At 37.8% G+C, this 72089-nt stretch overlaps 1 protein-coding gene and 1 pseudogene across 1 annotated transcript; one reads left to right on the top strand and one right to left on the bottom strand.

Annotated features, from left to right (window-relative positions):
- Positions 1 to 27296: 27296 nt before the first annotated feature.
- LOC149200593 (uncharacterized) lies at positions 27297 to 28060 on the bottom strand. The gene has a single exon (XM_089399600.1). It carries the CDS (start codon positions 28058 to 28060, stop codon positions 27329 to 27331), a length of 732 nt encoding a protein of 243 aa, XP_089255726.1. The 3' UTR covers positions 27297 to 27328.
- A 31516-nt stretch (positions 28061 to 59576) lies between these two features.
- LOC149200592 (cytochrome P450 782C1 pseudogene) lies at positions 59577 to 60639 on the top strand (annotated as a pseudogene).
- The last annotated feature ends 11450 nt before the right edge of the window (positions 60640 to 72089 follow it).

The following is a 72089-nucleotide window of genomic DNA, read 5'->3' as shown; positions in this document are numbered from 1 at the left end:
TACAAGACAACCTAACTCATTATAGGAAAAGATTCATGAAGTTTTACCATATTTAAACAAAAATTTATCCTTCCAAATTTTGGTGAGGTTTAACACAATCCAGAATGATAGCCAAAATAAAATTATAGACCTCAACCGAAAGATTCCCAATTATCATACATATACCAATGAACCCATTTAACCATACTGGAACAACCGTTTGATATAAAGAGCTAAACGATTAAATATATACAAAGCATAAAGAAATAGACTAGATCTTCAAACCAAGGGTTTCATCATAGATCGACGAGCTCACGGAGCTTAACCGTTCTCAATAATTCCACAAAAATCCCAAAATTAGCTTCATCAACAGTTAAAGAAAAAAACCCAGAATTCTCATGGCCACAAACCCTTAACAATTTAGTTTCAAATTTACAAAAAAATCAACAGTAATTCCTCTCTCGGGAATATGGACCAAGGCCATTAACATTAACACAACCTGAGGATGTTTTGTAAACTAGAAGATTGGTTTAAATATAAATATAGTCAGAATCTACACATAACCAGAGGAAATCGCTAAAACCGTCATCCAAAAGACTAAACCCTAAGTGACTGCTCGAATTGTCTATGGAATTACCCAGTAATTCCTTGCATGAAGTCTGCAGGGTTCGATAGGCTGAGCAGAAGCTTCATAATGTCTAGATCCATTACCAAGTGAACAAGAAAAGCTTTGAAAAATCTCGACGATACCTAGGCAAGAAAGCAGCATAGTGTGAGAGCTAGTTGAAGAAATTTAAACCAAAGCGTTAATAGAGACAACAAGCTAGCTAAATGAGAGGAAACCCATACCTTTTAGAGTGTAGATAACCATCCAGCAACATTCGGAAGCAAGAACATCACCGAAAGGCAACCTACAGAAAAGAGGTACACTCTTAAGCTCCATTGCAGAAAAGAGTGAGAACAAGGAAAACCGTGCAATGGAAAGGAAGGAGTAACAGTGCAGGAATGCTTACCTGAGAGGAAGCTCGACAGTGGACTAGAACCTAACCCTCTGCCCCAGAGATGCGAAAATGACTGCCTACCATACCACGGAGAAGCTTAGATCGATGGGCATCCACATCCACCGTTCGATCTGGAGACTGTCAGAGATCTATTGATGAATCACACTTACCAGTACACGGAGGACCAACTGTGGTGCATAACGAAGGATCCAGATGTAGTGTTTCCTAGTTCTAAGGTAGCCAACCACCCGAAAGGATAAGTGATCATTAAATATTGTTGTACCAATTCACTGGTCTTTTTAAAATAAAGTATAGAGTTCGATTATGTGACTTGAATGCTCTCTAGAGCAAATAAACCCAATGAAAAATGACATTATGAGGCTGTTATATCATGGGCGTAGAAATCTGATTTTCGTATTTAATCAAATACACTTTGGAATTCTAAAAAGTACTTTGTAAAAACAGAATTTACAATGCATAGCTCGTATATTGTTATAATTATGTGTTATTGTTTTCTTTTACTAACTAACAATAATTTTCTTTTATATGGGTATGTGACATGTGGTATCAGAGTGCTCAAGTTACAAAACTGAGACCTCTGAAAAATAAATGAGTAACAAAATTTGTGATGTACACATAGAAAGAAAAGCAGCCAAAATGAGGAGAACGAGAATTACACCACACCGAACTGTGACAAGAACAGGACCAACATCTTTTCAAGAAGCTAATTCTGAGGTATGGGTACAACTGGGGGAAGAGCCACGTAACACTAATACTATAATCTTGGAAGCTGTGTAAGAGTTAAAGGATGAGATGGCTTGATTACGGGAAGATAATGAAAGGCTAATGTAGGAACGGGAAAAGATCATGGAATTTCTGTCTGATAGACAGAATCAACGACAACTAATTCCCAGTCCTAAGCACGAGAACATGATTGGTCAACAAGAATTTTGTATTGAGAATGTGTAAACTGAAGGCGGTGAAGAGAATCAGGAGGAAGAATCTGGTAACGTATCAAAACACAAAATGCAAAAGAGACAGAAAGTAGAACTACAAGGAGAATTTTGGAAAATAAAACCTTCCCTCTTTGATGGTGAACAAGAAGAGGGAGTTGAGGCCTAGCTCATGAATATGAACAAGTATTTTTAGTTGTACGAATATGATCATAACTTAAAGGCTCGATTGGCCATCTTTTAGATGCAAGGAAATGCCACCTTGTGGTGGGAGGAAGTAAAAACGGTACGTGGCGTAAATGAGCAGTGCATAACTTGGGACAAATTTCAAAGATATTTAAGGAGAAATATTTAACTAAAGGATTCTATGACAAGAAAGCCAAGGAGTTTCATGACCTTCAATTGGGTCAACTATCTATGGACGAGTTCATAACAAAATTTACATCCTTTTTATGGTATGTTCCATACATACGGGAGGAAAAAGCAAAGGTGCAACAATTTATTAGTAGTTTGTCGTTGTTTATGAAAGAGTGCCTCAAGTTCGATAACCCGAAAACCATGGATGAAGTCATATGAAAGGCTCGATTTTACTATCATCAAAATGCGATAAAATGAGATGGAGGTAAGAGATGGATTGACAAAAAAGGGAATAAGTTTTCCTCCGATGGTAAGGGGAACAAGACTATAGTCAATAGACCTCATAAAGCGCAGGAAAATAGAAATATGAACATAAATCATCCTAGATTCAAATTTCCCAGTGAGACCAAGACAAGTGAACAATCAATGAGGACTGAATTAGAGGCAGCAGTTAGACCCCCAGTACAGTGTTGGGGATGTGGAGGACCACATTATGTTAAAAACTGTCCACACTGCAAGGGGACACATCAGGTTGCACATATTCAAGGAGCATCAATGATGGGAGAAGTGGCAAGAAGTATTCCTAAAATCAATGTTGCCCTTGAAGACCATCAAGCGAAATACCAACCGACCATGATAGAATTTGAAGGTAAAATATTATATCGAACTGTATCTATTTTAATTGATCCAGGAGCTACTTTGAGTTATATTAGTCCCAAAATAGCAAAACAATGTTATTTGCAAGCTATTAAGTTTAAGAGTCCTTGGTTAGTACAATTAGCCATGGGAGCCAAAAGAAGGGTGTTGACCAAGGTCAGCTGCTGACCCCTAAAGTTAGCAGGTCAATCTATTATGGCAGACTTGAATGTGTTGCCCTTAGGATCGTATGATATTTTAATAGGCATGGACTAGTTGGAAAAACATTGGTCCCTGATTAACTGTAAAATCAAAACTATTAACTATATTGACGAAGAACGAAAGAGGCATGAAATTCAGGGGATAATAAGACCATTAAAACTGAGACCTGTAACAACCTCTCAATTGGCAAAGTGTATCTGGAAAGGATCCAAATTTATGTAATACAGATAGGATATACTAACTCAAAAGAAAAGTTTGTTTCTTTAGAAACTATACCAGTGGTGCAGAATTTTCCGGACGTGTGCCTTGAAGAAATTTTGGGACTCCCGCCAAAGATGGATGTAGATTTCACCATTGAATTGATTCCAGGAGCTGCTCCAGTATCTCGAGCTCCTTATCGCATGAGTATATAGGAGTTAACATAAATAAAAATGCAGTTACAATAACTTATTGATAAAAATTATATCCGACCAAGTGTATCACCTTGGGGAGCTCTGGTGCTTTTTGTTAAGAAGAAGGATGGAACCTTGTGAATGTGCATGGATTATCGCGAGTTAAATAAACTAACCATCAAGAATAAATATCCTCTACCTCGTATAGACGAGTTGTTTGATCAAGTGAAGGGAGCAACTATATTTTCAAAAATCGACCTTCGCTTGGGTTATCATTAGATTAGAATAAAGGAGGAAGATATAGCAAAAACAACATTTAGAACTCATTATGGGCATTACGAGTTCATTGTGATGCCCTTTAGATTAACTAATGCTCCCGCGACCTTCATGTGCCTTATGAACAATGTATTCCATCAATATTTGGATAAATTTGTGTTGATTTTTATCGATTTCATACTAATTTACTCTCAGAATGTAAAAGAACATAAAGAACATCTTTGTATTGTTCTACAAGTTTTAAGAGAACACCAATTGTACGCCAAGTACAGCAAATGTGATTTGTTTAAAGAACAAATCCAATATCTTGGGCATGTCATTACTAAGGATGGAATTGTTGTAGACCCAGAGAAAATAAAAACTATAATGGATTGGCCAGTACCAAAAGACGTGGTTGATATAAGATCATTTATGAGTCTAGCTGGATACTACAAGTGATTTTTTGAAGGATTTTCCAAGGTAGCATATCCCATTTCCTCTCTGCAAAATAAAGGAAATTTTTTTAAGTGGAGCATGGATTGCCAAAGGAGTTTTGATCAGCTTAAGAATTTACTCACCACCGTGCCTATTTTATGCATTGTAGATCCAGATAAAGATTATGTGGTTTGTACAGATGCCAGCAAGGAAGGTGTAGGTGGCGTACTAAAGCAACAAGGCAGGGTTGTTTCTTACGAGTCTAGGAAGCTTAAGGTGCATGAGAAAAAGTATTCAGCTTATGACTTAGAGCTGATAGTAGCCATTCATGCATTAAAGATGTGGCGACATTACTTGATGGGTAAGAAATTTATGTTAATGACTGATCATCATAGTTTAACTAACTATTTTAAGCAGACCACTCTGATTGCTAGGCAAGCTCGTTGGGTCGATTTCTTAAGCATATTTTATTTTGAAATCAAGCACTTGAAAGGAAAAGAGAACTATGTCGCAGATGCTTTAAGTCAGAAGATCAACTGTATATATGAAGTATATTTTAGTGAAGTGCGAACCACATTTAAGGAGCAAATTAAAGAGGCAACAATTGAGGATCCAGAATATAAATTTTTAGCAAACTAAAATTTTGAACAACAATGAACAACAGCTGGGATACAAAATAAATCAAGAAGGTATACTGATTTATAGAGGAAGAATGTATGTACCTATCTAGAAAGAAATTAAAAATTTAATTTTAGATGAATATCATAAAATTCCCTATGCAGGCCACCCCGTATATCAGAAATTAATTACTACACTGAGAAAGGAATATTTCTGGCCTGACATGAAGAAGGCGGTGGCCGAGTATTTAGTCCACTGTTTGGAATGCCAGCAAGTGAAAGAAGAACATCGTCATTGCTCCATCCATTGCCTATCCTGGAATGGAAATGGGAAACTATTTCCATCGATTTTATAACATGGCTAGCTAAATAAAAAAAGAAGAATGATTCAATAATGGTGGTAGTTGATAAGTTGAGAAAATCTGCTCACTTCATACCAGTACAATCTACTTATAAGGCGGTTCAAATCACTAATATATTCATGCAAATTATTTTTAGGTTGCACGATATACCAAAAATTATAATATCCGATCGTGATGTAAAATTTACATCAACCTTCTGGAAAGCTTTATTTGGGGGTCTAGGTACTTAGCTGCATTTCAGCACTACCTACCATCCTCAGACGGATGGGCAGACTAAGCGAGTGAATCAAATAGTGGAGGATATGATGCGAACCTATGTAATGCAAAAACCATCTAAATGGGAGGAGTATATACATTTAGTAGAGTTTGCTTACAACAACAACTACCATACTCCTCATCAAATGAGTCCATTTGAAGTGTTGTACGAGCTTAAATGTAGGACACTGTTGAATTGGGGCGGCCCAGAAGATAAGTTAATGCTAGAAGATATGCTAACAAAAATGGAAGAGATGGTTAAAAAGGTGAAAACCAATTTAAAAGCCACTCAAGACCGAAAAGAGAATTGTGCTGATCTGAAAAGATGTTTGCGGGAATTCCAAGTGGGAGATCATGTCTATGTTCATGTTCAAGCCAAGAAAAGTACAATTCAATGGAGTGGATGCACTAAATTGGCACCCAGATTTTGTGGTCCTTTCCAAATTTTAGCTCAAATTGGACCTGTGGCTTATCAACTTTCTTTACCCAGCCATATTCACGTGCATAATGTCTTTCATGTTTCCGTGTTAAAAAAATACATATATGATCCTAACCATATAATCAATTAGCATGATATACAGGTAAGTCAGAAGAGTTGAATTAAGAATATGGCATATCATAAATAAGACTGCAAAACTGATTACAAAAAAAAGAGGGTTGACTAAAATTTTGTTTTGTTTTATAGGTCGAACTGGAAGGCGAGTTCTTGGTCAAACCACTGGTTATACTCGATCAGAGAGAATTAATGTTGCGGAGATGAGTTATCACCCAAGTTAAAGTGCAGTGGCAACACTTTGGGCTAGAGGAGGCCACTTGGGAAGATGAACAGGTTATTAGGCAGACTTTTCCAAATTTATTCCCAGTAGAGAAACATCAGGATGATGTTCAGTCTTAGGGGTGGGAAGATGTGATGTCCCCAGTGATTACATATTTATTTACCACATTTGAACAAACTGAATACTATTAAGTTTATATAATTAATTATTTTTTATTAAAGTTACATGGAAAATGAAATGTCAAAATGATGGCAGTAATTATTTTTTTGATTAAAGTTACATGGAGAGTGAAATGTTAGAATGATGACAGTTTTACATTTCTCATGTGTTAACTGTGCTAGAAGGTTAGACAAATTTAAGGAGCTTAGTCTGGTTAAGACCAGATAGTTGTTATTATTCAAGACTATAAGTCTTAAGGAGAAATGTTGTGAGAGGATAGCTCGGTGGATGACTTAGGCTGAATAGCGAGGCTGGAACAACAAGTCTCATGGTTTGGAGGAAAACAAGAATATTAAGGTTTGTAACGTGCGAACAATAGGAATATTAGGGATAGACAGATAAGTATACTCTAGAGCTAACTATAGGAAAAATTATAAGATTTATTCTCTCAATTAGAATGACTGTTTGTCCTTTTATTTAAAGTAATTATTTCTACTATTGTCCAAGAGTTTATAAACTAAAGAAACAAGAAAAGACCATGTGTAACCCTGTAGATAGGGTAAAATATGAATAGTTATTTTTATTATTGTACAAGAATTTATAAACTTAGAAGACAAAGTAAAGACCATGTGTAACCCAGTAGATAAGGTAAAATACGAAATGAAGTCTGCAGACATATAAATATGTAGAAGAAATCAAGAACTTGAATAACCCTGTAAATAGGGCAGAAACCGAAAGGTAGCCTATAGTTATATGATGCTTGTTTAGAATTCTAAGTGAGTGAACAATATTGTATGGAAACCACACTCATGACAACCCACTGTATATAAGCCATAACAGAGGAGAAAAATTAAAAGAGAAATGTAAATGTACAGAACTTGGTGCAAGAACTTTACAAGACAACCTAACTCATTATAAGAAAAGATTCATGAAGTTTTACCATATTTAAACAAAAATTTACCCTTCGAAATTTTTTTGAGGTTCAACACAATCCAGAATGACAGCCAAAATAAAATTATAGACCTCAACCGAAAGATTCCCAATTAAACATACATATACCGATGAAGCCATTTAACCATACTGGAACAACCGTTTGATATAAAGAGGTAAATGGTTAAATATATATGAAGCATAAAGCAATAGACTAGATCTTCAAACCAAGGTTTTCATCGTAGATTGACAGATTCACGAAACTTAACCATTCTCAATAATTCCACAAAAATCCCTAAATTAGCTTCATCAGCAGTTAAAGAAAACAACCCAGAATTCTCATGGTTGCAAACCCTTAAAAATTTAGTTTCAAATTTACAAAAAAATTAACAATAATTCCTCTCTCGGGAATATGAACCAAGGCCATTAACATTAACACAGCCTGAGGCTGTTTCGTAAACTAGAAGACCATTTTAAATATAAATACAGTCAGAATCTGCACATAACTGGAGAAAATCACTAAAACCCTCATCCAAAAGACTAAACCCTCAGTGACTGCTTGAATTGTCTATGGAATTACCTGGTAATTCCTTGCATGAAGTTTGTATGGCTTGGTAGGCTGAGAAGAAGCTTCATAATGTCTAGATCCATTACCAAGCAAACAAGAAAAGCTTTGAAAAATCCCGGCAATACCTAGGCAGGTAAGTAGCATAGTGTGAGAGCTAGTTGAAGAACTTTAAACTGAAGCGTTAATAGAGACACCAAGCTAGCTAAATGAGAGGAAACTCATACCTTTCAGAGTGTAGATAACCATCCAGCAACATCCGGAAGCAAGAACAACACCAAAAGTCAACCTGCGGAAAAGAGGTACACTCTTAAGCTCCATTGCAGAAAAGACTGAGAACGAGGAAAACCGCGTGATGACAAGGAAGGAGTAACAGTGCAGGAACGCTTACCTGAGAGGAAGCTCGATAGTGGACTGGAACCTAACCCTCTGCCTCAGAGATGCGAAAAATGACCAGCTACCATACCACAAAGAAGCTTAGATCAGCGGGCATCCACATCCACCATTCGATCTGGAGATTGTCAAAGAGTCGTTGATGAATCACACTTACCAATACACAGAGGGCCAGCTGTGGTGCATAACGAAGGCTCCAAATGCAATATTTCCCAATTCTAGAGCAACCAATCGCCTGAAAGGATAAGTGAGCATTAAATATTGTTGTATCAATTCACTGGTATTTTTAAAATAAAGTATAGAGTTCCATTATGTGACTTGAATGCTCTCTAGAGCAAATGAACCCAATGACAAATGACATTATGAGACCATTACATCATGGGCGTAGAAATCTGATTTCCGTATTTAATCAAATATACTTTGGAATTATAAACAATACTTTGTAAAAAGAGAATTTACAATGCATAGCTCGTATATTGTTATAATTATGTATCACTGTTTTCTTTTACTAACTAACAATATATATATATATATATATATATATATATGGGTATGTGACATATTCTTATGAGCCTTACATTTAAAAAATATTCACATATTTAACTCCCACGCATCTAACATTTAACAACTAGATATCTAACATCTAACTCTACACATCTTCCCCATACTGGGTTTTAGAGTGCCTCATGAAGAAATTAGTAATAATATTAAAATAAAGTTATAATTTGGTTAATTTTTATGATTTTTAATTTTTTGATAATGTGAGGTGTGTCATGGGATACACTTTGTGATGTCTATGGACATTTAAGGTACTTTTTTAAGTTTGAGTGTTCAAAAAAGTATTTCTATTTAATTTTCATAAATTTCTATTGGTAGGAAACTAAGTTTCAATACTTTATTACCATGGAAATATGCCAAAGTTATTGGTATGAAATTATGAAAAAAATATAATTAATTTTATATATTTACAAAAAATTTAATGATACTTTAATTTACAACTAAAAAACCTTAAAGATTCTATTACCAACATGTGCTAATCCTTTAAAGTGCGGAATGCCATGAAAAATTACTATTTGGAAAGGAAAAATCCAATTTATAATGTAATTCAAACCATATAAAAAATATAAATTAGTTTATTGTAAATGTTGAAAAATAATTGAGGAATATAACATAATATTTACAAGTAATGTGCACTTTAAATGTTGTTATCTATGGCTATCATCCATGGGAACGTCACATCCATCCCCAAAAAATCGCACCCTTATTTGTCGTGACTCATGGTATTTTGTCAATAACTTTTTTCTTACATCTTTAATATGTGGTTGAACAAATTTTACTTGTATGCTTTTATCAAGTAAATGTAGAGTTATAAACATGCTATATTTTCTTCTTATTGTAATTAAATTTAATGATAAATTTGGATTAGGGAGAAGAACTAGGTTAGGCATCACATATGGTACTTAAAAGATGGGTTGAGAGTGAAAATTTTGAATTCTTTTGAGGTGATATTAATTCTGTAGGTCGGGGAAAAAAATCCATATCTTGAAAAGAAAATAAACCATGCTCTAGCTGTAGAGGAATATGTTGACCATAGTTCATGCTATTCATCTCCATATTGTGTATAGAATCCATACTTGTTCAATAGGAATAAGAGTCCCTCAAGCTCCCATTAGATCAATTATAAATTCCTTTTAAAATCTAGCTTAATTATGTTTATAGCTCCTTCATTGATTCCAATATAGTGGCTCCCCTTCTTTATTCTGCAAAGTATACCAACATGGTTGGCTAACAAAGCCTTGATGACGCCATAACCTTGTCTACAAAAAAGTAAGGAGAAGTACACTATTATTTGAAGAAGCTTGCTAATACTCTGAAGGAGGTAATGCCCACCAGGAACAAAAAAAAATGAGTATCAAGTAAATGAAAATCCATAAGAGTATAGATATGTATTTCGAAGCTCCTATAAACCTACTAAATGATATGAGAAAAATCAAATCCTCAAATGGCAAGACGAGTAGGGTGAGGAGCCTGTCACACTCGTTATGGTGTTCAGTGCCCAGCCATATCCCCATCCATGCAACTTCCACATACACCACCAAAGTGAAGAGATTGAGCCACAAGACAACGAAAGTGGTGCCATGCGATCCCATTCTGAGTCCCTTTCCAGATTAAGATAAGGTGAAATTGACCTGAATAAGCCACCATTTACCTTTGGATACTTGTATTGCTTCATGAAGTCAAGACTCTAGAAGTTTTATATTAGCTCACTGCCTCTACCATCTAAATCATTCATCATATTCATGTAAAACACTTGCATTCATCATTAAACTTTGTCGAAAAGATAAGGGAAACAAAAAAATGGAGCGTAAACATAATTGAGTACAAAAACACTTTATCATAGGTGTGAATGCTTCAAATTTTAAAGACAATAATATCCAAAGGAGTGGCATCAAAGGGATATTCCAAAAATGGAAGGAACCCATGTTTTCGTGCAATGGATAAGGCGAAACCAGAATCTTTGGATTTCGATCCATGGTTAAGTCCTTCCTTTATGAGAAGGTTATGTTCCCTAAATATTCCAAGAAAATGATTATTGTGCATATGACGTGGAGCTCATTACTGATTTGCAGACTGAACATCTTTGGTTTTACTTATTTTTCCAATGTAAATCAGGGTTTTGATGCATTCTCCATAACATTAACAATCTTGTTTCCTTTAAATTATCAAACTATGTCAATGCCAGAGATTAAGGAATGTCATGCAATGCCAATGGAAAAAGTTAACACTCTGAGAGAATGGATAAAGGCTAAGCATCTCTAGCTATTGGATACAGATGTTACAACGTAAATTAGCTTTAGCTTCATGAAACTAGTTTGCCGTAGAACACATCAAGGCCACACAGGAAAAGTAGGTGTGCAGAGAAATTCGAGAATCCGTGCTTGCAATTCTTTAATCATTTTTTATGTGCATTACTATTATGTTAACTTAAAACAAATTTGTGCTCAACTGGACTTGTGTGGACATAAATTTCATCTTCCTGAAAAAAAGGAGAATAGTAAAAATGTCATTTATGGGTCGAGAGAAATATTGTTAGGATCGATATAAATTAACTCTTAAATAAACAAATAACAAAATTTCGCTTGAAAACATAGTTATGTACATTACGACTTCCGCAGGTCAGATAAAAAGTTAATATCTAATTGGAAAATAGAATGGAGGTAAATTTATGTTTTGTGGTTTGGTAGCTTTTAAATTTTTCAACTTCATGTCTAAGTTTCAGTACTCTCGTATGTTGATTTTTAGGTAATCATATATTGTAAGGATGGATATATTTAAATATTAGTAGGCTATATTAGGAAGAAGATAATGCACACCATTATCTTTCGGTTTTGTATTATCAAATTAATTAAATAGGATTTCTATTTTCTTTTTAGCAATTTCAGAGATTGGAAAGAGTTCCTTTGAATCTGTTATTGAAGAAGTGTCATGATAGTTTGCGTTGAAGTTTTCTTTTTAGCAATTTCAGAGATTGGAAAGAGTTCCTTTGAATCTGTTATTGAAGAAGTGTCATGATAGTTTGCGTTGAAGTTCTCAAAAGCGCATAATGGATGCGCTAGTTTTATTTTCTCTGTGGGAAAAATCCTTCTTCATTAAATAGTTAGTCAAATTCTATTGATTATGGGATCTAAAAAGGTTATGTTTGATAAGACTTAGTTTTTGAGTTGGTTGTGGATTTAGTTAGACTATGCATTAATATTGTAATTCACACATTTTACTTTATCTCATTTTTACAAAAAATTTATACAATGTTTGATCACACTTTATATATATGTGTGTGTGCGTGTGTGTATTTTATTGTAAATATAAGAGCTTTGATTAAACTAAATCACTATTCAATAATTCTATGTGTTTTTATCTTATTTCCAAGGATTTAAGAAAAATGATTAAGAAATATATTTTTTTAAATGAATTTTGTTAAACTTTCCATTTAAATAATAATAATTTTTTTTTCCCTTTTGTCGTTGAAAATATATCTCTAGTATCATCGATGCTAATACTAGATACTTTTACTGTGATCATCTCTAATGAATAAAACTTCCATTAAAGACTGTTGCTTGTGATATGTTTTCCAGAAGTATTTACGTTCAACATATTATATCGTTTATATAATATTAAGTGCCTTTGGATCTTGAATCCATGCTTTACGCCTACCTACTTTTATCAATAATGGATAAGCCATAGCGGATTATGATATTTATTCATTTTAAGAAAAAGACCAATAATCCGAAAATTGGTGTTCGGTTTGCGCAATTTTCTTTTTGCTAACAAAAACGTTCAAGAAACTTGTTTCGAGCTTGAAGTAATATAGGGTAATCACATCCAAAATTTACGTTCATTAGTAGACCTTGGAATAATGTGATTTATTTTATCTAGTAGCCAATTACTGTGTTGAAGCATTTTTCTTAGAAGAATTGTTGGAAATATTTTGGCTTCTTTGATAGTTAAAGTTGTAATTATATTTCATCCTGAGGTATTATAAGTGGTGTGTTTTAATAAGATTTTCCTATTACCCAAAGAAAAACCATTTCAAAGTGTTAATTGAGTAAACACTGTAAATATTACCAAAAGAAAAACCATTTCAAAGTGTTAATTGAGTAAATTATTTTATTGTTGAGGTGGCCAATCAACATGTCAACTTAATTGTTTGAATAATAGTAGTAAGTTGGTTGTTATATATATATATATATATATATATATTCTTTGTATTCTTTGGAATGTAAAAATTGCATTATGTTTTCCTAATTGCTTATGGTCTTTCTCATTCTCATTTGATTGTTAATCCCTAGTCAATAATTAAATTTTATGTGAACTCTCTATCACTGAGCAATGGTACTTCATACGAGCAGTTGAATACATACGATATATGTCTGCATTCACTTAAGTTTGTGAATGTGATTACATGACTATTGAATGAGCTAACTAAATTCACCTTTTGAAATTTTAAAGGGTATATTCAAGTCCTTTGGTTATTATCCAAGATTATAGTCACTCCTCACTTTTGCAAAGAATTACTGTCCAACTTCCACTACTTTTATAATCTTATGGAATTCAACTTTGAAATATTTTTCCTACTCTGTTTTTGCTAAGTGGTTTGAGCTGCTCTTTTGTCCTTAATAATTAACTTTGGTTTACTATGATTTTTCCAAGTTGTTTGAGCTGCTCTTTTGTCCTTAATAATTAAATTTGGTTTACTATGTTTTTGCCAAGTGGTTTAAGTTTCTCTTTTGTGCTTAATAATTAACTTCGTCTCATGTTTCACCATTGTCATTGTAAGTGTAATGATTTGTCTTCGAAAAGAGTTATTAAGTTCTATGATCGAAGGAGACGAAAAAGTTATAGTATGCATGCAGATTCTATTTTTCTTGGTTTTTCTTGGGGTTCGTAGATTGGCAATGAACATTTGATTGGTGTCTTTTATGACATAAAAGTATTACTATGTGTTTGATGTCTTTTTCCAATGGTGTATTCAAAATAAAATATTTTTTATATAATTAGATGTAGTGGGGAATGTTTCTAAAGAGATGTAGGCAACCAGAAAAAATCAATACCAAATTTTGAGAGAAAATTAAATGTTTTTATTTTTATTGTTAAATTTACTGGATATGTGCTTCCAAAAATTTCGAAAGTTCTAATTCGATATTTGATATATAAAAACAAAAAATATCAATTCTCACACTCACCCAATCTCCCAATTTTCACACTTATATTGATCAAACATCCAAAGAATTACAGAGTGCCTCCAAGAGTTTAATGTTTGGATTTTAACATATTATAAATCATATTAAATTAAGAGAAATTTAAATTAAAAAAAAGTTTTACAGGGAGAGAAAACTATGGTTAATAAATTTTAAATAATTCATAAACTACACCTTACTATTTGTTTTACATTGGTGGTTGTGTTTCTAATTAGGTTAACGTGACTGGCAGAGTAAAATCGTACCATCGTTTAAGAAATTTGCTTGTGTGTAGGGTGCAATGAGACATGCGTGTGACATGTTGGGGAAACTATTGGTATGATTTTGATGGGTCGAGTAGGATCTATATTGCAAAGGCTTTTTGGAGACAACAAGATAATTGATGTTGATGTTCAATATTGATAATTCTCAAGTTGAACTCATGTAATTGCTCACTAGTGTGAGTCATTATTGAATATATATTAGTTGAAAATAAATAAATAAAATTAGTTTAAAACATAAAAAAAGACCAAACCATGGTAAAACAGAAAACACAAAGATCTTGATAATTAACCATAACTTTTAATGAACTTAGTAAATTTTCCCATTTTATTGATCACATTCTTTAATTAAATCTATGAAGGCTGTGGAGTTACTTTCCTCTGATCTTCTTCACCTAGTATTTGTTGTTGGATCTCAAATTGGTAGGTATAAGTTCTTAGGGCAGATCAATGCAACTTCGTCATTTATTCTGATTGATCAATTATTGTTATCATCTCCCAGTAGAGTAAGTCCCTCTTAATGGAATAAATTGAGTTCAAAGGGAAATTTTTTATTCATTTTTGAATTGGAAAAGAAACACCTCCATTTTGGAATTTACGGCTTGGAAGAAGCTTCAAATTGTGTGTTGAGCTTTCATTTAGACTTAAGAAAAATTACATATTAAGTAATATTGAATTGGTTTCAACTATTTGTTTAATTACTTAGGACTACGCTCGAAAGTTTTACACACAAATTTAAAGAATTATGATTATAAATAATACATACCTTCAACTTAAATGAATGTATCATTATGAAGTACAAATAGGTTTCTAATGGCTTCTTTGTACATTTTTTTATCTTTATTTAGGTGGATTGGAATATTATGATAGATATTATAAATATTTTAAATAACATAAAATTAAATTTAAATAACATAAAAAGAGAGTTAAAATTTTCAAAATTTATTAGAGTTAAGAAAAATGATTTGACTCTAATTGGGCGATTTTTATTGTTTCCATTAGAGAGCTCTTGAAAAACATAATCATTTTCTTTTGAAACCCTGTGTTGCTTTTTTTCAAAGTAGGAAAGGGTGAGAAGATTAAGAAAAAATAAAGAAAGGATAAAGTGAAAAGAAAAGTTTTCATTGGTTATCAGATTGTATGTATTTAGTTTTAATATCATAAAACTAATGATCATAATTAGAGTCTTTAAATAGAAACAATAAACTTGGTATTCATGAAACTACATGAAAGAAACAACTCTCAAGACAAGCAGGGAGAAAGCCCCGCCCAACAACAAAAAAGTGAACTGGACGACCCCTCAAGCATCAACAGTTATGAGGATTCAAATACCGCACAAAATAAATCTTCATTTAACAGCAAATCAGATCTGCTAGACCAAACTTCTTCTCTGACTATCTTCAAAAGGACGAACACAATAGATCGCGAAGCTAAGACACCAATGTCCCAAGAACCAGAAGAGATGAAGGAGATGCAAGATAAAGGAAGTTGGAAGACCGTAGAGAAAAAAAGGAAAGCTACAACACCAATCTCGCGAAGAAAGACGAGGAGCCAGACAATTAAAAACTAAGAAAATTATAGGTCCGATAGACCAATTTGGTCTCAGTGGATGTTAACCACCATCATCATCATCGTCATCATATACGTGTTATTTGATTATTTTCTTTATTTATTTTTCATGGTGTTAATTACAAGTGAAATAGAATGCATGGGATGTACAACCACATTAAAAATATTAGTATTAATGTGGTTGATATAGTCGAAGGTTTCATTTGTATCTACCATTGATAAATATGTAATAATAGAAATAATAATACAAAAAAAATTGTTGCAATAAAAATATTATTATTATAATTATAATTAATAATAATTATTTCTTTATAATAATAATGGTTTAATATAATTTAATTTTAAATTAAGTAATATAAATATGAACCCTTAGATTACTAAAACCTTGGGATTGATATAAAAAACCCAAGGGAATAATAAACCCAAGGGGTTAATACTAAAACCCCAAGGGATTATAAACCCAAGGGAATATTAATAACCCGAGCTATAATAAACCCAACAGATTAATACTAATAACGCTAGGGTTTATATTCCCTTGGGTTTATAATATCAATCCCTTGGGTATATTAATCTAAGGATTCATATTCCTAGGGTATAATATTACTCATAGGTCTATAGTATTAATCCTCTAGGTTCAATATAAATCATGGTCATCCAAGGGTTTATATACCTTGGATTTATAATATTAGTCCCTTGGGCTTAATAATGTTAGTCCCTTGGGCTTAATAATGTTAGTCCCTTTAGGTTTTAGTATTAACACTTGTGTTTATAATACCAATCCCTTTGGTTTATCAATGTAAGGGTTCATATTCCTATGGTTTAATACTAAAACCCCAAGGGATTATAAAACTAAGGCAATAATATTAACCCAAGGGATTAATACTAAAAAATTAAGGAATTATAAACCCAAGGGAATAATATTAAACCTTAGGGATTAATATTATAAACCCAAGCTATATAAACCTAAGATAAATATTATAAACCCTAAAATAAACATGGTTGAGATTCAAGAGATAAAAACTCTCAATGTAACTTGCCCAATTTTTTCCCTCTTGGAACTATCACTTCACATTGCCCCACCTCTCACATGGAGTATGGCTGCATGTGCTCCCTCTTCCCACCTTGCTTGAAATTCCCCCCTACTGGAGGTCTCTGCATGAGTGGATGCCTCCACTCGGTCTCCTCTTTACTTCTCCAATTGTGGCAGCTCCACAATTGTCTGAGCCTACCTCTGAGGCTGCTTCTTCTCTACTTGAGTGGATCTCTCCACTCGGTCTCCTCTATGCTTCTCCAGTTGTGGATGCTCCACAATTGTATGATACTACTTCTGAGGATTCTTTTGGGGCTACATGTTGAGAGGTAATTCACTCTCCCTCTCAACCACCAGTCTCTAACCTTTTCCTTGCTCCTCAAGGCTTTGCATGCATCTTGTACCTCAAGAGCATATAGGTTCTTGACTCGTGCACCGATTTGTTTCACCTGTCCCGTGGGGATGTTTCTAAGGAAAACCTTTCCCTTACTAAAAATCACATCATCGCCATGGTCTTCCAATACCGCAATGGAAACAAGATTCTTATTTAGCCCTGGAACATACATCACATCTGTGATTATGAGAGGGGAGCCAGACTCCCTATGAAAGGTAACTATACCGATCTCGGTAGCTCTATGCCTCTCATCATATCCGAACTCTATGTTCTGCTTGAGTTATTTCTCCTCAAAATCACTAAAGAGATCTTTTTTCCCTGTCATCTGGAACAAGGCACTACTATTAAGATACCACATGCCTCCCATTACAGTGCTGACCATACATGTAATGAGAGTGAAATCAAGTTCAAATTTTGAAGCTAGAGCTTCACCTATTGCCACTACTGTTGGCTCCTTATTGCTTTCTTTCTTCTGTGGGCAATTCATGGCATAATGCCCGTGCTTGTGACAGTGAAAACACTTGACTTTCGACAAGTCCATCTTCTTGCCACCCACCTCGCCTTGGGAATTCTTTCCCTTGTCTTTGTTGTCTTTGTTCATTAATGAAAATTCCTCTTCCACTTCTTTGGAAGAGGTCCCATCTCTGGTGTTCCTTCGAATCTCTTCTTGTACCAAATTTGCCCATAGTAGTTCCCAATCTGGTACCTTCTCCCTCCGATTAATAGAGTCCTGGAAGCTATGCCAGCTATTGGGAAGTCCTAGAAGAGCTAGGCTCACCATATCGTCTTCAGAAACAGTAATCCTGACAATTCCAAGCTCATCCCAGCAATGTGTGAACTTGGTCAAGTAATTCAGAATTGAGTTGCCCTTCTCCATCTTGATCTTTCTGAGTTTGTTCTTAAGTGCTAACTTCCTATGGTCACTGCTATTCTGAAACAGGTTTGTTAATACCTTGCACATTGAGTATGGAGTTCACAGGTCCGTCAATACTATTTTGGATTTGATATCTTTACTATTGTTTGCTATTTGTGACAAAATTCAATTAGATAAATTAATATGCTCAATAGATCATTTCAAAATTTTATAATTTTACGTAATTTTATAAATTTATGAATATGGTTTATAATAAACCATATAATGTTCTAAATTATTATGGTGGGATTGAAAAACATCCCTAATTACCTAAAAATAATGGAACATGCTATTCAAAAGATCACAAAAATAAAAACAATTCACAAATTTAAATATTAAGTTGTGTTGTAGCCGCTACAACACCACCCAAATTTTTGGGCATATTCAAGATTTTGGGTACCCCACCACTCACCCCGAAGCATGATCACACATGGATAAGGGTTTGTGATAATGCATCATGACAATAACCTTGCTTTGTCTTGGTCCTCCTCCCCTCGAGTGCATTAAGATTCCTCAAATTTCCATCTTACTCCGCGCCCTTGAATCTATAGATGCACCATTGCTTTTGCATAACATAAATTACTGGAAATTCATAAGTTTGGTAAGGTGCCTAAATGTTGTGTTGATTTTTGGTTTCGAGCACCTCTTGTTTTACTCGTATAATTTAGTTGCAATTTTTTACTATCACCTCTAGATGAAATTATTTTCATAGTTTTAATTATTTATCCCTTTTCTTTGCAGGGATTTAAATGGAGCATAAGAGATATGAATATCATATGGCCACCACAGGTTCTAAACTCTGACAAGAGTGTCCTTGTTTAGTTTTTTCACCATGGAATACACAACAAGAGATTTCCAACCATTAAGGTATTTACTCCTGAAAATCCTCCATTAGAGTATCAAGGAGAAAAGGATTCAAAACCAACAACCGAATTTGCAATTCAGCAGTTGACAACTATTGTTAAAGGCTGGCTAAATGGGAAGACTGGATCAAACAAGAAAAGTTCATCTAGCTCATAAATAGAGTGTGCTTCAAGAAACTTTGATGACATTGTCCTCAAAAGTAAAGATCAATGGCTTGTTGAATGTTATGCTCATATATTATGGAACAATATTTGCAATGCGAAAGGTAAACAATGCCATGGTTAATGAAGCACATACTTTGAAAGCAGCAATTACAAGACAACGCATGGGGGCAACTAACAAACATTCAAGTGAAGTAAATTGTCCTTTTAATACATATTTGGGTGGATACCAAAGAAATGTTAGGGAGATTCATAATGGGCAGACTGATCTAAAATTGTTGCTGCATATATCTCATGTCAAAAAAGGTCGATGTCAAGAGAATGCATGGATAGTGCCAACAAAACATTACATGGAACGAGTGAGCTAATGTTTCAATGATGCAACGTTGAATGTGTCACTTAGATGGTGACTGGAACTCAACAAGAAGAGGCCTGTCAAAATGTTGTATACTGAGACTATCACACTCCTTAGTGATTCATCCTCAACACACTTTTAATCAAAGAACTTAAAGGGAGTGGCATGGAATACATACCAAATGACACTTTTATTAAATTAGAATCATGCCACGTGCTCGAGTGCTGGAACACACACATATATTTATGGTTATCAATAAACCATGCATAAAGGATCAACACCAAGCCTAGTGAGTCATGAATGACATGTTGTGGGAGTATGCACATAATATGCCATATGGTGGGCACGATGCGAGCCTTTATGAAAGGCGAGATGATCCTACATACATTTAGGTGTCAACAAAGTACATTGGGTGCATACCACATCATAATGCCCATCGCAGAGAATAATGCAATATGGAGTGAGTTGACAGCCATTCCACGAAGAAAACTAAGCAATGGAGGAACCCATGATGTATTAGAAATTTAGGGCAAGTCGCACTTTGCTAACCAAAAAAGGTAATGCGACCTATTGGGTGAGCAATAACTATGGTCTCTCAATAGATTTGTGACTAGGATGGTCACAAAATCGTAGTTTGAGCTATAACAATCTAGTTCAAAAATGTGATCTTCCCTAATTGCAGCGATTGGACCATCTATATGAGTCGTATTCCTATCTACGGGTCACAATTCTATTGACTGGTCGCAGTATCCAGTTGTGATCTCTCCCACAGTCTCTATTAACGCCTCTCCCCTATAGATGTGACCTATACAAAGGAAGCCTTGGGACTTCAGAAAGTGACATGACTGTTTGTAATGACAGTAGTGATATAGACAAGCTCATGGAATGACACCACACATTTACAAGCATTCTTCAAGCTCGCTTGACTAAGTTGTAGGTGATAAGGATATTTTGGCAAAAGAATGACGTGAAAGTGTTATTGATGCTATGAGAAAGATGGGAGGTCATTCTATATCTATTAATATTATCAGTATTCTGGTTGAAAGAAGTGGAATATTCATGCGGAATATTTGCATAGTCGTACTTCCGTTTCTCCCTCGATTACTTCAAAGTGAGATTAACTGGCACCTTACTGTTGCTATGGAAACCATGCTTGTACTAGGGAAGACTTTTAGTGATGTTACCTGGGCAACCATATCAACATACCCAACAATGAAAGTGGATCACTGAGCAGAGAAAAGGCTTGAACGTTGTAGTTTGTGCTACATTGAACTCGGAACCATCAAGTAGATCCTTGTCCCTTTAATCAGAAGAGCTATAGTTGTTGCTAAGTCTATGCATGGGTTATGTTGAGCCTTTCCCATCTGCGACTAGACTATCTCCAAGTCGCAAAATCGTAGTTATAAGCCTCATTCATGCAGTGAGGATTTGCAACCTGTATGTATTGCGACTCTGCGACCCCTCTCCAAGGTCGCAAAACCACACTTGAAAAATCTCATGATCTCTATGAGACTCCCTCTTTTGTGACTATGCAACCTTCCATTAGGTCGCAAGATCACGACAGCGGCCCAACACCATGACCTAAAAATGTGACCCGAACTACGTTGTGACTATGCAACCTACCTTGCCTTTACGAAATGTGATGGGAGCAACATTGCAGGTCACAAAGTCATGTTTCAGGGCTCCAACGTTGCTCTAGAAAATGTGATCGCCATTAAATGGAGACCGTGCGACCTCACCAAATTTGTGACCCAAGGAAAACATATCTAGCTCCTTGCCCATAAAATGTGTTTTCTTGGTAATATAATATAATGAAATTAGGAGGAACACACTACTTTCAACGCCTAATTGATTGATCCAAAGGGTTGGATTATACATCAACAAACATAAAATATCAAACAATGCATTGGGATGCATCCCAAAAAGCATATTAAAGGGGTGATACAAAGAATGTTGAGAACCCTTATAAAGGGCTATGGAAGGCAACAAAGATTATCCTCTAAAGAGCAACAAAATGGGTCACAAAGATGTTGGGTTATGACTTTGAAATTATCTACAAAAAAGGGAAGCAAAATGTTGTGGCAAATGCACTCTCAAGAAAGGATGAGGATGTGGGAGAATTGTTGTGCGCCATTTCTATTATCCAACCAGATTGGATAAATGAAGCAAGAGAGGAATGAAAGAATGACGAAGAAGTGTGGGCACTTATTCAAAAGTTACAACAAGATTCCAGTACATCTGATACATTTAGCTAGAAAAATGATTTGTTATGGTACAAAGATTGCTTATACCTCTATGAGAATCCCCAACTCAAAGAAAAGATTCTTATGGAATTGCATACTTCTCCCTTAAGAGGGCACTCGGGATTTTTAAAAACTTACCACATGGTTAAGAAGGAATTTTTTTGGGATGGCCTTAAAGCGGATATTCAAAAGTTTGTAGTGGAATTTTTGGTTTGCCAACAACGTAAAGTTGAAACAATTAAGACCCTAGGTCTATTACAACCTTTATCCATTCCAAGACAATGTTGGGAGGAGGTTTCAATGGATTTTATCACAGGTTTACCCAAGTCTGAGGGAAAGAGTGTCATCATTGTGGTAGTTGACAGACTTACCATGTATGCACACTTTTGTGCATTATCACATCCATTTAAAGCCAGTACAGTTTCTACTTCATTTATGGAAATAATTCAAAAGCTACATGGAAACCCAAAGATTATTGTAGGTGATAGAGATCCCACTTTCACAGGAAATTTTTGGACAAAATTGTTTTCTTGTCTTGGTACTCAGTTAGCTCATAGCTCATCTTATCATCCTCCATCTGATGGGCAAACTGAGATAGTAAATAAATGTTCGGAAGGATATCTTTGTTGCTTCGTATCTAATAAACAGACACAATGGGTCAAATGGTTGCTTCTGGCTGAATGGTGGTATAACACTTCCTACCATAGTGCAACAAAAATGACCTCATTTATGGCACTTTATGGATATCAGCCACCATCCATTCCATCATATTTAAGAGAAAATCCTAATGTTCAAGCAGTGGAACATCACATTAAGCATCAACAACAAGTTCTCCAACTCTTAAAGGATAACCTTGTGTTGGCGCAAAATAGAATGAAGCAACAGGCAGATCAACATTGTAGCGAAAGAAGTTTTGATGTAGGTGACTGGGTATTTCTATAGCTACAACCATATAAACAAATGTCCCTCAAGCAAGATAAGAAGGATAATAAATTATCACCAAAGTATTATGGTTCGTACAAGGTGTTGCAAAAGATTGGTACTATGGCATACAAATTGGAGCTTCCTGCAGCTTCTCGAGTGCACCTAGTGTTCCATGTTTCATGTTTAAAGAAGGTTATAGGTGACAAACTCCCAGTTAAAACAATATTGCCAGAACTTTATGAGGAAGGAAAAATTATATTGGAACCGGAAGCAGTCACAGAAACAAGAACTCGATAGCTACGAAATCGATCAATTTCGGAGTATCTCATCAAATGGAAGAACTTATCCGCTGAAGATTCCACATGGGAGGATAAGAATTTTATACAGAAGCACCCAGAACTATTCAAGCATTAAGGACAACACTTTTTTGAAGGAGAGGGGCATGTTAGGTCCCTATAATACTAGTGATTATCCCATTACTATTGTAGTTGTATCCCTTATTAATATTTTTGTGCCCCTATTGTCCCCATATTGTTATTACTGTGCCCCATAGAATCCCTCTATTGTTATTTTTGTGCCTTTATATTATTATTGTTAGGTTGGCTTGGTTATATTGTGATCCCTTAGACTCCTATATATAGAAAGGAGGTTTTGTCATTTGTATTATCAAAGAATTGTTCATTTATGTAATGTAAAGGAGGTTGCCCCCTCAAAGAGGCTGAATTCTAAGGCGTTCATCTATCTTTTCTATCTTTTTGTGAGCTAGTTTCATAACAAGATCCCATAGAGCAGTAATTCCCCCAGATAAACCACATGAATTCACTACCACTATAGACCAAGTAGGAACATTAACATGAAAATAAGGGATGGCACGAGGAAAATCAGACATACTCTCCTGAATAAGAATCCTAATCAAGTGGTAAGTAGAAATTTGATGTCTAAGGGATAATTTTTGTGGCATCCCCTAACCCACACAATCTAGAAGAGATAATATTCATTTTTTAACCATGCCGAGGGTGCATTTTCTCTAAGGGCCCGAGCTGCAGAAGAGTCGATAATTAGAACATCATGTAGCGTAGAGAAATTGCTAAGCAATATCTTTCTCGAGGTGTTTCCCCTATGGTGAAGGCCACGCTTACCACCCCCCCTACGAGCCTTGATATTGCAGGCTGAATTTTGGTTGATAACAAGTGAGGAAACTAGGTCCTTCCCCTTTTGTACTGTGGGGGATGAGAGATTCATGGTGGGGTTCAGTAGAAGGAATTCAACATTGCTATCAATATAGTTATGAGGGGAAGAAATAGATTGGGGATCCCCTTAGGGGGAGGAGGGTTGAGTTCAGATGTAGTGGGAGGAGGGTCATGGGACAAAGGCACCGCTCAGAAAGGGTCATAAGGCAGAGGGACCACAGGGTCGAGAAGAAGGGATGGAATAGCTGAAATGGATTCAAAGTTCTCAGTGGTTAATGGTGGATGGGAAGACTGAGAGGGAATAAGATGTGAGGATGTCGAAGGAGCATCGGGGAGAGAGGAACCTGAGGTAAAAGGATTTAGAGGATCCATGATATATTATGACAATGGATGTTGAGGGGACGATGGGGAGGATGAGAGATGATTAGTGGATAAAGTATGATTTTGCAAATATGAGTTGTCAGAAGAAATAGAGTTACCTATTGCCCGCTCTGATTGCAGACCGGTGGAAGGCTTATGATTTGTACCCTTAAACGAGTGCCAATGATGGAAACGAGGCGAGCATTGGTCCAACAAATGCCCCATGTGGTGGCAGAGTAAACACCAAAAGAGTATACCCAATAGTCAAATGCGCCAAGAGTCCCATTTAAGTATGATATTTTCAAGGAGACCACCGAAGAAATTTACTTCAACCAAAATCCATGTGACACACTTATCATGTGCCCCCAAAATGCGGGGGTCCATATAAGAGAAACACCCGAACGAATCCCCAATAGCCATCCGGTCTTGTCGCGTCCAATATTTCAGGGGGATAAGACCATTTAACCCAAGCCAACTTATTCTTGGGTGTGTCCAACAAAGGGTTAAATCTAACGTATTATTTTTAGAGTTCAATAAAGCCCCATCCACAAACTGAGGGGTGCACCAAAATACGCTCAACATCTTCCCGGTGTAAGAAGTGAAAAGAGAAACAATGGTTAAGAAGTCCACTGACCTTGGGAGTATAACCCAGAAGGGGAGTCCATTGAGTAGCAACCCATCCCCCATGTCCATATCTCTGGTCCCTGAACACTGTCATCGCCCCCACAAGAGCTTTGCTTTGTAAACTAATGACCCTGTCCCATAAGACGTTGTGCCATGCAACGAATTGGTTTATGCGGACGACTGTGGGAGTCCGATGAAGCCTTTCGAAATCCCAACTGTAAATTTTAGCTTGCATGTGTGTCGTGTGTCCGGACAGGCTGGTCCATGTGGGGAGAATCGACAAGAGAGTCTGCCCCCTGATAGACCTTGAGATATACAAAGAAGGACACCGCCAATGTATTAAAATTAAATGTATGCCAGTGATACTGAAAATTAAAACGAAAATTACATTTGTCTAGGTTGAATTCATAATCGCAACAGAAACATCAAATCAAATCAAGCTCTTTTCAACGGAATCTAATCTTCTTTAATCTTCTTCAAATCATTGAATGGTCCAAAAGACTTAATTTTCTCGAATTGATCCATTATTATTAAAAAACTTATTTGTTTTAGAGAGGCTTTTTCACTTTTGATTTAATTCCCACAAGAATATATATATATATATTTTTGTTAGATTTTACTTTTTCTATCTAAGAAAATGAATTAATAAAAGATTAATAAATCTATTTGATTTATGCGGCTTTTTCATATGTGATTTATTTTCAAAACGAAAATAGATTTTTTTTATTATCTATTATTAATTTCTATTAGAAATTTATTGAAATTTTATTTTCTCATTTTATTTTTGTTCTAAAAATATTATTTGATTTAGTACATATTCACTATAAAATTTAAAGAATTATTGTTTAAAATTCATCCATAAAATTAGGAATAATAGGATGTTAGAGTTAATTAGAGGGATGTATTATTCTAATCCATTCTTCAATATCAAATTAGTTAATTGTTGTTAGTATATAGCATTAATTTGTAGCTACATCATCATTATCTTCTATGTTGACACCATTGCCATAAAATAAGGCTCTATTATGTGAACATATGTGTTCAGATTAATAAAATCTCTAAGTTGCGTAGTTATTATATTTCTCTATATTGTTTTTGTTTTTCTTGTTTTGGTATCGAAACGATGAGGAGTTGTGGCATGTGAGAAACAATATTGAAGCACTTTCCATTGGGAGTTGTGCAAGTTGGACTCTTGTAGCCATAGGTTTAGATAATCTATTGCATGCAATATAGAACCAACCACATGAAGCATGTGATGTATGCAGCTACATGAAATGTTTTTAGAAATCTCATTTAGTGATTCCTACAACTCCCACATGGACATGGAGTACTTGGTGATATTATTATGTTAGCCATTAAGCAACTATCCTCCATGTATACCATTACGCATTTCCCCACCTTCTTGTCTACATCTAGGAGATTTGTGAGGGAGTCCAGAGTAAATCTTGAAATCAAATATGACCCCAAATTTTATAGCTCACAATGAACGATCAACTCTTGAATCTCTATTGCTAGTTCTATCTGATGGGGAAAATAATCAATGAGGGCATTCATTTCCTCTGCATTAATCAACAAGGATTTTTTGGTAATGGTGATCTTAGGATTCTCATCCCACAAAGCATTTCCCTCACCCTCAAGATCGACCCTAGTGGAGAACTTGTAACGAACTTGTAATGGGGATAAAAATAAATCTCTATTGCTAGTTCTATCTGATGGGGAAAATAATCAATGAGGGCATTCATTTCCTCTGCATTAATCAACAAGGATTTTTTGGTAATGGTGATCTTAGGATTCTCATCCCACAAAGGATTTCCCTCACCCTCAAGATCGACCCTAGTGGAGAACTTGTAATGAACTTGTAATGGGGATAAAAATAATGTTTTTTGGGGATGCCTTATTTTCATTTAGTTATGAAAATAGATTAATAAATTAATTATTATTATATTTATGTGATATTTTTTAGAATTTTTTGGTTAAGTTTTATTTATTTTTTACTTAAGAAAATGGATTGATAGAAAAGTAAGATTTAAAGCCTATTTCTTTCAACACTATTAATAAAAAAAATTGTAGGCTTGGTGAGACTACATCTTCATCATGTCCAACATATCCCCTCGAAGCCAATTGAAATAATGACTTCACATCAAGGAGTGCCTTAACAAACCTCTTGATGAGGGTGGAGTGCCTTAATGGAACATAATAACTTCACATCAAGGAGTGCCTTAACAAACTGCCTGATCACACAAACCTCCTGATCACGGTGGAGTAACAAACAAAAACTTACATTTGTGCTGGAAAAAACAAAGAAAAACTTACATATAGATATTCATGTCCTAAGTCTAAAATAAATCTAAATTTATGTTTATTGTAAATTTAAAAATATTTCCAAAATATTACTACTTCATGAGCCGAAGAGCCCGCTTACTGCTCCACTGATGATTGACTGAACCAAAGCAGCTCTTTTACCGCCAGATGTGGATGTGGTGGGACGCACGGATGCAACTCGATGAATACCATGCTCTGAGAGTCCAAAAATGTCATTTTTAGCGCAGCTCGGATCCACGTAAACCTTACACGCCACATCCTCGCACCGATATCTCCAACCACCGCAACGGATGTAACCATCGCAGGCGCTGCAAGTGTATGCTTTCCGCTTTAAATCACCCGTCACAATTTTGAGTTTGTGATTTGCGTGCCCACCGTAGTCGAGTATTTTAGGAAGCGCCATACACAAGGGATGGAACCTTCTGTTATGCCTTTCAGTTTCGAACACAAAACCTTTAATCACCTCGCAGCAGGCACTGCAGTGATGCCTCAGAAACGTCTTGGAACGAAACTTGATGATCACGTCGCTGCGAAACGGGTGTTGGATGTCGTCAGGGAGGGCGGCGCAGACCTCGTGCAGAGTGAAATTCATACAAGAACCAGAAGAAATCTTACACTTGTAACCCCTGTTGGCTCCGTATTCTTTGCATCCGCTGCATGTGTAAGCCGGAAGACCCTCAAACAGCAAGAGCTCATGCTCATGGCGGTTAGCGTTAAACAATACTTCCTCCCCTACCTTTCCCTTTCCCTCTCCCTCTCCCTGCTTTTCATCATCTCTGGCTGTTCGATTTGAATTCGGCTCCGCCATAAAGGAGGCGCACTCTCAATTAATGACAGACCTATTTTCTTTCTCACTAGATGCGGAAGTTCGACGATATTGGGATCGCTGGGCCAGAATTATGGATTCGGCTCCGCCCTGCAGGAGGCGCAATCTCAATTAATGACAGACATATTTTCTCTTTCAATAAATGCGAAGGTGGACGATATTGGGATCGCTGGGACACAATTATCACTGCATCGGCTTATTTATATAAATTCGGGGGTATATCCGGGTATATCCCTAATAAACAGGGAAACTCCTAATAGGAAACTCCTATTTCGTAGACTGTAGAAAAGTAAATGTTGGGTGACATGTCAGGCATTTACTTTTCGTCTTTCTCTCACAAATGTTGGTTGACATGTCAGGCATTTACTTTTCTTCCCCTCTCTCACAGCACGCGAATCTAGATAGCAGCCTAGAGAAAGAGAGCCAAAGGTAAATGCCTGACATGTCAGCCAGCATTTACTTTTCTATAGTCTAAAAAATAAGAACCGCTTAATAATAAACAGCGGTATCAAGTGTGAAATATTTATTAAAATTGACTGATTATAATATAAATCAAGTGAGAGGTTGGTATATGTTAACATCATTGATTGATTCTACTTGTAATAAATGGAGGTCAAAGAATACCAAATTATTTAGATTTTTTCCCCTTCCATCGTTTAAGAAAAAGCGTTAGTTGTATAATGAGTATGTATAATTAACATTAACAAATCTAGAGATTAATTTCAAAAATAAATATGTTAATCAATTTTTTTAAATTTAAATCAAGCTTATTATTATTTATTATATATTGATCTTTTAATTAGTTTTTAAAATTACGGTAATCTTTTAAGTTAAGAAATAACAATGTATACAATATTATGAAATTGAGAGCTTTGAATTTACATGAAATTAACTAAATTTCATATATATTAATATGGTATCACTATGAAATATTTGGTAAACCTGAGTGATCATAATCTGCATCACATAAGTAACATTATTGATTCGATTAATACTTATAATCCAAAAATCCAAAATTTGTGGAAATCCAAAATCCCCATTAAGATTATTATTTTTTTTCTTTGGTTGGTTTGGAAGAATAAAAATTTAAGACCAAGTTATTACGAATAGACATCGCAGTTAATTGACTTTCCCAACACGCGTTTGACTTTCCCAACACCTAATGCAAATTGGATATTTTAAAAGACCAAGTTATTACGAATAGACATTGCACTTAATTGATAATAAATTTTTTCAATTTTGAAGACATTTTCTATACCTATAAATATTAATGAAATTAATAGCTTTTAAAGGTTACGATATTATTTTATTATTAAAAATAAAATGACTGTTTCAAATTTTTGGAGGATGACCATTTCAGTTTGTCTTTTTAGCCATTATGCCATATGACCCCTTCAAGTTTTCTATTTCATTCTTTATCCTAGTTTAATGTTTTATTTTTCTATATATATATATTAAATTTTTATATTGTTTTGATTTCTAAAAATGGGGATTTTTAGTTTGTGTTTCAAGAATATGTCATAAAAAGTAATTTTAGTGGATTATAGTAGAATCCAAAGAATTTGTATGATTATGAAATATTAACATTTATTATATTCATAGAAAAGAATGTTTCATAATCATCAATATTTTATAGAGAGAATGGATTGATTTGTAAATCAATAATTTATAGTCTAAAGCTTGCAAATCTATGATTCATAGATTTCCTACATGGAAATTAGAAATAAGGAAGAAATATATATATATCCTTGTGCCAAGGGATTTTTCACAATAGTGTTTGACTTATTTGAGGACAAAGATTGAAACTTGAACTTTTGTCAACGGTTCTAGGGAAACCTTGGTCAATGGTTCTAGGGAAACTTTGATCTCTACATGAAACCCTAGACTCCAATTTTTGACCCCTCTTTGAACCACTTCTCCACGATGCTCATCTAGGTAAGCTTGCTTAACCTCCCTCTACATTTATAATTTTATAAGAGATAGTGGAAATGCTTTAGTTGTATTTCATTTGATATTCATTAGGTGAAATGCTAGTGTATTGCAACATATGCATGCATGTGTATACCTGGACTTTAGTAAGGAAATTTGAGCAAACATCAAATTTTGAAGGACAGGTTTTGAGTTAAAGTCGGATTGTGATCAAGTCCCTTTTAGATGAAAGGCGTGATTTGTAAAATAACACATTTCTACCCATGGCATCAAAGTCTCAAAGGTATGGTCATCAAGGTAATATTTTCACAACCAATGGTGCAATGGAGTAATGGAAGCCCATCATCGAATCGACAAGGATCCATTGACGTCCTCCTAGATCCCCTCTCTAAAGATATCCTAGATTGTTGCTTTGTCTTTGGAACCTCATGGTGATGTCATTGCATCAAGGGGTAGACATTCTCCCTAGGTCAGAATATAAACAAGTCAAAGTATTGACCAGGGGCCACAAAATGTGGCTAGGGAGAATGACCCAGAGAGAATCAAGTCCTAAAGTACTCCCTAAATGGGCGAGTGAGTGCCACTAGCATTAGAAAAGAAATTTACCATTGAATTAACATGTAGGAATGGTAATATCCCATGGTTTCACCATAGGTCATAGGTGTTGACTAGGTTCCAAGTGACAACTTGGATAATTGGTGAATTGTTCCAAGTGACGACTTGTTGAGAATGATGTTTATGCATGATGCTTTCCATAGGTAGTGGATTAAAAAATCAACATGGATAACTAATTCAACGAATATCATTCCCTCTAGGTCAAGAATTAGGGAGAATGGTCTAATAGAGGAAAGTCATTCTTCTTGTGTCAATTATGCTAACTAGAATTAGGAAGAACTATCCTAGAGGCCTAGAATCACTCAATTTAGTGGGTGCCCTTTAGCATCAGTCTCAAACTATCTAGAGAGGTTGAGTGAGCACATTTAGCATTAGGCCCAGAATTACTCATGAAGAGTGAGGTATTTGGAGATTCACCACGAGTCAAGGATATTAAATAGATTGATGGTTAACGAAGACTAGTCTAGGTCAAGAGTATCGACCAGGATGATGGTGATGATATACCATAGGTCCGAGGTACTGACTAATTGATGCAAATGGTGTATCATGGGTCAAAAGTACTGATGAGATTACGGCGATAATACAACATAGGCCAGAGATACCGACCATAATTATTGTAACAAAGTGATGTTATTAATTTACCGTGAGTCAGAGTTGTTGAATAGGATTATGTTAATAGAATAATGCTAATTTTTAGGATAAATGATTAACCTTTTCTTAGAGAAATTTGTCAATAACATAACATTTGGTGTTGGGTGTGTTATATTTATTTTGTGCGGATTCAATAATAGTTGGGTGGATCCAAGGATGGGGGCCAAACCTAAAGATGGTGGGCAAACCTACCCATGTTTTTGCGCATGGTTTTTGGGCACGGTGGTTTTTTCACATGGTATTTGTAGATCTGGTCAAGGGAACTACAAGTACGTTCTAATCCAAGGTTAGTGGATTGGGGTTTATGAATACTTCGACATGTATATATATGTATTGTAACGTTAAAAGGAATATAACGAGAAATCAATATGGTATTCCTGGTTTTGGGATCCAGGGGAATTTTTTGTGTATATGTAATGTTCCAAACTAGAAAATATAGTGAATGTAAAAACATACACTAAATTGCAGCCAAGAATTTTGACATGTGCATGCACAAATTTACACAAACAGAAATAGATAAGAAAACCATAAAATAACAGCCATATAACTAAGCCATTTTATTGATTTTAAAGTTGTAACTAAATACAATGGAGTGAATATATATAACTTGGGCTTGCTACTGCAAGCATGCAATAACCAGGTGGGAAACTAAGTGAAATATCCAATTGAAATGGCTCACTCTATCCAAATGCATTGCCCATAAATTGTTGTTGTCGTTGCTACTTTTGGAGGCAAACTATGAAATGAACACTCGAAAAAGCTCCAAAATTTCTGAAAAATTAGAGGGAGGCTCCTCACACCCCAACCAATAAAACCCATAAATATTTTGAGCTAATTCCAGTTGACCCAGATGCCCAAAATAGTGCAAAAATCCTTGTTAAACCAACAATTCACCCTGCTATAAGAATGAGGATTTCGGGCCTTAATATCGCCCAAATTGTTTTGTAAAATTAACTGGAGTCTCCTCTCACCAAACCCACAAAAACCCAAAAAATCTCAAGCTGAATCCACCAGTCACTGAAACCCCAAAATCAATGTGAAACCCTTCACAGTCTACCAGTGAGCTACAAAAATCAAACTGCTACAAGAATGCACAATTTCCCCAAAGGGAAACTCCTCCAAATCCCAACAAAATTCCTTCCTCAAACTTTCGTCCAAAATAAGCTCTAACACCTGAAAAAAAACACTATTGCTCAACCCCTGCAAAATAGATAGAAATCCAACCCACAATAGTTGATCCTCCAATGAGCAATTCGAACAACCTCTATGCCCAAGGAGTTGCAAACTAAGTGAATACCTACAATAAAGCTCTATGGAAATCCTGAATTGGACTCCCCAAATTACCTCACTACAGAGACGCTCGAATTTCTCGAAATGAGGGTGGAATTCTTCTTGGAAATTCCTTGTGCTAAACAACACTGGTTGAATTAGCTAAGCAGCTCAAGCAAACTCTCCAATTCTGAAATGAAATGCCAAATAGAATGATCAAAATGAGGATCTAGCCTTCCTTTTATTATTTCTTTCCCTTCCTCACACCATGGGTCGATTTCTCTTGCACTATGCTTTGATACTATGGTTTGATTCTTCTCATGGTTCGATTTCCATTTTGGTAACCTCCACAACTTACCTTTACTTTAATTTTTATTTTATCCTAAGTTTGGCCTTCTTTTCTCTCCAAAATTTATAATGAGCCATCATAACCCATTTTCCTAAGTTTTTGCCAAAAATATTGACTATTTGCCAAAATTGTAAATTTGAGAATTTCCCTTAACAAAATTATTAATTATTGGGGACATGACAATCCTCCCTGCCAAAAATTACTTGTCCTCAAGCAATGATTGAACAAGTTCCCTCTTTGACTTTTGATCACCGCTATAACCATGAATAATACTAGAGTCCCAAATGTGTCACTGAGTCATCCCCAATCTCACCCCTGTCTTGACATGAAGGAATCCCTCAATACTAGGATCCCAAGCCATCTTGATCAATGCAAATCAAACCTTACTCCATTAGTTGTCCAACTAGATACAGGTACCAAAATCCTTCTACATACTATCAATAATTAGAGCATCGTGATAATGTAGGACTTTGTCTAACTCCCTGTGAAGTTTCCCTACTGAGTAGTCCACCTCATGCACTCCAAGAGTAAACTCTTGATGAAACAACAATGTCCTTGTGGGGATGAATTCTTTCCTGCATGAACTTCCCCTAGTATCCTCCCGCCAACCAACCTGTCATGATGAGGAAGTCTCCCATGCTATCAGCGAGTTCCTAAAGCTTTGGGGAAGATTTGGGTGATCTCCTCCTATACTAGCCAGCTCTTCCCTAAAGGTCATTGAGTGGTAAAGTAATATGATGTCTGGGTCCCATGCCCATCATAGAATGAAATTGCCCTGCTGACCCTGTCACACTCTAGTCATGGCTAACTGCCTACTATGCTCGTACTAGAACCTCCTCTCATGTAACTCTCGGCCATAATATATGTGATGATTGAGGCTAAGCTCAACCTACTAATATGACTTACCAATGCTCACGCCTATCACTCCATGGCTAGCCCTAATCCTAAATAACCACATACCTCACCATATGATGAAGACCCCTGTGATCCCCCATGTCTTAACCTAGTAAAGAACCAAGACACCTACTATTTGGATTTTACTCACTATGTAATGGAGTGTCCCACCAATCAACTGGATCTCTGGATCCAATAACCATATTGGAAATCCACAACTCCCAATCCTCACTACTTATTGCTATGACATGATGTTAGCTGCTAGGACCCTGTTGTAGCGACTACAACCACCCTCCAAAATTTTTCCTTAGCTTCGTTTTGGAGCCTCCCTTCCAACCTTCATAGTAGCTTGCCTTACTTCCTCAAGTTCACAAGTTCCAGTGTTTTTCTTGCACAAAGGTAGCGTGTCAATCACAGCTCAATGCATTCCCCTCACAAGCTGATCACCCAAACTTGGTCAACCTACAGGCAGAGAAGCTCCCCCAAGAAATTGTGCAATTCTAGAGGGAAACTAACCTTCCCTCCAGAAATTGTGCAATCATAAATGGCAGCTTGCTGGGCTCCAGAATTGTGCAATTATGGCAGTCAACACTCACAGTGAAAATTGTGCAATTTTCCCTAGCAGGGCTGCTCAACCCAGAATTTGCACAAATCTGGTTAGCAGTGAGCTGCTCTGCCCAGAAATTGCGCAAATCTCCTGGGCATCTAACCTAGCTCCTAGCCAGAAATGCACATTTTCTCCCAGCAGTCGAGTAGTCTCTTACATGTGCAGCTGAGTTGACCGGTTCCCTCCGAGACCGAGCAAAACTGACTTGCATGCATGGGTTGCTTCTCCCAAGGCAGCATGCAAAGGCATCCCTTGTTTCAGGGATCTATTTTTAGCAGCTGGAGGTTACATGTGTTATCACTTGGATTGAACCTCAGGCTGAAGGAAGGCAAGCCAGGGTAACCACAAACCACGCTTAGCCAAGTAGCTAGCCCTACTAGGTTGGGAGAGGGCTCTCTCCATAAGGATCTCAGTCAAGATGACTAGATCATGTAAAGTATTTTAGGCTAGGTATAGTAGCTCGAAGGTTTTGATTGAATTTTGTTGGTGTTTTGCCGGACCAGGAGGAGTTGGGCAGTTTAGGTCTGGGAAATTAGGTTAGAAATGCAGGGTGTTCTATGGGGCAAGGTAGGCATAGGCTTTAGCACTTTAGGCTTTGATGGTGTGAGGTGTTTAAGACTGATGAGGAGCTAAGAAGGGCATGTGACAACTATGGATCCTTCCTAAACAATAGAAAACATGAAATGTTGAATGATCTCCCAAGGCAGAGCATTGATACAATGGATTCTACCTATCAAACTTGAAAACATTCAACTAGAAGCAATGAAATGAATGATGGCATACATAAAACATGTAAACAAATGATCACAAAAGAAGAAACTGTACTAAAACTCCATACCACAGGGATCCCACAAAAATAGCTGCAAATCCTATTATTCTCCTTGTCAAACTGCTTTCAATGATGTACAATCAAGGTCTGAGCATCCAACTGAGTCCAACCTCTCACAAAGAGACAGAAGAAGAAGATATAGACAAGCATTCAACCTCCTCCCATCTTCAGGGGTTGAATCCCTAAGATGAGGAGCTGATCTAACTCATACTAAACAAGGAACAAGAATATAGGCATCATCAACAACTTGCCTCTAAAAGTGAAAAACTATTTCATTTGACTTCAAACTATCTCCTAAAGAAATGAATCTACCCTCTACAACAACTTTTTAACCATCATATTTACAAGCCATGACATCATTCATAATATTAAATCATCCACCATGAGAGAGAATCCATGATCATAGTAAAAAACTAGAAAAATAGGCATCCTGAGCAAAATTTGCTCTACGCGCAATGCCACTGGCTCAACATGTAGCGCCACTTTCAGGTCCCTTTTGAAGGCCTTCCCGACATCCAAATTGATCCCATGATAGCTCATGAGAAAGGTCCTCAAGTCTACTTTCCAAAATACCTAGAATTCCTGCATTTGGAGCTCATTTGTCCCCTCCAAACTTGATTCTCCCAAGACTGCTTCTGTGTGTCCAAAAAGTGGCAGAAAGGTCATTTTTAGGGTGTTTTTTGACCTTTTGGTTGCCCAGTTCTGCTCCAAAGACTTTGAAACTTTCTAGGATGCATGTCCTCACTGCCCTGAATCCAAAAATTTAAGCCATTTTTCCATTGGGTGCCCCTAGGAAAATCACAGCGCTAGTGGCGCTACGCGTCTAGGCCATTTTTCTGTGTGTCAAATTTCCAAAAATTGCAAATGTTAAAATTTGCTCAAAATTTCCCCAAAATTTGTGTGAAGCCTCACCACCATATGCTCTGATGAGTCAAGGAAGCCTCAACCAACATTCTAAGTCTATCCTCCTCTTTCTTTCCCTTCAAGGCCCACCTTAACCTAGCTTTCATCTTCTTGATTCTTATGTTGCAAATCCTATTGCGAGTCCTGTAATGATAGGCCATGTGTATGAGCATCCAACTATCTCCGTTGGCCTTCTGTAGTAGCTTCTCAAGGTGTAGGTTGACTCTTTCAAGCCAAGTTTCTCTATCCTCTTCTATCTCCTGCTCAATAGGGGTCAAAGTGACTTGTGTTTCTTTGCCACTTCGTCGTTTTGCCTTGAGCACTTCCAGCTCCATGAGGACTTGTTTGTCACTCAACTGTTTGTTTTCCTGCTCTAAGTATTTGATGACATACTTGGCCATCCTTTTCCTGAATGATGATGTCTTTGATTGTTTCTTCATCCCGAGCCTCTAAATCAATGGTTTGAGTGTCATGCTTCTCAAGCTCATCATACTCTGCCAAATCAAAGTCTCTTTCCTCCTCATCATCACAGTCTTCCTCCTATCCATGTTTGCAAGGTTTTTTGGTTGCACACTACTAGAAAGGGATAAATGGAATGAGTGGGATTCTTTTAGGAGTGAAGGGATGTATTAGGGTAGACTAGACAATGAAGGGTAAGATGTGAATTATGAGAGTGAGGGAGGGGGGTTTTAGGATGAGAGGATATAATGAGGGGATATGAAATGATGTAGAGAGGGGTTTTGAGTTCTAATGATAAGTGATGGGAAGAAACAAATGGGTTTAGGGTTTTTTAGGATGAATAGAGTAAAACTAGGGTTTGATTTTAATCATGAAGAATGATGCTTATGACTTTCATATGCAAACAAGAAATGAAGGAGAAGAGGGTTACGCACTTGGAAAGAGGGAAAGAGAAAGCAATTTGAAGATTTTTTGAGGTTTTGAGGGTTTTGGAGCCTTTCTCCTCCACGCACAGTGCCTTTGCCCAAACGCACAACGCCGGCCCCAACGCATAGTGCCCGTGTAAAAGTACACTGGATAATTCTTCTAGACGTGCAACGCTAGGCTCTACATGCAACGCCAAGTCTCCAATGCGCAGCGCCAAGTCTCCAACGTGCAACGCCGACCTATTTCGCCCAGAAGCACAACACCACTCAGCCAATGCATAGCGCCGAGCTTCTTTCACCCAAACTCACTCAAATTCGCCTCTTCTTCTTACTTTTGGATTCCTTTCTTGCTAAATGAACATAATGATTTTTGAAAATGAAATATGAGAGCTTAAATAGGAGTACATTTTGATCTTTCACTTTGAAAAACCCACTTTCTAATGTTTCTCGTCTTTCTTCAAAACCCTGTTTTTAATGCCTTTTCTTGTTGTGTCTTTGTAGGTAGATAAATGCTCAATCTGAATCTAGTTTAATATAGAAGTATTAATTAAAAATCACTTAATGCACAAATTTATATTGAGCATGTATAAAGAATTGCAAGGGAAAGAAAATAAACTATTAAAGTGTCTAGTGAATTGAGAAATTGGCTCTTGATTGCACATTCTACATTATAGTCAATCGTTACAAAAGATCCATCTTAAATATGGATCTAACATGAGTCAAGAGGAATCCAATTTCTTCACGTGCAATTTTTTTTATTAGCGGACATTATTGTATTGTTATTTAATTTTTATTTTGCCCGACATTAGCAAATTTCAACTTGGATGACATCATACTGGGCTATAGAATGAGCCTCTCGGCTCAACTAGAATTAGCACTTGCATCATAAACAAAAAACTTGAATTTTAATATAAATGTATTTTTGTATGTAATTCCTGCATTTGCAGATGTGATCATCAAAATAGATGTTACATGCTACCAATAGGAAAGTGATTTTCTTCCCATCACTGGGAAAACAAGGAGATTCTAGGGAAACAATGCTTGCGGGGTTTCGAGTCACATACAATGTCAGGGAGGCTTTCTCAGAGGCATTTCATTTCGATGCAAACTTTCAGTCTAAGAGATAAGCTTCTTGAAAATCTCAACTAACTCAAATCTTTAACTACCCCATGTCCCTACAGTAGAATGGATTCACTAGAATGCTCCCCGGTCACAATGGGATCTTCAAGGTGGCCTTTCTGAGTGACAATGAATTCAACAACATTTTGGATTATTTTTTCAGAAACTTGAAAAGCTTAAGTGGGATATATTTAAACAACAATCTATGCATATTCATATAAGTTTATAGGGCTTATGGAATGCATTTCTTTGCCCCACTCGACAACAATTAGAATTTCATTGTGTTGGCACACAAGTGACTTTGGCCTATTAATTGCTTTGAAGTCAAATAGCATTTCCCGTCTAAGCGATTATCTTGATGCCAACGTGGATATAGTGTTCAAAGATTCTGCAATGATTAGGCTTGTTTTCCGTCATGTTATTCTGCACAAATATTTGAAAGAGATTCCGATTGTAGTAGATGTGTAATCTCACTCTTATTTCAAATCATTGTTGCTATGAACACATTTTTATTTCCATCATTTAGATAGAAATAAGTTTTCACTGTGATCAGGAACAAAACAATAATAGAAGGAAATGGAAATATTTTCTTTTGAATGGCAACATTTTTTTCAAAATGCAAAAGTCACTTGAGACACTAGGACCACCAACTATTTACTAAATATGTAGTCATTTTGGCACTACTTTTTCTTCATATTCTTATTGTCGGGTTAAACCCATAAAAATTAATTAATGAACTTGTTATCACCATTATGCCAAGTCAAATCTATTCTATACATGCCAATTTATTAATTTAGGTTTCAAACAAGCGAGACACCTATATGTCACCCAAGCCTGGAATTTGATGTTCCACAGAATGTTTTTTGGGTTTTTAAATGTATTTGACGGTTTAAAAATATTTGGAAACGAGTAAAAAAAATTAAAACCGTAAATTTTATGTTCATAGATTTAATTTAACCCTCATATTTCATAGTAACAAATAACATTAGTTGTCACTTGGAATCATCGATCAACCATAAAAATCATCAACTATGGAAATTCCATATCGACTGTATAGATGCTAGTGGGTTGCACCATCCGATAGGGATTAGACGTGATCTTCCACATTCATTCCGTATATTTCAAGCGATGTGGACCATCAAACATGATCCCCTCTCGTATCTCAAACCATTTACTCCGCCACCAACCCTTTACGCGCCTCTCGACAACAGAGTTTGGAACCAGCTGAATCTCTTCAATTGAGCGGAGAGGAAAACCATCTGTGATTATTGTGTAAATAAAGCTTCGTCTCCTAAGTTAGCACTCAATCCAGTTGAGAATAATTAATATTATTTTGATATTAATGGAGAAAATAGTTACATTGTTGTAACTTTCTCCCTAGTTTAGGATTAGTTCCTATAGTTATGGGATTTGGGTGCAACTTCCTATTTCCTAGTATTGTATTTAATGATGTAATCTTTGATTGATTGATGAATAGAGTGGACGAGAGTGATCTCTCAAGTTTTGTGAGTGTAGTCCCCAGGTGCAGGCCACACCTGAGAGCTACATCTCTTTCTTTTCAATTCTGTTCACATTTTATCTTGGTATCAGAGCCAGGTTTCGATCCTGGGACCTGTGTGGCGGAATTGCCTGTGTGGCTGGAATAGCCTGTGTGGCTTGAAGTGCCTTTGTGGCTGAGTGTACACGAGAGCTCTATGCTCAATTGAGCAGGTGGACTGCAGAACACCTGGCTCGGACTCGGAATTTTTTTTCTGAGTGGAAAGGCCGATTAGCGCGGATTTTGCACTGACAGTCGCGCCAGAAGCCCGATTAGCGCAGATTTTAAGGGATAAATCGTGCTAAAGCGCCAGAAAGCCCGATTAGCGCGGGATTTTACCAGGAAAATCGCGCCAATTAAAATACTCGCACCGATTTTCAATTAGCGCGGATTTTTCGCTCGGGGTAGCGCCAAGGGGATCTGTGAATAGTGTGAACTTCGTTTGGCGGTTTGCAAACGGTGCAGATTGGCGGAGTTACAGATCCGTACGGGAGAGAGAGATCGGGAAAGCACCAGAGGAGATCTGCGGGAAACCTCGACTTCGTTTGGCGATCTGCAGGGAGAGCAGGATCGGCGAAATGGCAGATCAATCCAGGAGAGGTGGATCGGATCAATTGTGATCAGATCATTGTTTCGGCTGTGTTGAAAACGCCGAATTTGCTCATTGGAGCGAGAGTGCCAGACACTGTAGAATGGTGGCAGAGGTGACAGATCCATCTGACAGGTATTGTTTTTTGTTATTGTTAAGTAGATTCACAATGAGTAATACGATGGAATCTTATCTTAACGAATCTGGTAAACTCAATGGGTCTAACTTCACGAATTGGAAGTTTAAGATCCAGACCCTGCTCGAAGGTGCAAATGCTTGGACTATAGTGACAGGCGATGAGTAGAAGCCGACTGTAACCACACAGAAGGAAGACTGGGAAAAACGTGAAAACAAGGCCAAAGTCCTGTTGAAGATGTCTGTGAAAGACAATGTCATTGCACACATCAGAGACTGTAAAATGTCCGCAGAGATTTGGACGAAAATCAGAAGTCTGTATGAGACCCAGAATGCAAACAGAGTTTTGGCTCTGAAAAGCAAGCTATTTTCAATGAGGATGGATGAAAGGGAGTCTGCTACTGCATTTGTCGCGCGAATTAAGGATGTTAAAGACGGATTGGGGGCCATTGGAGTGGCGGTGGCTGATGAAGATCTTGTTGCAATTACAATGAATGGGATGCGTGATGATTTCCAAACCTTCATCACTAGAGTCTCGGCAAGAGAGAAAACACCCATGTTTGATGATATCACTGCGATCTTGCAGCAAGAGGAAGAGTGATGGCAGAACCTAAATCTGAACCCCCAAAGTGACGATCTCGCGCTGATGGCAAAACGACGACTATCTAAAGGGAAGCAGTCACAACAGCAATCAGTCCAGAAAGGAGGAACAACACATAAACATCACTGTCATAAAGGTATGCTTGCAAATCATTCTGAAAAGAAATGCTTTTATTGTGGAAATAAGGGTCATATACAGAGAGATTGTTATTATAAGAAGCAGGCTGATGAGGCAAGGAGGAGACAGGTAAATCCAAAACATAGAGGATATTTTGTTGAAGAAGAAGACTTCAGTCATGAATTTCGACTGTTCACAGTCGACTGTGCCCTTTCAGCATCAAATGAAGATGACATCTGGTATGTCGGTTCCGGAGCATCCTCTCACATGACAGGTAATAAGGAATTTTTTGATAGTCTTGAAGAAATTATAAATGGATCAAAAATATATCTAGGGGATGATAATGGATATCAGATTAAAGGTCATGGGGTGATTTCAGTTAAGTTACCAAATGGATTGAATCTGTATTTTTCAAGAGAATTACAAGGGATGCAGCCTTGTGTTATGCCTTTCAGTTTCGAACACAAAACCTTTCATCACCTCGCAGCAGGCACTGCAGTGATGCCTCAGAAACGTCTTGGAACGAAACTTGATGATCACGTCGCTGCGAAATGGGTGTTGGATGTCGTCAGGGAGGGCGGCGCAGACCTTGTGCAGAGTGAAATTCATACAAGAACCAGAAGAAATCTTACACTTGTAACCCCTGTTGGCTCCGTATTCTTTGCATCCACTGCATGTGTAAGCCGGAAGACCCTCAAACAGCAAGAGCTCATGCTCATGGCGTTAGCGTTAAACAATACTTCCTCCCCTACCTTTCCCTCTCCCTCTCCCTTCTTTTCATCATCTCTGGCTGTTCGATTTGAATTCGGCTCCGCCATGAAGGAGGCGCACTCTCAATTAATGACAGACCTATTTTCTTTCTCACTAAATGCGGAAGTTCGACGATATTGGGATCGCTGGGCCAGAATTATGGATTCGGCTCCACCTTGCAGGAGGCACAATCTCAATTAATAACAGACATATTTTCTCTTTCAGTAAATGCGAAGGTGGACGATATTGGGATCGCTGGGCCACAATTATGACTGCATCGGCTTATTTATATAAATTCGGGGAAGAGCAGGTTTCAACGCTCCTGCTATATCGCTAATAAACAACGGTATCAAGTGTGAAATATTTATTAAAATTGACTGATTATAATATAAATCAAGTGAGAGGTTGGTATATGTTAACATCATTGATTGATTCTACTTGTAATAAATGGAGGTCAAAGAATACCAAAATTATTTAGATTTTTTTCCCCTTCCATGGTTTAAGAAAAAGAGTTAGTTGTATCATGAGTATGTATAATTAACATTGGCAAATATAGAGATTAATTTCAAAAATAAATATGTTAATCAATTTTTTAAAATTTAAATCAAACTTATTACTATTTATTATATATTAATCTTTTAATTAGAGTTTAAAATTACGGTAATCTTTTAAGTTAAAAAATAACAATGTATACAATATTATGAAATTGAGAGCTTTGAATTTACATGAAATTAACTAAATTTCATATATATTAATATGGTATCACTATGAAATATTTGGTAAACCTGAGTGATCATAATCTGCATCACATAAGTAATATTATTGATTCGATTAATACTTATAATAATAAATAGAGCTTAAAGAATAACAAAGTTATTACTTTCCAGAAATCCAAAATCCAAAAATCCAAATTTGTGGAAATCCAAAATCCCCATTAAGATTATTTTTTTTCTTTGGTTGGTTTGGAATAATAAAAATTTAACGTGGGAAAACCTCCAGAAGAGGAATTGGTATGGGCAGGGGATATGTGCACTATGCAGGGAAGCGGAGGAGAGCAATTTCCACATATTCCTAAAATGTCCTACGACTGTTCAGGTCTGGAACAATCTTGTTGGTTTTATCGGTTTCCCTTATAATCAATTTGATAGTATTACTCATTGCTTCAGGTGGTGGAGCAATCAAAATTCAACATGGCGAAAAAGCCCCCTTATTTTCTTTTGGGAGATCTGGAGATGGTGAAACAATATTATTTTTAAAAATTTCAGAGAAAATGTTATGCAGGTGTTGGATCGCATTATCAAATGGTACTGTATTGGTACACAACAAGGCATGGGGCCTAAGAAAATCATTCACAAACAAACTGGCCTGAGGATGGTCTACATGACTGGTTTCTTTGACGGGGCAACACAAAGGAATAGATGCGGATGTGGTTTCGCGATTGCTTTATCTCAGGAATAGGAATTTTGGGTTCACTGGTGTCACGCCCATGAGTCGTGTGTGCGACGTGCGACGAGTTGGGGCGACATGCCCTCGGTTAAACGTGAAGAGTTGGCATGCGACGAGTCGGTGGGTGACAAGTCAGTGTGACGAGTTGGTGAGCGGGTGAGTCAGGTGCAGCATTATGCGACGTTGGGACGAGTTGGCGTGTGACAAGTCAATGAAGAGATGAAAATTTGGCTACGTGTAAAACTTACAGAGGCGACCTTATACGATGAGCGGTCAGGTAGGTGGACCCAGCGAGGCGACATGAGGGGGCGAGCCGACCTTGAGTGGGGGCATGGACAGCCGAGTTGGAAGGTCGGCTTGGGCAGGCCGACCCACGTTATAACCATAGTGAAGTGTATAAGTAAGTGGACGCATGGATGGAGAAAGGCATAAGCAAGAGCATCACATGTCATACAACTTGGAGTGCGAAGGTGTGAAGGCATACGAAGGAAGGTCGAGGTGCAGGCAGGTGTATAGATCGAAGTGCTAAGGTGAGGAGAAGAACCAGACGAGCGCAACGGCTAAGCGGAACCGCAGTTGGGCAAATCAGGTAGCAATGGGGCAGGTCTTCCCTCTAGTGGGGGATATGCTCATGTGAAAGTCAAGGAACCTAATTCTTATGACAGGACAAGAAGTCTAAAAACTCTTGATAACTTTCTATGGCATATGGATCAATACTTGGAACGTTTGGCGATGTCTGATGAGGAGGCCAAAGTCAAAGTAGCTACTCAATTCTTGACGAAGGATGTTAAAATGTGGTGGCGAAGGAAGATGGACCAGATTCCTAATGGACATGTTGTGGAGATCACTTCGTGGGATGACATGAAGAAGGATTTGCAAACTCATTTTAGTCCACAAGACGAAACATGGGATGCAAGTATGAAGACAAAGTATATAAAGCAAACAGGGAGCCTACAAGCTTATCGACGGGAATTCTCAAGCGCAGTTTTGGAACTACCTGATATGGCAAAAAGAGACAAGGTATTCAATTTCATTATAGGATTGAAACCTTGGGCACACAATGAGGTGAAGAGGCAAAAGATTAAAACACTTGAAGAATCATTTGCAGTTGTTGATCGCTTGGTAGAACATTATGATGAAGGAACTGAAGAGAGAAAGAAAAAGACTAACAAGCCGAAAGAAAAACCTACAAAAGAAGATCCTTCGAGATCGTATGATAAGACGAAGACGAAGAAACCATTGAAGTGTTGGATATGTGAAGAACCACATACAGTGAAGAATTGTCCTTCAAGATTGAAAGTGGCAGCAATAGCACAATCTGATGCGAAGAAGAAGAAAGATGAAACTTTCGTTGGGGTTATGCAGATTCTAGGAGCTGCAGTGGCTACGAAAGCGATCTCACAAAGAGATCCTGAGAGAAACCAACTGGAGTATGTGGAGATGAAGATTGGGAATGGAATTTTTCTCACTATGGTGGATAGTGGTGCAACTCATAACTTCATGAGTGAAGATACTACGAGGAGGATTGGGCTGAAGTTTGTACCAGTTCAGGCTCAAATGAAAGCAGTGAACTCTCCTCCTGATTCTGTGATTGTTGTGGCTGAGAAGGTCGATGTGACACTAGGTGAATGGAAAGGAAAGGTCGATTTCATAGTGGTGCGGATAGATGACTATGAAGCTGTGTTGGGCATGGAATTCATGAATCAATTCGAAGCTAAGATAGTTCCACATATGAGGAAGTTGTACATTTACAACGGGCGAGAGGATGTACCCATTGGTGTGCCAACCATAGGGGCTACGAAATCCGAGTGTAAGTTGACAACGATGAATGTGGAGGATGTCAGGCGAGATGAAGAGGTCTATAAGAGGTTGTCTTCTACGAAGGACAAGCTTATGGAATAGTCACAGGTGATTCACACATTGTCTCATAGCATCTTGGATCTATCAAGTAGACTAAAGGAAATGGAGAAGGATGAGGACACTAGACCAGATGTTCAGACGGAAGATTGAGAAGCATACTTGCAAAGGTTAGAAGTGGAGGATCCTAATAGATGGATTGAGTTGATATGTGAGGAAGAGGGAGAGCCTTCAGTTTCCACTTCCTCCTCATCTTCTTAGATTATCATGGAGATGAGGCTCATTGTTAGCTGCTCATGGCAGTGAGTCTTCAACATTTTGAGCAAACATCTAGGGTGAGATGAACACAGATTGGCAGGCAATGTGCAGTGTTAAGTCATGATGATGTAGGGGCATGCGTTCTTATGGAGGCGATGTACAGTTGGATTAGCTACCCAAATAGTCACCAACATGAGGGGTACAAACACATGATTTCTTGCAAAGTTTGGCATATTTATGGCATGAGGCAAGTCGAAAGGTGGACACATCTGGATTACCCATACACACATTTGGGTGGATTTACAGTCTTGGCGATGGTGGTTGCCGGGATAGTGTTGTCGAGGACGACAATTGTTTAGAGTGGGGGAGTATGTCACGCCCATGAGTCATGCGTGTGACATGCGATGAGTTGGGGTGAAGCACCCTCAGTTAAATGTGATGAGCTGGTGTGCGACGAGTCGATGGGCGACGAGCTAGTGTGACGAGTTGGTGAGCAGGTGAGTCGAGTGTGAAGTTATGCGACATTGGGATGAGTTGGCATGCGATGAGCCAATGGAGAGATGAAAATTTGGCTAAGGGTAAAACTCACGGAGGCGACCTTATACGATGAGCGATCGGGTAGGTGGACCCGGCGGGGCGACATGAGGGGGTGAGCCGACCTTGAGTGGGGGCAAGGAAAGTTGAGCATATAAGTAAGTGGACGCATGGATGGAGAAAGGCATAAGCAAGAGCATCAAATTCATACAACTTGGAGTGCGAAGGTGTGAAGACATATGAAGGAAGGCTGAGGGACAGGCGGGTGTATAGACCAAAGCGCCAAGGCAAGGAGAAGAACTGGACAAGTGCAAGGACCGAGCGGAACCGTAGTCGTGCGAATCGGGTAGCAGTGGGGCAGGTCTTCTCGCAGTGAACTGCAGTCGGGTGAACAGCTAGACGGAGGGCGAAAGCTTGGGTAGGTGGGCAAGTTGGTTCGAGCAAGTTAGTAGATGGATGAGCGAATGGGCGGGTAACTTGGCAAGGCAGGCGAGCTGACGAGTTAGTGGTTAGGTGAACGGGCAGAGTGCGCGATGGACGAGTTGGGCACGTTCGCACGACAACGCAAAGGCTGGGCGGGACTACCCGAACTCTGGTGAGTCTGCACGACCTGTGAGCCGGGTGACACGACGGTCAGGCAAAGTGCAAACTGAGCGCTGGGTGGTGGGTATGGCACAGGCGTCGGGTGGAAGTTTGGCACGACCCGCAGACCGGGTAACACAATAGCAAACGGTGGAGCGTGCACAGAGACTCGGGTAGGCGAGACTTGGGTAAGACCGCACAATAGGGTGGACTGACCCGGGCAGGGTTGCACAATAGTGGGCCTGAGCTGAACGACAACTTGGGTAAAATTATGAAATTGCAGTTTGGCATTGTTTTGGCCAAAGGTATTTTGGGGTTGCCTTAAGAGGCTGAATTATATATGAAGTTGTAAAGTTGTACTATTATATTATTGTGGGCAAGCTCTTATCAGGGAGTTGCCCCTCCCTTAAAAGATTAAGTGTACTTGTATACTTTTATATGTGAATGAAGTTAAAGATTAATGTTTTTGCTGTGTAAAATGAATGATGAATTCTTAGTGAAGTGAAAATATTCTAAGTATTGAATGTTAGGCGTATTCCACACTTGAAAGTATTGGTGGAAAGAAATCGGGTGGTGGTGCCGCACCTGCCTATGAGCGGTTGAAAGACTACCACTAGGATAGGGGCATGACAACTGGGGTGTTGGCAGCGGCATGAACACGAGGGCAGAAGCCATGGCACATGGGGACTTCTCTGGTTCACTAGATATCTTAACATCCCTTCAATTCACATTTTTGGGGACTCCAAGATAATCATCGACTATGTCCTGGGATGTGCAAAAGTTTACCAACCCACGCTCCATGGTTGGCTATATCAAATTTCGCAACTTTGGGCCTCTTTTAAAGACTCAATGATTGAGCACATTGGAAGGGACTTTAATCAAAATGCAAATAGACTTTCTAAGAGGGGGTTACAGGATGAGTTGGATGGGATGCACATTGAGATCAAGTTGGGGGAAAACATCATGGACACCGGGGTGCTTCCACTACCAGGATAACAATTATTTCTGTGGAGATTTTCATATGCTAATGCTGGTGGTTTATCTTCAGAGATTTATTATGTGACAAAGACTTATTTTTTGTGTTTTGGTTTTTGTATATCTTTCTCCCACATTTTAGATGTCTAGACAAATGATATATTAGATCATTTTGTTTGTATGTTTGCACTATATTATATGTACAGACCACTGTGCACAGAAACATATATCTGATAATGATTGTATTTACCATGTTTTGTCGAGTCAGAAAAGACTCGATTATGGAATGTATTGTATCTGAAGAAATATGTTGGTATCTTTATATACTATCCTTATACAACATGTACTACATATATTTTGGAATATAAATATATTTCTTTTTTCATACTGAAGAAAAGAAAAAAAAAAAGAAAGAAAGAAAGAAGGAAGTTATTACTCTACCGCAAAAACGTTGACCTTCAATTAGTTAGAAAACTCACGGAAAACTAAAAGTGATTTTACCAAATTTACAATATAATATTTAAATTTATTTTTATTTATTGTTAATTTAATTAATTTGTTTGCATCTCTATTAGTTAGACCCTTATTGTAATATCATTGTACTTGTCACGTCAGCACATGGCCATGAGTACATTTAATAGAAACGGTATGCATTTCAAATGAGTTTCATTATTCATTTGAATGGATTTGCAGAAATGGAGTTGCATCATTCATTTGAATGAATATTGAAAGAGATTCATTCAAAGAGTTATTAAACATGGGGTGGCATCTAACCTAAATGTACTTTCAACCACTAAATACCAATCACGAGGAACCAAACACTAAACTTCTTCCTGATATTGCGGGTTCATTCTCCAACACGCGTTTGACTTGATCAACGCGTGATGCAAGTTCGATATTTTAAAAGATTCTTCCTGATATTGCTGGTTCATTCTCCAACACGCGTTTGACTTTCCCAACGCGTAATGCAAATTGGATATTTTAAAAGCAGTTGTCTATAAGGCGACTTTTTGAAAGTCTTTCCGGCGGGTTTTTCCGGTCGAAATCCGGCAGGCATTTATTGGAATCGCAAGTTTGATAGTTAGTTTCTACACAATGAAAGCGTCCCAGGGATTTTCGAGGGTGTTGAATCCAAATATGTAGTTAAAAAACCATTTTAACTGCAACAAATCAAGATTTAACCTCAATTTCTTCCGGATTCCGTCACCGGAATCTCCAAAAAGTCGCATTATAGACAACTCCATTTTAAAAGACCAAGTTATTACGAATAGAAATTGCGGTTAATCGATAATAATTTTTTTCAATTTTAAAGACATTTTCTATACCTATAAATATTAATGAAAATAATAACTTTTAAAGGTTACGATATTATTTTATTATTAAAAATAAAATCACTGTTTCAAATTTTTGAAGGATGACCATTTCAGTTTGTCTTTTTAGCCATTATGCCATATGACCCCTTTCTATTTCATTCTCTATCCTGGTTTAATGTTTTATTTTTTTATATGTATATATATTTTAAATTTTTATATTGTTTTGATTTTTAAAAATGGGGATTTTTAGTTTGTGTTTCAAGTATATGTTATAAAAAGTAATTTTAGTGGATTCTAGTAGAATCCAAAGAATTTGTATGATTATGAAACATTAACATTTATTATATTCATAGAAAAGAATGTTTCATAATCATCAATATTTTATAGAGAGAATGGATTGATTTGTAAATCAATAATTTATAGTCTAAAGTTTGCAAATCTATGATTCATAGATTTCCTACATGGAAATTAGAAGTAAGGAAGAAATATATATATATATATATATATATATATATATATAAATATATATATATACCTTCGTGCTAAGGGATTTTTCACAATAGTGTTTGACTTATTTGAGGACAAAGATTGAAACTTGAACTTTTGTCAACGGTTCTAGGGAAACCTTGGTCAATGGTTCTAGGGCAACTTTGATCTCTACATGAAACCCTAGACTCCAATTTTTGACCCCTCTTTGAACCACTTCTCCACGATGCTCATCTAGGTAAGCTTGCTTAACCTCCCTCTACATTTATAATTTTCTAAGAGAGTGGAAATGCTTTAGTTGTATTTCATTTGATATTCATTAGGTGAAATGCTAGTGTATTGCAACATATGCATGCATGTGTATACTTGGACTTCAGTAAGGAAATTTGAGCAAACATCAAATTTTGAAGGATATGTTTCGAGTTAAAAGTCAAATTGTGATCAAGTCCCTTTTAGATGAAAGGCATGATTTGTAACATAACACATTTCTACCCATGGCATCAAAGTCTCAAAGGTATGGTCATCAAGGTAATATTATCACAACCAATGGTGCAATGGAGTAATGGAAGCCCATCATCTAATCGACAAGGATCCATTGATGTCCTCGTAGATCCCCTCTCTAAAGCTATCCTAGATTGTTGCTTTGTCTTTGGAACCGCATGTTGATGTCATTGCATCAAGGGGTAGACATTCTCCCTAGGTCAGAATATAAACAAGTCAAAGTATTGACAAGGGGCCACAAAATGTGGCTAGGGAGAATGACCCAGAGAGAATCAAGTCCTAAATTACTCCCTAAATGGGCGAGTGAGTGCCTCTAGCATTAGAAAAGAAATTTACCATTCAATTAACATGTAGGAATGGTAATATCCCATGGTTTGACCATAGGTCATAGGTGTTGACTAGGTTCCAAGTGACAACTTGGATAATTGGTGAATTGTTCCAAGTGAGGACTTGTTGAGAATGATGTTTATGCATGATGCTTTCCATAGGTAGTGGATTAAAAAATCAACATGGATAGCTAATTCAACAAATATCATTCCCTCTAGGTCAAGAATTAGGGAGAATGGTCCAATAGAGGAAAGTCATTCTTCTTGTGTCAATTATGCTGACTAGAATTAGGAAGAACTATCCTAGAGGCCTAGAATCACTCAGTTGAGTGGGTGCCCTTTAGCATCAGTCTCAAACCATCTTGAGAGGTTGAGTGAGCACATTTAGCATTAGGCCCAGAATTACTCATGAAGAGTGAGGTATTTGGAGATTCACCACGAGTCAAAGATATTAAATAGATTGATGGTTAACGAAGACTAGTCTAGGTCAAGAGTATCGACCAAGATGATGGTGATGATATACCATAGGTCCGAGGTACTGACTAGTTGATGCAAATGATGTATCATGGGTCAAAAGTACTGATGAGATTACGGTGATAATACAACATAGGCCAGAGATACCGACCATAATTATTGTAACAAAGTGATGTTATTAATTTACCGTGAGTCAGAGTTGTTGAATAGGATTATGTTAATAGAATAATGCTAATGTTTATGATAAATGATTAACCTTTTCTTAGAGAAATTTGTCAATAACATAACATTTGGTGTTGGGTGTGTTATATTTTATTTTGTGCAGATTCAATAATAGTTGGGTGGATCCAAGGATGGGGGCCAAACCTAAAGATGGTGGGCAAACCTACCCATGTTTTTGTGCATGGTTTTTGGGCATGGTGGTTTTTTCCCATGGTATTTGTAGATCTGGTCAAGGGAACTACAAGTATGTTCTAATCCAGGGTTAGTGCATTGGGGTTTATGAATACTTCGACATGTATATATATGTATTGTAACGTTAAAAGGAATATAATGAGAAATCAATATGGTATTCCTAGTTTTGGGATCCAGGGGAACTTTTTGTGTATATGTAATGTTCCAAACTAGAAAATATAGTGAATGTAAAAACATACACTAAATTGCAAATGATTTTAAAGTTGTAACTAAATACAATGGAGTGAATATATAGAACTTGGGCTTGCTACTGCAAGCATGCAATAACCAGGTGGGAAACGAAGTGAAATATCCAACTGAAATGGCTCAATCTATCCAAATGCATTGCCCATAAATTGTTGTTGTTGTTGCTACTGTTGGAGGCAAACTATGAAATGAACACTCGAAACAGCTCCAAAATTTCTGAAAAATTAGAGGGAGGTTCCTCACACACCAACCAATAAAACCCATAAAGCTAATTCCAGTTGACCCAGATGCCCAAAATAGTGCAAAAATCCTTGTTAAACCAACCATGCACCCTGCTATAAGAATGAGGATTTCGGGCCTTAATATCGCCCAAATTGCTTTGTAAAATTAACTGGAGTCTCCTCTCACCAAACCCACAAAAACCCAGAAAACCGCAAGCTGAATCCACCAGTCACTGAAACCCCAAAATCAGTGTGAAACCCTTCATAGTCTACTAGTGAGCTATAGAAATCAAACTGCTACAAGAATGCACAATTTCCCCAAAGGGAAACTCCTCGAAATCCCAACAAAATTCCTTCCTCAAACTTTCGACCAAAATAAACTCTAACACCTGAAAAAAAAACACTATTGCTCAACCCCTGCAAAATAGATAGAAATCCAACCCACAATAGTTGATCCTCCAATGAGCAATTCGAACAACCTCTATGCCCAAGGAGTTGCAAACTAAGTGAATACCTACAATAAAGCTCTATGGAAATCCTGAATTGGACTCCCCAAATTACCTCACTACGGAGACGCTCGAATTTCTCGAAATGAGGGTGGAATTCTTCTTGGAAATTCCTTGTGCTAAACAACACTGGTTGACTTGGCTAAGCAGCTCAAGCAAACTCTCCAATTCTGAAATGAAATGCCAAATAGAATGATCAAAATGAGGATCTAGCCTTCCTTTTATTATTTCTTTCCCTTCCTCACACCATGGGTCGATTTCTCTTGCACTATGCTTTGATACTATGGTTTGATTCTTCTCATGGTTCGATTTCCATTTTGGTAACCTCCACAACTTATCTTTACTTTAATTTTTATTTTATCCTAAGTTTGGCCTTCTTTTCTCTCCAAAATTTATATTGAGCCATCATAACCCATTTTCCTAAGTTTATTTGCCAAAAATATTTATTATTTGCCAAAATTGTAAATTTGAGAATTTCCCTTAACAAAATTATTAATTATTGGGAACATGACAATCCTCCCTGCCAAAAATTACTTGTCCTCAAGCAATGATTGAACAATTTCCATCTTTGACTTTTGATCACCGCTATAACCATGAATAATACTAGGGTCCCAAATGTGCCACTGAGTCATCCCCAATCTCACCCCTGTCTTGACATGAAGGAATCCCTCAATACTAGGATCCCAAGCCATCTTGATCAATGCAAATCAAACCTTACTCCATTAGTTGTCCAACTAGATACAGGTACCAAAATCCTTCTACATACTATCAATAATTAGAGCATCGTGATAATGTAGGACTTTGTCTAACTCCCCGTGAAGTTTCCCTACCGAGTAGTCCACCTCATGCACTCCAAGAGTAAACTCTTGATGACACAACACAATCCCTGTGGGGATGAATTCTTTCCTGCATGAACTTCCCCTAGTATCCTCCCGCCAACCAACCTGTCATGATGAGGAAGTCTCCCATGCTATCAGCGAGTTCCTAAAGCTTTGGGGAAGATTTGCGTGATCTCCTCCTATACTAGCCAGCTCTTCCCTAAAGGTCATTGAGTGGTAAAGTAATATGATGTCTGGGTCCCATGCCCATCATAGAAAGAAATTGTCCTACTGACCCTGTCACACTCTAGTCATGGCTAACTGCCTACTATGCTCGTACCAGAACCTCCTCTCATGTAACTCTCGGCCATAATATATGTGATGATTGAGGCTAAGCTCAACCTACTAATATGACTTACCAACGCTCACGCCTATCACTCCATGGCTAGCCCTAATCCTAAACAACCACATACCTCACCATATGATGAAGACCCCGGTGATCCCCCATGTCTTAACCTGATAAAGAACCAAGACACCTACTATTTGGATTTTACTCACTATGTAATGGAGTGTCCCACCAATCAACTGGTTCTTTAGATCCAATAACCATATTGGAAGTCCACAACTCCCAATCCTCACTACCTGTTGCTATGACATGATGTTAGCTGCTAGGACCCTGTTGTAGCGACTACAACCACCCTCCAAAATTTTTCCTTAGCTTCGTTTTGGAGCCTCCCTTCCAACCTTCATAGTAGCTTGCCTTACTTCGTCAAGTTCACAAGTTTCAGTGTTTTTCTTGCACAAAGGTAGCGTGTCAATCACAGCTCAATGCATTTCCCTCACAAGCTGATCACCCGAACTTGGTCAAGCTGCAGGCAGAGCAGCTCCCCCAAGAAATTGTGCAATTCTAGAGGGAAACTAGCCTTCCCTCCAGAAATTGTGCAATCCTAAATGGCAGCTTGCTGGGCTCCAAAATTGCGCAATTATGGTAGTCAACACTCACAGTGAAAATTGTGCAATTTTCCCTAGCAAGGCTGCTCAACCCAGAATTTGCACAAATCTGGTTAGCAGTGAGCTGCTCTGCCCAGAAATTGTGTAAATCTCTTGGGCATCTAACCCAGCTCCCAGCCAGAAATGCACATTTTCTCCCAGCAGTCGAGCAGTCTCTTACATGTGCAGCTGAGTTGACCGGTTCCCTCCGAGACCGAGCAAAACTGACTTGCATGCATGGGTTGCTTCTCCCAAGGCAGCATGAAAAGGAATCCCTTGTTTCAGGGATCTATTTTTAGCAGCTAGAGGTTACATGTGTTATCACTTGGATTGAACCTCAGGCTGAAGGAAGGCAAGCCAGGGTAACCACAAACCACTCTTAGCCAAGTAGCTAGCCCTACTAGGCTGGGAGAGGGCTCTCTCCGTAAGGATGTTAGTCAAGATGACTGGATCATGTAAAGTATTTTAGGCTAGGTATAGTAGCTCCAAGGTTTTGATTGAATTTTGTTGGTGTTTTGCCGGACCAAGTGGAGTTGGGCAGTTTAGGTCTCGGAAATTAGGTCAGAAATGCAGGGTGTTCTATGGAGCAAGGTAGGCATAGGCTTTAGCACTTTAGGCTTTGATGGTGTGAGGTGTTTAAGACTGATGAGGAGCTAAGAAGGGCATGTGACAACTATGGATCCTTCCTAACCAATAGAAAACATGAAATGTTGAATGATCTCCCAAGGCAGAGCAGTGATACAATGGATTCTACCTATCAAACTTGAAAACATTCATCTAGAAGCAATGAAATGAATTATGGCATACATAAAACATGTAAACAAATGATCACAAAAGAAGAAACTGTACTAAAAATCCATACCACATGGATCCCACAAAAATAGCTGCAAATCCTATTATTCTCCTTGTCAAACTGCTTTCAATGATGTACAATCAAGGTCTGAGCATCCAACTAAGTCCAAACTCTCAAAAAGAGACAGAAGAAGAAGATATAGATAAGCATTACACCTCCTCCCATCTTCACAGGTCGAATCCCTAAGATGAGGAGCTGATCTAACTCATACTAAACAAGGAACAGGAATATAGGCATCATCAACAACTTGCCTCTAAAAGTGAAAAACTAATTCATTTGACTTCAAACTATCTCCTAAAGAAATGAATCTACCCTCTACAACAACTTTTTAACCATCATATTTACAAGCCATGACATCATTCACAATAGTAAATCATCCACCATGAGAGAGAATCCATGATCATAGTAAAAAACTAGAAAAATAGGCATCCTGAGCAAAATTTGCTCTATGCGTAGTGCCACTGGCTCAACACGCAGCGCCACTTTCAGGTCCCTTTTGAAGGCCTTCCCGGCATCCAAATTGAGCCCATGATAGCTCATTGGAAAGGTCCTCAAGTCTACTTTCCAAAATACCTAGAATTCCTACATTTGGAGCTCATTTGTCCCCTCCAAACTTGATTCTCCCAAGACTGCTTCTGTGTGTCCAAAAAGTGGCAGAAAGGTCATTTTTAGGGTGTTTTTTGACCTTTTGGTGGCCCAGTTCTGCTCCAAAGACTTTGAAACTTTCTAGGATGCATGTCCTCACTACCTTGAATCCAAAAATTTAAGCCATTTGTCCATTGGGTGCCCCTAGTAAAATCACAGCGCCAATGGCACTACGCGTCTAGGCCATTTTTCTGTGTGTCAAATTTCCAAAAATTACAAATGTTAAAATTTGCTCAAAATTTCCCCAAAATTTGTGTGAAGGCTCACCACCATATGCTCTGATGAGTCAAGGAAGCCTCAACCAACATTCTAAGTCTATCCTCCTCTTTCTTGCCCTTCAAGACCCACCTTAACCTAGCCTTCATCTTCTTGATTCTTATGTTGCAAATCCTATTGTGAGTCCTGTAATGATAGGCCATGTGTCTGAGCATCTGACTATCTCCATTGGCCTTCTGTAGCAGCTTCTCAAGGTGTAGGTTGACTATTTCAAGCCAAGTTTCTCTATCCTCTTCTATCTCCTGCTCAATAGGGGTCAAAGTGACTTGTGTTTCTTTGCCACTTCGTCGTTTTTCCTTGAGCACTTCCAGCTCCATGAGGACTTGTTTGTCACTCAACTGTTTGTTTTCCTGCTCTAAGTATGTGATGACATACTTGGCCCTCCTTTTCCCAAATGATGATGTCTTTGTTTGTTTCTTCATCTCGAGCCTCTAAATCAATGGTTTGAGTGTCATGCTGCTTAAGCTCATCATACTCTGCCAGATCAAAGTTTCTTTCCTCCTCATCATCACAGTCTTCCTCCTGTCCATGTTTGCAAGGTTTTTTGGTTGCACACTCCTAGAAAGGGATAAAGGGAATGAGTGGGATTCTTTTAGGAGTGAAGGGATGTATTAGGGTAGACTAGACAATGAAGGGTAAGATGTGAATTATGAGAGTGAGGGAGGGGGGTTTTAGGATGAGAGGATATAATGAGGGGATATACAATGATGTAGAGAGGGGTTTTGAGTTCTAATGATAAGTGATGGGAAGAAACAAATGGGTTTAGGGTTTTTTAGGATGAATAGAGTAAAACTAGGGTTTGATTTTAATCATGAAGAATGATGCTTATGACTTTCATATGCAAACAAGAAATGAAGGAGAAGAGGGTAACGTACTTGGAAAGAGGGAAAGAGAAAGCAATTTGAAGATTTTTTGAGGTTTTGAGGGTTTTGGAGCCTTTCTCCTCCACGCACAGTGCCTTTGCCCAGACGCACAACGCCGGCCCCAACGCATAGTGCCCGTGTAAAAGTACACTGGAGAATTCTTCTAGACGCACAACGCTAGGCTCTACATGCAACGCCAAGTCTCCAATGCGCAACGCCAAGTCTCCAACATGCAATGCCGACCTATTTCGCCCAGAAGCACAACGCGACTCAGCCAATGCGTAGCGCCGAGCTTCTTTCACCCAAACTCACTCAAATTCGCCTCTTCTTCTTACTTTTGGACTCCTTTCTTGCTAAATGAACATAATGATTTTTGAAAATGAAATATGAGAGCTTAAATAGGAGTACATTTTGATCTTTCACTTTGAAAAACCCACTTTCTAATGTTTCTTGTCTTTCTTCAAAACCCTGTTTTTAATGCCTTTTCTTGTTGTGTCTTTGTAGGTGGATAAATGCTCAATCTGAATCTAGTTTAATATAGAAGTACTAATTAAAAGGTACTTAACGTACAAATTTATATTGAGCATGTATAAAGAATTGCAAGGGAAAGAAAATAAACTATTAAAGTGTCTAGTGAATTGAGAAATTGGCTCTTGATTGCACATTCTACATTATAGTCAATCGTTACAAAAGATCCATCTTAAATATGGATCTAACATGAGTCAAGAGGGATCCAATTTCTTCACGTGCAATTTTTTTTATTCGCCGACATTATTGTATTGTTAATTTTTTTTTTCTTATTTTTATTTTGCCCGACATTAGCAAATTTCAACTTGGATGACATCATATTGGGCTATAGAATGAGCCTCTCAGCTCAACTAGAATTAGCACTTGCATCATAAACAAAAAACTTGAATTTTAATATAAATGTATTTTTGTGTAATTCCTGCATTTGCAGATGTGATCATCAAAATAGATGTTACATGCTACCAATAGGCAAGTGATTTTCTTCCCATCACTGGAAAAACAAGGAGATTCTAGGGAAACAATGCTTGTGGGGTTTCGAGTCACATACAATGTCAGGGAGGCTTTCTCAGAGGCATTTCATTTTGATGAAAACTTTCAGTCTAAGAGATGAGCTTCCTGAAAATCTCAACTAACTCAAATCTTTAACTACCCCATGTCCCTACAGTAGAATGGATTCACTAGAATGCTCCCCGGTCACAATGGGCTCTTCAAGGTGGCCTTTCTGAGTGACAATGAATTCAACAACATTTTGGATTATTTTTTCAGAAACTTGAAAAGCTTAAGTGGGATATATTTAAACAACAATCTATGCATATTCATATAAGTTTATAGGGCTTATGGAATGCATTTCTTTACCCCACTCGACAACAGTTAGAATTGCATTGTGTTGGCACACAAGTGACTTTGGCCTATTAATTGCTTTGAAGTCAAATAGCATTTCCCCTCTAAGCGATTATCTTGATGCCAACGTGGATATGGTGTTCAAAGGTTCTGCAATGATTAGGCTTGTTTTCCGTCATGTTATTTTGCACAGATATTTGAAGGAGATTCCGATTGTAGTAGATGTGTAATCTCACTCTTATTTCAAATCATTGTTGCTATGAACACATTTTTCTTTCCATCATTTAAATACAAATAAGTTTTCACTATGATCAGGAACAAAACAGTAATAGAAGGAAATGGAAATATTTTCTTTTGAATGGCAACAATTTTTTCAAAATGCGAAAGTCACTTGAGACACTAGGACCACCAACTATTTACTAAATATGTAATCATTTTCGCACTACTTTTTCTTCATATTGTTATTGTCGAGTTAAACCCATAAAAATTAATTAATGAACTTGTTATCACCATTATGCCAAGTCAAATCTATTCTATACATGCCAATTTATTAATTTAGGTTACATGCCAATTTATTAATTTAGGTTTCATGCAAGCGAGACACCTATATGTCACCCAAGCCTGGAATTTGATGTTCCACACAATGTTTTTTGGGTTTTTAAATGTATTTGACGGTTTAATAATATTTGGAAACGTGTAAAAAAAATTAAAACCGTAAATTTGATGTTCATAGATTTAATTTAACCCTCATATTTCATAGTAACAAATAACATTAGTTGTCACTTGGAATCATCGATCAACCATAAAAATCATCAAACTATGGAAATTCCATATCGACTGTATAGATGCTACTGGGTTGCACCATCCGATAGGGATTAGACGCGATCTTCCACATTCATTCCGTATATTTCAAGCGATGTGGACCATCAAACATGATCCCCTCTCATATCTTCAAGGGATCTCAAACCATTTACTCCGCCACCAACCCTTTACGCGCCTCTCGACAACAGAGTTTGGAACCAGCTGAATCTCTTCAATTGAGCGGAGAGGAAAACCATTTGTGATTATTGCGTAAATAAAGCTTCCTCTCCTAAGTTAGCACTCAATCCTTCTTTCTAGAAGGAATGATTATATGTTGTGGTGATCGACAGACTGAAAAACATTGCTCTGTATGCTGAAGAACTACGTACTTCTGCTTTGAGCCCAGGAGTTGTTAGAAAGCAAGTAAAGGTCATAAGAAAGAAAAGAAAGGTCATATATATGATCAGGTATATAACTGTTCATAAAGGAGGGACTCTACTTATAGCGATCAATGCAAGCACTTTGAATTTTGAATCTTTACCCTTCGCTGTTGATAAATCCCTTATCTTTATTATTACCACCAACCCTGGTTTGATCTTGCCTTCCCTTCATCACCGATCTTATCTTGATTGCAGGTTGCTCAAGCTCGTTGACGTGCTCAGTGGGGGCCATCCATCTCCGTTGCCGGTTCCTTTAATACTTTCAATATTTCGTTGTCTGTTCCGTTAATACTTTCAATATTTCGGCAACTTGACAACTCTCCTCATTTAGAGTGCGTCCACAACTCTGACTCCTTGAAAAGTGGTGGATAAGTCGTCAACTTAAATGCATTCAATGCTACATCTGCACCATGGATTTCAAATACATTGCCGCCGGGGATTTCAAATTGAAAATTTGAGCGTGAAATTTCTCTCTCAGGTTGTTGAATAGGGATAAGATTGCTCCCTATTTCATTTTCGCTTCTGGAATGCTATTTGGAAGCAAATATACTCAGTTGCACCCTCCTATAGCCAAGGAAATGGAATAATTCATGGAGGACGTGAAAGGGGCTGTGGTTAGCATCATCGCCTTAATTGTTAGTGACCTTGTTCCTCTTCTTTACTGGCTGGATTTGCAGGGCTACGACAGAAGAGTCAACAGAGTAAGCAAAAAGCTGGAGAGAGTGTACAGGCTCGTTATCGACAACCATAGGCGTGACCTGGAAAAATAATCATACGGTAGTATGAGCAAGGAGACCAAGGATTTTGTGCATATTTTGTTGTTCCTCCAAGGCCAAGAACAACTCTCAGAAAAATCCCTTCTGGGATTAATGACGGTAGGCTTCTTCAATTTGTTTCAAACCTTACAATTTACAGCTCAGTCTGAATCTGTGTTTGTGTGTGTTAGGATGTGCCGCTGTTCGGCGTAGATATTACGATGACTAGAATTGAATGGGTGATGGCAGAGCTGATTCAAAACCAGAGGGTTTTGAAAAAACTTCAAGGAGAAATAGACAGAGGTGTGGGCGATGGTCGGCTGGTGGATGAATCCGACATGTGGTATATTCCATACCTGGATTGCGTCGTGATGGAAGCTCTTTGTCTCCATCCGCCGGTTCTGTTGACAGATCCCCATTTTAATGAAGAGGTCGTGGATGTTGTAGGCTATATAATCCCCTCTAAAAGCGTTATGTTTGTCAACATATGGGGTCTTGCACATGACCCAAATTGTGGCACGATCCTTTCGGATTCAGGCGAGAAAGATTCGAGGACGGATCGAAAACCAATATAAATATCGACGGGAATGACTTCAGATTCCTACCCTTCTCCTCTGGGAGGAGGAAGTGCCTAGCGGCGAACATGGCGTACGTTAAGATGCAACACGTTGTAGCCCTTCTTGCACACGCGTTCGACTGGTATCTTCTGGAGGGCCAGGTCGATTTTAACATGGAGGAAGGATTTGGAGTTACTAGCCCCATGATGTTCCGGTTACTTGCATTCCCTACACCTCGACCAGGTGATGGGGCTCACAATGCTGGCAATGTGCAGTGAATGTTTCATTCCAACATGTCCAAAAGTTGGACATAGTACTAAAGGTTTTGTATGGGAACAATTTGGGTTACTATGTCATATCTCATGGAGTGAGTTGGGTTTATGGATGTGTATTATTTGTTACATTAGATGTATTCTAATCATGTACGTTAGAGGGATTATAATCAAATACATCATCATTTTATATATTTTTATATAACAGGTAGCATTATAATAACCACTTCTTATGCTTTAATTTTAAAATTCAATAATTTTTTTTCAATTTTAAAGACATTTTCTATACCTATAAATATAATTAATAACTTTTAAAGGTTACAATATTATTTTATTATTAAAAATAAAATCATTGTTTCAAATTTTTGGAGGATGACCATTTCAGTTTGTCTTTTTAGCCATTATGCCATATGACCCCTTCCAGTTTTCTATTTCATTCTCTATATTTCATTCTCTATCTTGGTTTAATGTTTTATATATATATATATATATAAAATTTTTATATTGTTTTGATTTTTAAAAATGGGGATTTTTAGTTTGTGTTTCAAGAATATGTCATAAAAAGTAATTTTAGTGGATTCTAGTAGAATCCAAATAATTTGTATGATTATGAAACATTAACATTTATTATATTCATAGAAAAGAATGTATCATAATCATCAACATTTTATAGAGAGAATGGATTGATTTGTAAATTCAATAATTTCTAGTCTAAAACTTGCAAATCTATGATTCATAGATTTCCTACACATGGAAATTAGAAATAAGGAATATATATATATATATATATATATATATATATATATATATATATATATATCCTCGTGCTAAGGGATTTTTCACAATAGTGTTTGACTTATTTGAGGACAAAGATTGAAACTTGAACTTTTGTCAACGGTTCTAGGGAAACCTTGGTCAATGGTTCTAGGGAAACTTTGATCTCTACATGAAACCCTAGACTCCAATTTTTGACCCCTCTTTGAACCACTTCTCCATGATGCTCATCTAGGTAAGCTTGCTTAACCTCCCTCTACATTTATAATTTTCTAAGAGATAGTGGAAATGCTTTAGTTGTATTTCATTTGATATTCATTAGGTGAAATGCTAGTGTATTGCAACATATGCATGCATGTGTATACATGGACTTCAGTAAGGAAATTTTAGCAAACATCAAATTTTTAAGGATATGTTTCGAGTTAAAAGTCGGATTGTGATCAAGTCCCTTTTAGATGAAAGGCATGATTTGTAACATAACACATTTCTACCCATGGCATCAAAGTCTCAAAGGTATGGTCGTCAAGTTAATATTATCACAACCGATGGTGCAATGGAGTAATGGAAGCCCATCATCTAATCGACAAGGATCCATTGATGTCCTCCTAGATCCCCTCTCTAAAGCTATCCTAGATTGTTTATTTGTCATTGGAACCTCATGTTGATGTCATTACATCAATGGGTAGACATTCTCCCTAGGTCAGAATATAAACAAGTCAAAGTATTGACTAGGGGCCACAAAATGTGGCTAGGGAGAATGACCCAGAGAGAATCAAGTCCTAAATTACTCCCTAAATGGGCGAGTGAGTGCCTCTAGCATTAGAAAAGAAATTTACCATTCAATTAACATGTAGGAATGGTAATATCCCATGGTTTCACCATAGGTCATAGGTGTTGACTAGGTTCCAAGTGACAACTTGGATAATTGGTGAATTGTTCCAAGTGACGACTTGTTGAGCATGATGTTGATGCATTATGCTTTGCATAGGTAGTGGATTAACAAATCAACATGGATAGCTTATTCAACGAATATCATTCCCTCTAGGTCAAGAATTAGGGAGAATGGTCCAATAGAGGAAAGTCATTCTTCTTGTGTCAATTATGTTGACTAGAATTAGGAAGAACTATCCTAGAGGCCTAGAATCACTCAGTTGAGTGGGTGCCCTTTAGCATCAGTCTCAAACTATCTAGAGAGGTTGAGTGAGCACATTTAGCATTAGGCCCAGAATTACTCATGAAGAGTGAGGTCTTTGGAGATTCACCACGAGTCAAAGATATTAAATAGATTGATGGTTAACGAAGACTAGTCTAGGTCAAGAGTATCGACCAGGATGATGGTGATGATGTACCATAGGTCCGAGGTACTGACTAGTTGATGCAAATGATGTATCATGGGTCAAAAGTACTGATGAGATTACGATGATAATACAACATAGGCCAGAGATACCGACCATAATTATTGTAACAAAGTGATGTTATTAATTTACCGTGAGTCAGAGTTGCTGACTAGGATTATGTTAATAGAATAATGCTAATGTCTATGATAAATGATTAACCTTTTCTTAGAGAAATTTGTCAATAAGATAACATTTGGTGTTGGGTGTGTTATATTTTATTTTGTGCGGATTCAATAATAGTTGGGTGGATCCAAGGATGGAGGCCAAACCTAAAGACGGTGGGCGAACCTACCCATGTTTTTGTGCATGGTTTTTGGGCATGGTGGTTTTTTCCCATGGTATTTGTAGATCTGGTCAAGGGAACTACAAGTATGTTCTAATCCAGGGTTAGTGGATTGGGGTTTATGAATACTTCGACATGTATATATATGTATTGTAACGTTAAAAGGAATATAATGAGAAATCAATATGGTATTCCTGGTTTTGGGATCCAGGGGAATTTTTTGTGTATATGTAATGTTCCAAACTAGAAAATATAGTGAATGTAAAAACATACACTAAATTGCAACCAAGAATTTTCACACGTGCATGCACAAATTTACACAAACAGAAATAGATCAGAAAACCACAAAATAACAGCCATATAACTAAGCCATTTTATTGATTTTAAAGTTGTAACTAAATACAATGGAGTGAATATATAAAACTTGGGCTTGCTACTGCAAGCATGCAATAACCAAGTGGGAAACTAAGTGAAATATCCAACTGAAATGGCTCAATCTATCCAAATGCATTGCCCATAAATTGTTGTTGTTGTTGCTGCTGTTGGAGGCAAACTATGAAATGAACACTCGAAACAGCTCCAAAATTTCTGAAAAATTAGAGGGAGGCTCCTCATACCCCAACCAATAAAACCCACAAATATTTTGAGCTAATTCCAGTTGACCCAGATGCCCAAAATAGTGCGAAAATCCTTGTCAAACCAACAATGCACCCTGCTATAAGAATGAGGATTTTGGGCCTTAATATCGCCCAAATTGTTTTGTAAAATTAACTGGAGTCTCCTCTCACCAAACCCACAAAAACCCAGAAAATCTCAAGCTGAATCCACCAGTCACTGAAACCCCAAAATCAGTGTGAAACCCTTCACATTCTACCAGTGAGCTACAGAAATCAAACTGCTACAAGAATGCACAATTTCCCCAAAGGGAAACTCCTCGAAATCCCAACAAAAGTCCTTCCTCAAACTTTCATCCAAAATAAGCTCTAACACCTGAAAAAAAAAACACTATTGCTCAACCCCTGCAAAATAGAGAGAAATCCAACCCACAATAGTTGATCCTCCAATGAGAAATTCGAACAACCTCTATGCCCAAGGAGTGGAAAACTAAGTGAATACCTACAATAAAGCTCTGTGGAAATCATGAATTGGACTCCCCAAATTACCTCACTACGGAGACACTCGAATTTCTCTGAAATGAGGGTGGAATTCTTCTTGGAAATTCCTTGTACTAAACAACACTGGCTGACTTGGCTAAGCAGCTCAAGCAAACTCTACAATTCTGAAATGAAATGCCAAATAGAATGATCAAAATGAGGATCTAGCCTTCCTTTTATTATTTCTTTCCCTTCCTCACACCATGGGTCGATTTCTCTTGCACTATGCTTTGATACTATGGTTTGATTCTTCTCATGGTTCGATTTCCATTTTGGTAACCTCCACAACTTATCTTTACTTTAATTTTACTTTTATGCTAAGTTTGGCCTTCTTTTCTCTCCAAAATCTATATTGAGCCATCATAACCCATTTTCCTAAGTTTATTTGCCAAAAATATTTATTATTTGCCAAAATTGTAAATTTGAGAATTTCCCTTAACAAAATTATTAATTATTGGGGACATGACAATCCTCCCTGCCAAAAATTACTTGTCCTCAAGCAATGATTGAACAAGTTCCCTCTTTGACTTTTGATCACTGCTATAACCACGAATAATACTAGGGTCCCAAATGTGCCACTGAGTCATCTCCAATCTCACCATTGTCTTGACATGAAGGAATCCCTCAATACTAGGATCCCAAGCCATCTTGATCAATGAAAATCAAACCTTACTCCATTAGTTTTCCAACTAGATACAGGTACCAAAATCCTTCTGCATACTATCAATAATTAGAGCATCGTGATAATGTAGGACTTTGTCCTACTACCCGTGAAGTTTCCCTACCGAGTAGTCCACCTCATGCACTCCAAGAGTAAACTCTTGATGACACAACACAATCCCTGTGGGGATGACTTCTTTCTTGCATGAACTTCCCCTAGTATCCTCCCGCCAACCAACCTGTCATGATGAGGAAGTCTCCCATGCTATCAGCGAGTTCCTAAAGCTTTGGGGAAGATTTGGGTGATCTCCTCCTATACTAGCCAGCTCTTCCCTAAAGGTCATTGAGTGGTAATGTAATATGATGTCGGGGTCCCATGCCCATCATAGAAAGAAACTGTCCTGTTGACCCTGTCACACTTTAGTCATGGCTAACTGCCTACTATGCTTGTACCAGAACCTCCTCTCATGTAACTCTCGGCCATAATATATGCGATGATTGAGGCTATGCTCAACCTACTAATATGACTTACCAACGCTCACGCATATCACTCCATGGCTAGCCCTAATCCTAAACAACCACATACCCCACCATATGATGAAGACCCCGGTGATCCCCCACGCCTTAACCTGATAAAGAACCAAGACACCTACTATTTGGATTTTACTCACTAAGTAATGGAGTGTCCCACCAATCAACTGGATCTTTAGATGCAATAACCATATTGGAAGTCCACAACTCCCAATCCTCACTACCTGTTGCTATGACATGATGTTAGCTGATAGGACCCTGTTGTAGTGACTACAACCACCCTCCAAAATTTCTCCTTAGCTTCATTTTGGAGCCTCCCTTCCAACCTTCATAGTAGCTTGCCTTACTTCGTCAAGTTCACAAGTTTCAATGTTTTTCTTGCACAAAGGCAGCCTGTCAATCATAGCTCGATGCATTCCCCTCACAAGCTGATCACCCAGACTTGGTCAGGTTGCAGGCATAGCAGATCCCCCAAGAAATTGTGCAATTCTAGAGGGAAACTAGCCTTGCCTCTAGAAATTGTGCAATCCTGAATGGCAGCTTGCTGGGCTCCAGAATTGCGCAATTATGGCAGTCAACACTCAGTGAAAATTGTACAATTTTCCTAGCATGGATACTCAACCCAGAATTTGCACAAATCTGGTTAGCAGTGAGCTGCTTTGCCTAGAAATTGCGAAAATATCATGGGAATCTAACCCAGCTCCAAGCCAGAAATGCACATTTTCTCCTAGTAGTCGAGCAGTCTCTTACATGTGTAGCTGAGTTGACCGGTTCCCTCCGAGACCGAGCAAAACTGATTTGCATGGATGGGTTGCTTCTCCCAAGGCAGCATGTAAAGGCATCCCTTGTTTCAGGGATCTATTTTTAGTAGCTGGAAGTTACATGTGTTATCACTTGGATTGAACCTCAGGCTAAAGGAAGGCAAGCCAGGGTAACCACAAACCACGCTTAGCCAAGTAGTTAGCCCTACTAGGCTGGGAGAGGGCTCTCTCCATAAGGATCTCAGTCAAGATGACTGGATCAGGTAAAGAATTTTAGGCTAGGTATAGTAGCTCGAAGGTTTTGATTGAATTTTGTTGGTGTTTTTCCAGACCAAGAGGAGTTGGGCAGTTTAGGTATGGAAATTAGGTCAGAAATGCAGGGTGTTCTATGGGGCAAGGTAGGCATAGGCTTCAACACTTTAGGCTTTGTTAGTGTGAGGTGTTTAAGGCTGATGAGGAGCTAAGACGGGCATGTGACAACTATGGATCCTTCCTAAACAATAGAAAACATGAAATGTTGAATGATCTCCCAAGGCAGAGCACTGATACAATGGATTCTACCTATCAAACTTGAAAACATTCAAATAGAAGCAATGAAATTAATGATGGCATACATAAAACATGTAAACAAATGATCACAAAAGAAGAAAATGTACTAAAACTCCATACAACAGGGATCTCACAAAAATAGCTGCAAATCCTATTATTCTCCTTGTCAAACTGCTTACAATGATGTACAATCAGGGTCTGAGCATCCAACTAAGTCCAACCTCTCACAAAGAGAAAGAAGAAGAAGATATAGACAAGCATTCAACCTCCTCCCATCTTCAGGGGTCGAATCCCTAAGTTGAGGAGCTAATCTAAGTCATACTAAACAAGGAACAAGAATATAGGCATCATCAACAACTTGCCTCTAAAAGTGAAAAACTATTTCATTTGACTTCAAACTATCTCCTAAAGCAATGAATCTACCCTCTACAACTTTTTAACCATAATATTCACAAGCCATGAAATCATTCACAATAGTAAATCATCCACCATGAGATAGAATCCATGATCATAGTAAAAAACTGGAAAAATAGGCATCCTGAGCAAAATTTTCTCTACGCGCAGCGCCACTGGCTCAACACGCAGCACCACTTTTAGGTCCCTTTTGAAGGCCTTCCCGGCATCCAAATTGAGCCCATGATAGCTCATTGGAAAGGTCCTCAAGTATACTTTCCAAAATACCTAGAATTCCTACATTTGGAGCTCATTTGTCCCCTCCAAACTTGATTCTCCCAAGACTGCTTCTGTGTGTCCAAAAAGTGGCAGAAAGGTCATTTTTAGGGTGTTTTTTGACCTTTTGGTGGCCCAGTTCTGCTCCAAAGACTTTGAAACTTACTAGGATGCATGTCCTCACTGCCCTGAATCTAAAAATGTAAGCCATTTGTCCATTGGGTGCCCCTAGGAAAATCACAGCGCCAGTGGCGCTACACGTCTAGGCCATTTTTCTGTGTGTCAAATTTCCAAAAATTGCAAATGTTAAAATTTGCTCAAAATTTCCCCAAAATTTGTGTGAAGCCTCACCATCATATGCTTTGATGAGTCAAGGAAGCCTCAACCAACATTCTAAGTCTATCCTCCTCTTTCTTGCCCTTCAAGGCCCACCTTAACCTAGCTTTCATCTTCTTGATTCTTATGTTGCAAATCCTATTGCGAGTCCTGTAATGATAGGCCATGTGTCTGAGCATCTGACTATCTCCGTTGGCCTTCTGTAGTAGCTTCTCAAGGTGTAGGTTGACGCTTTCAAGCCAAGTTTCTCTATCCTCTTCTATCTCCTGCTCAATAGGGGTCAAAGTGACTTGTGTTTCTTTGCCACTTCGTCGTTTTTCCTTGAGCACTTCCAGCTCCATGAGGACTTGTTTGTCACTCAACTGTTTGTTTTCCTACTCTAAGTATGTGATGACATACTTGGCCCTCTCTAAGTTGTCCATCAGAGCCTGTACTTGGCCCTCCTTTTCCCGAATGATGATGTCTTTGATTGTTTCTTCATCCTGAGCCTCTAAATCAATGGTTTGAGTGTCATGCTTCTCAAGCTCATCATACTCTGCCAGATCAAAGTTTCTTTCCTCCTCATCATCACAGTCTTCCTCCTGTCCATGTTTGCAAGGTTTTTTGGTTGCACTCTCCTAGAAAGGGATAAAGGGAATGAGTGGGTGTCTTTTAGGAGTGAAGGGATGTATTAGGGTAGACTAGACAATGAAGGGTAAGATGTGAATTATGAGAGTGAGGGAGGGGAGTTTTAGGATGAGAGGATATAATGAGGGGATATGCAGTGATGTAGAGAGGGGTTTTGAGTTCTAATGATAAGTGATGGGAAGAAACAAATGGGTTTAGGGTTTTTTAGGATGAATAGAGTAAAACTAGGGTTTGATTTTAATCATGAAGAATGACGCTTATGACTTTCATAAGCAAACAAGAAATGAAAGATAAGAGGGTAACGTACTTGGAAATAGGGAAAGAGAAAGCAATTTGAAGATTTTTTGAGGTTTTGAGGGTTTTGGAGCCTTTCTCCTCCACGCACAGTGCCTTTGCCCAGACGCGCACCGTCGGCCCCAACGCACAGTGCCCGTGTAAAAGTACACTGGAGAATTCTTCCAGACGCACAACGCTAGGCTCTACATGCAACGCCAAGTCTCCAATGCGCAGCACCTAGTCTCTAATGCCCAACGCCGACCTGTTTCGCCCAGAAGCACAATGCCACTCAGCCAATGCGTAGCGCCAAGCTTCTTTCGCCCAAACTCACTCAAATTTGCCTCTTCTTCTTACTTTTTGGCTCCTTTCTTGCTAAATGAACATAATGATTTTTGAAAATGAAATATGAGAGCTTAAATAGGAGTACATTTTGATCTTTCACTTTGAAAAACCCACTTTCTAATGTTTCTTGTCTTTTTTCAAAACCCCGTTTTTAATGCCTTTTCTATAACCACGAATAATACCAGGGTCCCAAATGTGCCACTGAGTCATCCCCAATCTCAACACTCTCTTGACATGAAGGAATCCCTCAATAATAGGATCCTAAGCCATCTTGATCAATGCGAATCAAACCTTACTCCATTAGTTGTCCAACAAGATATAGGTACCAAAATCCATCTGCATACTATCAATAATTAGAGCATCGTGATAATGTAGGACTTTGTCCAACTCCCCATGAAGTTTCCCTACCGAGTAGTCCACCTCATGCACTCCAAGAGTAAACTCTTGATGACACAACACAATCCCTGTGGGGATGAATTCTTTCCTGCATGAATTTCCCTTAGTATCCTCCTGCCAACCAACCTGTCATGATGAGGAAGTCTCCCATGCTATCAGCGAGTTCCTAAAGCTTTGGGGAAGATTTGGGTGATCTCTTCCTATACTAGCCAGCTCTTCCCTAAAGGTCATTGAGTGGTAAAGTAATATGATGTCGGGGTCCCATGCCCATCATAGAAAGAAACTATCCTGCTGACCCTGTCACACTCTGGTCATGGCTAACTACCTACTATGCTCGTACCAGAACCTCCTCTGCTGTAACTCTCGGCCATAATATATGCGATGATTGAGGATAAGCTCAACTTACTAATATGACTTACCAACGCTCAAGCCTATCACTCCATGGCTAGCCCTAATCCTAAACAACCACATACCTCACCATATGATGAAGACCCCGGTGATCCCCCATGTCTTAACCTGATAAAGAACCATGTTACCTACTATTTGGATTTTACTCTTTAAGTAATGGAGTGTCCCACCATTCAACTATATCTCTGGATCCAATAACCATATTGGAAGTCGACAACTCCCAATCCTCACTACCTATTGCTATGACATGATGTTAGCTGCTAGGACCCTGTTGTAGCGACTACAACCACCCTCCAAAAATTTTCCTTAGCTTCGTTTTAGAGCCTTCCTTCCAACCTTTATAGTAGCTTGCCTTGCTTTGTCAAGTTCACAAGTTTCAACGTTTTTCTTGCACAAAGGCAGCCTGTCAATCACAGCTCGATGCATTCCCCTCACAAGATGATCACCCAGACTTGGTTAAGCTGCAGGTAGAGCAACTCCCCCAAGAAATTGTGAAATTCTAGAGGGAAACTAGCCTTTCCTCCAGAAATTGTGCAATCCTGACTGGAAGGTTGTTGGGCCCCAGAATTACGAATTATGGCAGTCAACACTCACAGTGAAAATTGTGCAATTTTCCATAGCAGGGCTTCTCAACCCAGAATTTGCACAAATCTGGTTAGCAGTGAGCTGCTTTGCCCAGAAATTGCGCAAATCTCTTGGGCATCTAGCCGAGCTCCCAGCCAAAAATGCACATTTTCTCCCAGCAGTCAAGCAATCTCTTGCATGTGCAGCTGAGTTGACCGGTTCCCTCCGAGACCGAGCAAAATTGACTTGCATGCATGGGTTGCTTCTCCCAAGGCAGCATGCAAAGGCATCCCTTGTTTTAGGGATCTATTTTTAGCAGTTGGAGGTTACATGTGTTATCACCTGGATTGAACCTCAGGCTGAAGGAAGGCAAGTCAGGGTAACCACAAACCATGCTTAGCCAAGTAGCTAGCCCTACTAGGCTGGGAGAGGGCTTTCTTTGTAAGGATCTCAGTCAAGATGACTGGATCAGGTAAAGTATTTTAGGCTAGGTATAGTAGCTCAAAGGTTTTGATTGAGTTTTGTTGGTGTTTTTTCGGATCAGGAGGAGTTGGGCAGTTTAGGTCTAGGAAATTAGGTCAAAAATGCAGGGTGTTCTATGGGGCAAGGTAGGCATAGGCTTTAGCAGTTTAGGCTTTGATGGTGTGAGGTGTTTAAGACTAATGAGGAGCTAAGAAGGGCATGTGACAACTATGGATCCTTCTTAAATAGTAGAAAACATGAAATGTTGAATGATCTCCCAAGGCAGAGCACTGATACAATGGATTCTACTTATCAAACTTGAAAACATTCAACTAGAAGCAATGAAATGAATGATGGCATACATAAAACATGTAAAAAAATGATCACAAAAGAAGAAACTGTACTAAAACTCCATACCACAGGGATCCCATAAAAATAGTTGCAAATCTTATTATTCTCCTTACAATGATGTACAATCAAGGTCTGAGCATCCAACTGAGTCCAACCTCTCACAAAGAGAAAGAAGAAGAAGATATAGACAAGAATTCAACCTCCTCCCATCTTCAGGGGTCGAATCCCTAAGATGAGGAGCTGATCTAACTCATACTAAACAAGGAACAGGAATATAGGCATCATCAACAACTTGCCTCTAAAAGTGAAAAACTAATTCATTTAACTTCTAACTATCTCCTAAAGCAATGAATCTACCATCTACAACTTTTTAATCATCATATTTACAAGCCATGACATCATTCACAATATTAAATCATCCACCATGAGAGAGAATTCATGATCATAGTAAAACTGGAAAAATAGGCATCATGAGCAAAATTTGCTCTACGCACAGCGCCACTCGTTCAATACGCGGTGCCACTTTCAGGTCCCTTTTGAAGGCCTTCCCAGCATCCAAATTGAGCCCATGATAGCTCATTGGAAATGTCTTCAAGTCTACTTTCCAGAATACCTAGAATTCCTGCATTTGGAGCTCATTTGTCCCCTCCAAACTTGATTCTCCCAAGACTACTTCTGTGTGTCCAAAAAGTGGCAGAAAGGTCATTTTTAGGGTGTTTTTTGACCTTTTGGTGGCCCAGTTTTGCTCCAAAGACTTTGAAACCTACTAGGATGCATGTCCTCAATGCCTGAATCCCAAAATGTAAGCCATTTGTCCATTGGGTGCCCCTAGGAAAAGCACAGCGCCAGTGGCGCTACGTGTCTAGGCCATTTTTCTGTGTGTCAAATTTCCAAAAATTGCAAATGTTAAAATTTT

The sequence above is a fragment of the Pinus tabuliformis genome, chromosome 2_1, assembly GCF_031772625.1.
Source record: "Pinus tabuliformis cultivar Carrire ecotype Pingquan chromosome 2_1, CPIR1, whole genome shotgun sequence".
Classification (NCBI taxonomy): domain Eukaryota; kingdom Viridiplantae; phylum Streptophyta; class Pinopsida; order Pinales; family Pinaceae; genus Pinus; species Pinus tabuliformis.
This window is presented reverse-complemented; position numbering and strand designations above follow the sequence as displayed.

What these genes read in the sequence shown, in the direction of transcription:
- LOC149200593 (XM_089399600.1), bottom strand. Translation starts at nt 28,060, where the DNA reads ATGGCGGAGCCGAATTCAAATCGAACAGCCAGAGATGATGAAAAGCAG.